The following is a 68,872-nucleotide window of genomic DNA, read 5'->3' as shown; positions in this document are numbered from 1 at the left end:
CACAAAGTCTGTTTAATCCTAGAGCTGCCTGGGCAGGGGCCGCCGGTGCAGGACCGGGGGCCCCAGAGCGCCTGGCGCGTGTGCGCCGGCTCCCCCTTCCTCAGCTCTGGGCTGGCTTTCCTCTGCCTTCTGCCTCCAGGCTCAGGAGGGGGGCCCAGGAGTCAGGAGGCCCCCGCCTGCTCCTGCCGCCACACGTGAACTCCCACGCACACGTCACACCCCAGCCCAAACTTCTCCCCAGGGATCCTCCTCACACCTTCCGTCAGATCCATGTGCCCTCACCCCTCCCGGGAGCAGTGGCCACGTCCTTCCTGTCGCCATGTCCCGGCCCCCAGCTGTGTGCGGTGTGCTGAGTGCGGGTGCTCAGCTTTGCACAGAGTGCCTGGGCACACCTGTGCTGCTGTGAGAGATGGACCCCAGTGCCGGCCGCACAGCCCCCCGCCCCGTGTCCACACCCTGGGCCACGTAGTGGTGTAGGGTCTTCATCAAGGAGTGGCGTCCATGTCCCCACCTGAGAGTCTGGCCTGGCCTGTGACCTCTCTAGACTGGGGAGACGGTGGGGGGGAGGACACTGTGCCAGCACTGAGCCTATAGCCTCTCTCCCAGGGCCAGCCTCTGCCCGAGGACAAGCCTGGCCAGCCCGCTGGAGGGTGGGAGGCCTCATGGAAGAGAGCCAGATGTCCCAGCAGAGCTAACCTAAACCAGCCAGCCCCAGTGGACCTGCAACTGATCCGTGGTGCTCGAGAAAGCTCAGCCCAGCCTAGACCAGCCCCGACCAGTCAACACCGGCCCATACCAGCCTAGCTCAGCCTTCCCCCCTCCACTTGGAGAAACAGTAAACGCTACTGTTGAAACCCCTACGTTCAGAGGTGGCCTGGTACCCGCCCCAGCGGCACACGGCCACACCACCCCGGCGTGCAGGGCCGCCTCTGTCTCCAGCAAGCACCCTGCCTGAGCATGCTCTCTGCCGCGGCCAAGCCAACCCCCCCGGCCTAGCCTTAGCTGCGCCCAGCCCTCACTTGAGCAGGCCCCTCATCACACAGCCCCTCCAGCCAGGCCCCCCTAACTTATCTTGGGGAGCAGGGCCGAGGACACTCATTCCCTCCCCACAGAAGGCAATGGGCTCTGTGTTCAGATCAAGCCTCTTTCTGCTCTGTGACCGGCCCTGCAGATTCAGAGGTGGGGATGAGTTGAGTAAGACACGCACACACGTGTGCAAGTACATACACCAACACAGGTAAACAAGCGCGTCATCCTGGGGTCACAGGACAGCTCATCCTGCCATTGTCTGCTAAGAAAGCAGCTTGAAGAGGACAGGGAAAACCAGCTTCTTCATACTTTTCCAAATGTTTCCCCATCAAGTTGGCAAATCTCCAGGTGTTTGCAAAGCGCTCTGTTGGCGAGAACACGGGAAACACACACCGCCTACGGTGGCTGCTGGGGGAGCCTCACGGAGCACCCCGTGTGAGGGAAGCCCGGGAGCCCATCAAACAGACCCACGGTCCCACCTCCAGGCCTGCCCTTCAGACGTGCCTGCCCACCTGCCCACGCAGGGGCGTCTGGACAAGGTGGTCCCTGCAGCGCTCACGGCAGCAAAGAAACAGGAGCAGCCCAGTGTGTCTGCCCTTGTTTTTAAACCGTGTAAATGTGTCGCCTGCTTTTAAATGAGAGAAAAGCTGCAGAGGGCAGGACAGTGGATGTGAGCTGTCCAGGGACAGGGGACACCCCTGCCCACTCACAACCCCATTCCTGCCGGCCCCAGGCTGCAGCGCTGCCACCGTGCACGCACGCACACCAGGGGCTCCCCTAGCTCCCCCCACCCGGCCGCTCCCCGCCCGACTCCTGTGAAAACCCAGCAGCGTCCAGTGCTGGCCAAGCAACACAACTGCCCAAGGGCCCCCAGGGCTCCCAGCACCACCCTCCTGCCTGTGAGCCCAGGAAGCAAGCAGCTTTGAGGAAACTTTCAAACTCCTTGCATCTTCCAGGAGGAGGAGCAGGATGGGGGAGCTGGGTGCAGAGTGGGAAGCTCCCTGGACGCTCCCTGCAAGGTCTGGGCGGGGGGGCCAGGGTAAGAGGTACATCAGCCAAGGCAGACCAGCCACCCCCCACCCCACCACCTTCAGTCCGCCGGCCTCCACCCTGTAGGGGTCAAGGGCCACTGGTCCGTGACACGCGCAGGGGGCAGGTGCCTGTGTCTCGAGAGGCCAGCGTCCCTCTCACCTGCAGGCCTTAGGGCTGAACCTTCCAGCCTCCCTGGATGGGCTCTGCACGCCTCCAGGCGATTCTGCCACAGGCTTGCGGCTGGGAGCCTCTCTCATCCTGTCCGTCTGTCCAACTGTGACATAATTAGGACAGCCCAGGGGCTGTAGTTCAGGGAGTTCCGCAGGGTCCGCCCTCGGAGGAAGGGGATGGGGGCTGCAGGGGTGACGAGATGGCCAGGGTGACGGCACGGCAGGCGGAGCGCTGGGAGTGGAGGGCTTTGTTTCTGGAAATCCCCCGCTTTGGGGGTGTGGGCTTTTGGGGGAAGAAACGGGGATTTTACTCACAACTTTTCAGCTCACTACCTGTGTGTCGTTTAATTCACGTCTGTGGTCTGAACTGACCTTTCCTGTACTCTTTCTTACTCTGCCATCTTCCGTCTTCCTTCTTGGTTTTGTGTACTCTGAGGATGGTTGGGTTGCTTTTGTGTTATGATGGGGGTGGGGGATCGTCCAAAGTGTTGTTCTTTTATTGTATTTTTATGTTCATTTTCACTCATCAACTCAGCCCTTAATTCTCATGTTCGAGCTACGGTTTCATCTACTTAAAACATCACCACGTCGTGGGTGTGAACTCCACCCTCGTTCATCTTCGCTCCCGCATCTCGCTGGTTTCTTGCCTTCATCTCTTTATCCTGAACCTCATTTTCATATCTTTTATGATTTTTTTACGTTCTAAAGGTCTCATCTTTGTTAGCTTTCTTTAAATGCCTTGTTTCAAAATCTTATGTCACACCTTATAACAATATCCATTCTCCTACTGTTATGCTTAATTCGTTATTTTACCCTCACAGCCTCATGAGTCACCTAATCTGCATCCCCTCTTCCCACCCGCTGTTGTGCCTCAGCTGCCTCTCCACACGCGCTGCTCCACGGGGGACACGGGCGGGGAGCTGGGAGCCTGGGCTGTGGGCGGGGCTGGGGCGGAGCCAGCCCGGAGGGCGGGAGCCGAGTGGTGGGCGGGGCCAGCACAGAGGGGCGGGGCCAGCACGGAGGGGCGGAGCCAGCAGGCGGGTGGGCGGGGCTCTCCCCTCCACCAGCTGCACTTGCAGCATCCTCCCTGCGGCTCCAGGACACGCTCCCGGCCCGGGACCCCCCTCCCTGGGGAGAGCCCCCATGGTTTTCCAGGACGCAGGGGCCCCTACGACCGCGCCCAGAGGGCACGCACGGGAGCAGGACCTCAAGCCCAGGCCCGCCCGCCCCGCGTTCAGACGCGGCTGTGGGGCGGGGAGGTGGGCGCAACGAGTTCTCGACACCGGGTGGAGAGGGGACTGGGCCCACGAGGGACCTGGCCCAGCCTGCCCGTGCCCTGAGCTCTGAGTGGATCTTCCTTCAAAGTCTCAGAGCAAGATTTTCTCAAAATGAAACATCCTCAGGCTTCATTTTTAAAGCATTTGGGACAATGAGTTAGAAAAGGGGGGACACCTAGATTCCACCACTAGGCACACGGGTCCAGAGGCGGGTGGTGCAGCCCTGCAAAGAGCGAGGCCGGCCCACCCGGGCTAAGGCGGGGCCGTCCGAGCGTCAGTGCGCAGTCGTCCTGGGTCCTTCCTTCCTCTCCTCGTGGCCCTGGCAGCCAATTTCAGCACCGAGGCCGCTCCTGCAAGCTGACTCCTACCCTGTGCCCCAGGCCCGCGTGTGGTTTCCAGGAAGGTGCGACTTAAGATGACGCCTGTTACGGTCTCAGCTCCTGCAGGTGAGGAGCTGGCCTGCGTTAGCTTGTCCTCTGCCCAGCAGCTTTGGGCAGGATCAAGGTTCCTCCTCTGGGTTCACTGGGTGCTGGCGGGACCCATTCCTCGCAGGTGCAGGATCGAGGTCCAGCTCCTTGCCAGCCGTCAGTGGCGGCTGCCCGCAGCACGGCCCCCCTTCCTCACAGCCCACGGGAACATCCTCCTGCTGCCACGATGCGCCTACTGGACACAGTGTGATCAGAAGAGTGACCTCCCACACCCCCTCAGCCACGTAACGTGACCTAGCCCAGGGAGCAGCAGTCACGTGCATCACAGGCTCCGCCCATTTTCAGGGGAAGGAGACCACCCAGGTGTGTGCCTGGGACAGCTTCTCGGCCGCCTCGGAATTCTGCCCACCGCAGCCTGCAGGTGTCCCGGCATTCCTGACGCCTTCCCATCAGCAGCCCTGAACTCTTCATTAATTATGAATTTTGCCTAGCAACCATTGCCAAGCAACAACTCCTCAGAAAGAAACGTTCAAAGAATTGGGTGGTTGCTTCGTGGTCGGGAAGAGGAAATGAGTGTCAGCGGGTGCTTGGCCAGCCTGCATGCGGGCAGCCTCTGGCCAGGCTGGGCTGCCTTTAGAAGGTCCCATCACCCCCTCTGGATGTCAGGTCCTCATCTGTCAAACTGGGATCGCGTCTAAACTGTCTTACTTGAAAGGATGTGGGGAAGCCAAGATGGGATCGAGGCAGAGCCATGGCTGCACATGGGAGGGGCCGTAGGGGTCCCCAAGTGCTTCAAGAGAGTGACTGCTCCCAGCAGGAATGTTCTTTCTCCGATGCGCACTCAGCACCTGCTTTGTGCTGGGCCCCGGAGCCCCAGGGATCCCTCACCCTCTGAATCCTTCATCCACTCACTCAGTGACTCACGACTAAGCACCGACCACGTGTCCGGCATCAGGGCTCAGTCTCATTCAGGGAGGGACTCCTTGCTGGCTGTCGGTGGGGGCAACAACTTCCAACAAAGGACAAAATAAATGAGCAATTACGTAGCATGTCAGCTGGTGAAAGTTCACGGAAGACAGTTAAAGCTGCAAGCAGGGAGAGGGAGTGATCGGGGGACACGGGGCTGTAATTTTAAACAGAGTGGTCAGGGAGGGTCTCCCTGGAAGAGGGAGCGTTGAGTAAAGACCAGACAGAGGTGACGGAGCAAGACACACAGTGTCCAGGCAGAGGCACCAGCTGGTGCAAAGGCCCTGAGGCACATGTGCCCTGCCTGACAGGTCAGAGGCAAGCTGGGAGGCAGATCTGCCCGGACATGCTGGGACAAGGCGTCTGTGGACGAGCCCCAGGAAACCCCACAGGGAGTGAGGAAGAGCTGGCACCCAGGCCCAGGTGCATCTCCGCTTGTAAGGCAGCCTCCCCCTCCACCAAGACGACCCCAAGGAGGATTCTGCCAAACAGATGGCAGAAAGCTGTTCAATGAAGACAGGAACAGACCCACACATCCGTGGAAACTCGGTTTATATCCCAGGTGATGCTGCAGGTCAGCAGGAAAAGACCATCTGGTCGGAACACAGGATGTGACCATCCGTGATCCACACAAAACTCAGACTAAATCAGACATGCCAGCCGCACACCCTACTCAGGAATCAGCTCTGGGCGATGGGAGGCTTAAACGTGGCACTTCCGGGAGGCTGGCCAGGAGAGAGCATTGCGGTTTCAGGTTAGAGCCGTTCCTCCAAGAAGCAGAAAACAGGAAAGACAAAGTCAGCTGTATCAAAGTGAAGAATTTCTGTTCACAAAATCCCATAAAAAGTGAAATCACCAGCCACAAACTAAGAGAAGATATTTGTAACACATGTCGCTGCAAAGGATTAATACGCAACATACATGAAGGATGCCTGCACTCAAGACAGAGACAGCGCAGCAGAAACATGAGCTCGTCACACAAAAGAAATCCAAATGTCTAATAAGCCTTATTCGTAACCTTGGAAATTCACATGAAAACGACTGTCCCTTTCACACCCATCACACAGGTAAAAGACAGAAACTGGAGGTGCTGGTGGGGGAGCGGTTGCCTCAGCCCCTCGGGAACACAGAGGCGCTCAGCGGCCGCCGCGCTGCTGAGACAGCCCCGCGCGTTGGCCGCCTGTGCGTCATGGTGCGTTCATCCGACGGGCGTCTGCAGCGGGGCACAAGTGAGGCCTTTCTAGGACCGGCCTGGTGAGAGCAGCCCAGCGCCCTGTGGGAGGCCTGATGCCACCAACACCAAGGAAGCTCCAAACCGCGGTGCAGGAAGCACAGGTGGGGCGGCTCTGTCCACCTAAGTTCAACAACAGGCAAAGCAAACGATGCTGAGGGATGACACTGCCAATAAAAGCTGTAAACGTGCAGCACGAATTACGGAACGGGGAGCTGCTCTGGGGGCTGCGGGCTCACGGGGCCTCTCAGGCACCACGGACCTCCCTGTGTCAGCCTGAGAGCCACGCGCAGATATTTGCTTCGTTATAAATGTAGATGCACATATGCTTGTACACACACCTTGATGTGCATAACACAACGTCATGAAACAATTCAAAACAAAGGTGACTGTACAGTGCACTAGCTATTACACAGTTTGAGAACAGACAGGAGAAAAATTTCGTGAGGCCTCACTGGTGACACCCATCGGGGCCCCTGCGGTCCTCCTCCAGATAAAACCCACAGCTGCTGCTGGCTGCCGATCGGCTAGCTGGCTGTGACAGCGCTCGGCAGGCATACGTGCGCTTGCGTCGCTAGGAGGGCCAGCTCGTGTCCTTGGCCCCCTGATCCGTCCTCGTCCTCGACGCTGGTCCTCCTGCCTAGGGCACCACCAGCGGGAGGGAGGCCGGATGTCGGGCGCAGAGCAGATGCAGGGAGTGCGAGCATCTCTCCCGCCTCCAGCCCCTTGCTTCCCGGGGTGTGACTTTTATTTATTTGACAAGCCGTGTGCTTTGAGCGTCTGCGGGTAACCTCTGGGGAGGCACGCCCATCCTGCAGACCTGGGGGTCCTAGGGCATCCGGTGACTTTCCACACAACACCCACTAAACTAACGGGGGGGCGGATGCTGGATGGCGTAAAAAAACACTGTCCAGGGTCCCCTCCTGGCTATGCTGGGGAGGAAGGGGAGAGCCCATGAACGGGTCCCCAGGGACAAACCCCTGCAGGAAGGGGTGGGATGAGAAAGGGGAGCCCCCCAGCCCCGGACACGGAGAAGAGTCAGAGCCACGGGGGAAGCTGCGGGTCACAGGAGGCAGAGAAGGAAAGGCCAGATGACCGACTGAGCCGTGGGTGACCTGTGTGGAAAAGGGGAAATATTTCGGGGAATCAACATGTAAGAAATACCTGTCAAAATCCAACAGCGACATGTGAGGAGAATAAAATTCATATTTTAAAATTCTCTGGTTCGTGTAGAAATTCCAACAGAGCTAAAAAAGCCGTGTCTACCGGGGCCTCTTGGGGCGGGTTTAATGAGCGGGCAGGAGTGGCAGGTAATTATCTTGTCGTTGGTTTGTGTGTAAACAGCCCTCCAGAGCGAGGCGGGCGCGGCGGCGACAGCCCTTGAGTCCCTCGGTCCCCGCCTGCTCCCCTCCCTCTGGGCGCGAGGGCTGCTCTACGGGAGAGGCGTGGTGGGGTCTGCCGCGCACGTACCCCCAGCGAGAGGTGGTAAGAGAAGAACAAGTGCACACGTTGTTTGCACACTAGTCTGCTGAGGTGAAATATACAGATTTAAAGTATCACAAGATTTTTAGTAGAAAGGGGAGAACTCTAAAGTTTCATCAGAAAGAGAATGGTGAAATAATTACACGGCTTCCGTGCTATAAAGGACTATACAGCCGTTAAAAAGGCAGGGTGGTGGCACTCCCCTGGCGGTCCAGAGGTTAAGAGTCCGTGCTTCCACTGCAGGGGACGCGGGTTTGATCTCTGGTTAGGGAACTAAGATCCCACATGCTGCGGGTTGTGGCCAAAATTAAAAAAGAAAGGAAGGAAGGAAGGAAGGGAGGGAGGGAGGGAGGGAAAAGGAAGGGGCAGACCCACGTGCACTGACACGGAAAGACATCAGGGTCAGGAAGAGCACGGGTCTCCCGGATCCGACGACGTCCGGTGGTGCCTGTCGGCAGGACCCCCGGGGAGGGAAGTGGGGATGCAGGACTGGGTGGGGTCCTCGGTCTCCAGCAGACCCCACGGCCCGGCCGCCTGGCGGGAGCTCCGGAGCCCGGGTGGGCAGCCCTGTGCCCCCCTCCTGCTGCTCTGGGCCCGGGCTCCCCGAGAGGACACAACCTCGCCTTGCATCCAGAGACCACCCGCTCTCCTCGAGGGAAGGGGGGTCCGCAGGGCACATCCCATGTCTGCCCACGGGGCGTGGCCACAGTCCACGTGGGGTGTGTACGCTCAGTCTGTGATCGCCCACGTGCATCGACAAATACCAGGCGCGGCGCATCCCTAACGGTCGACCGTGTGACTTCTGGGAAGTGGGAAAGTGGCAGAACGGTGAGAAAATGGCACCCTTTTTCATTTACTTTACATGCCCCTGGAATGTTTAAAGTATTCCTCTATCTACGAATCTTACATTTATAAGATAATTGAGGGATGTGGGTTAAAGGTGATAGACGAACCACACGAGTTTCCTTCTGCTTTCACCCAAGACCATACGGAAGGAACTTAAGATGTGCATAAACTTAAGCCCGCAGAGACACAGGACATCAGAGAAGTGTCAGCAGCTGGGGGTGCTCTCACCTGTAGGAAGGTGTGAAAAAGCACACCTGACCTGACAGGTCAGGAAAGTCCGACCCCAGGGCCGGCGAGGAGAGGCGCCGAGACGGAGCCTGTGTCCCTGCAGTGACGCGAGGGCACCAGCAGGAAAGGGAAGGGGCGCCAGGAAGAAAACCAGGGCCGGGCTGGTGTCTGTACGCACTGCCGCCGGTCCCTTGCGCTGCCCGTGCCCGACACCTGGCAGACGCCAACACCCACCCCACCCCCGCCCCGGCCGGGGCTGCAGACTCACTCTGTGGGTGTGCTGGGGGGTGCAGAGAAGCGCGTGAGGGCGTGAGGACCAGGCCCGGGGCTGGGGCAGAGTGGACACACCCCCCCCAGACTGCCCTCCACCCCACACACAGCCCCAGCAGGAAGGAGGCTGCCCACCTCCTCCACCCAGTCCGAGATCAGACACCTGGCGCCCTCCCCAATAAAACAGCTGCTCCTGCCTGCTCGCCAACCACAAAGCCCAGCCAGAGAACACAGAGTATCCCATTAGCTCTTGACTGTGAATGGAAAGCCAAGGATGACCTGAAACATGCAGAAAGCCCCCAACATGAAGGACAGAGAACAAAATGACCACAGACTAGGGAACTGAAGCAACCAAAGTAAGGCAGGACCCCGGCAGGAAATGCTCATCCGTCTTCTCACGGGGACAAGAGAAATGCTACGTCCAGTCCATAAAACCACCACACTGCGCTCATTTTAAAAAACAGCACCACCAGAAGCTGGTGAGGACGAGGAGCAACAGGAACGCTCACTCGTGGCTGGTGGGAGTGCAGAACCGCAGAGCATTTCTGCAACACTGGAGGTTTCTTACAAAGCTAAACACAGTCCTCCCATATAATCCAGCAATCATGCGTCTACGTATTCACCCAACGGAGCTGAAAACCTATGTCCAGACAAAAACTACTGCTATGTTTATAACAGCTTTATTTGTAATTGCCCCTAACTGGAAGCATTCAAAATATCTGTCAACAGGTGTGTGGATAAACCAATGTGGTAATGCATACAGCAGAATACTGTTCAGTGATAAAAAAGAAATGAGCTATCAAGCCACAAACTTAAAAAAATACGCACGGAGGAGACGTAAATGCCAACTGCTAACTGAGAGATGCCCGTATGCAAAGCCTACATACCATACGATCCCAGATCCATGACATTATGGAAAAGGCAAAACTACAGAGACAGAATGAGAGTCAGTGATCACTAAGCACAGGCATTTTCAGGACAGAGAAACTATCCCGCATGAGACTGGAGTGGTGGACACACGACGACACACGTTGTCAAAACCCACAGGACGCACAACATGAAGCATGAACTATGGACTTCAGGTGACAGTAACGCACGGACACTGGCTCACTGCCGGGGCACGTGCACCACGCTCAGGCCAGGTGCTCACAAGGGGAAGCTGAGCCTGGGAGACGCAGAGCACAGCGGACCTCTCCATACCGCTGCCTCAATTTTTCTGTAAATCTAAAACTGTTCTAAAAAAATAAATCTAATAATTAACTTTTTCAGATGATTCCTGAAAAAACATGAACTTCAACCTTACTGGATATATACAAATTAACTCAAAATGGATCATGAAGTTTACTGTAAAATGTAAAACTACAAAATGTTTAGGAAAAAGAAAAACAGAGGAAAATCTTCCAGATCTAGAGCTAGTGCTAAGACTTGTCACCAAAAGCATGGCCCATAAAAGGAAAAATCGACAAACTGGAGCTTATCAAAATGAAACACGTTCGCCTGCAAAGCACCCTATTAACAGAGTGAAGAGGAAGGCGGCAGAGGGGGAGGAATACCTGCGCGCCACAAGCCCGACAAAGGACTAGCATCTGGAACACAGAAGGAACGCTCAGAACTTAACAGTAAAAAACAAACATCCAGTTAGAAAATCGGCAATAGACGTAAGCACACGTTTCACTGAGGAAGACATACAGAAGGCAAATGGGCACACAGAGAGAGGTTCAACGTCATACCACGAGAGAGAGTCACGTTCAAGCTGCAACGAGGGCCCCCCTGGGGGCGCAGGGGGTAAGAACCCGCCTGCCAATGCAGGGGTCACGGGTTTGATTCCCGGTCTGGGAAGACCCCACATGCTGCGGAGCAACGAAGCCCGTGCGCCACAACGACTGGGCCTGCTCTCTAAAGCCCATGAGCCACAACTACTGAGCCCTTGAGCCACAACCACTCAAGCCCATGCACCTAGAGCCTGTGCTCCACAACAACAGAAGCCACTGCAATGAGAAGCCCATGCACCACAACGAAAAGCAGTCCCCAATCTCTGCAACTAGAGAGAGCCCGTGTGCAGCAACGAAGACCCAACTCAGCCAATAAATAAATAAAATAAATTTTAAAAAATGCAATGAGATGCACCTATCACAGTGGCTAAAATGTTAAACACCAAATGCTGGTGGTGATGCAGAGAAACTGTTGCTTTTTCACTGCTGTGAAGTGGTGCAGCCATTCAGGAAAACAGGGGCCATTTCTCATAAAACTAAACACGCAGCTGTCATCAACTGCACTCCTGGGCATTTGTCACAGAGAAATGAAAACTTACATTCCTGCAACAATCTGAATATGAATATTCACAGCAGCTTTATTTATAAGTGAAAAACTGAAACAATTCAGATGTCCTTTGACAAGTAAATGCTTAAACAGACTGTGGTCCACCTGCACCGTGGAATCTTGCTCGGCAGTAAAGGAACAGGCTACTGGCACAGGGACAACCCAGGTGACTCTCCAGGGGACTACGCCGCGTGGAAAAGCCGACCACAGAAGGCTTCACACGGCATGACTCCATTCACATGCACGCCTGAAATGACAGAATTATAGAACTAGAGAGCAGAGGAGTGACAGCTTGGGACCAGGGATGGAGCGAGGGGGAGGGAGAGGTGGGTGTGGTTGTGAAAGGGCGGCACAGGGACCCTGCTGGTGGAATCGCCTGCGTCTTGACTGTATCAATATCAAGACCAATATCTTCATTGTGATACTTTCCTACGTCACCACTGGGGTAAATTGGGTAAACAGTACACGATATCTCTCAGTATTATTTCTTATAATTGCACGGGACTATCTCAAGATAAACACTCTAAATAAAAATATAAAACCATGGCAGCTGTTTTTAAAAAAAACTACGTGAGGACTGGAACATAAAGGTGAAGAAATCTACTAGGAAGTAGAACAAAAGGAAAGGGAGATGGAAAACATGAAAGAAAAAAGAGGACTCAGAGCATCAGTCCAGATGTCCCCTCACGTACTCATCGGAGGCCCAGAAAGACAACAGAGGAGATGTGGAGAGATGAACACTGTTTAGATGCCAGGGTTGGGGAAGCCACGCAGAACCCAGCTCCCGCTTGGAGACCCAGAAAGGCTGGGAACCGGAGACGGGCCTGGCCACTGTGTGGCATCGCTCCCCAGCCAACTGTACAGCCAGGGGACCCCCCTCCCCACCCAAAAGAAGACGGGAGACGTGCTCTCTGCAGAAGGTGACCCGGAGGCTCTCTGGGGCACACGGGAGGCTCCTCACCGAGAAAGTGTGTCCCTGGGGTCACAAGACCCAAGGCCCCACCCTGATGCACTCACAGCACACTCGCAGGGGGAGAGGGTGGGGTCACCACCAGGAGGACCGCCCATCCGCAAGCCCCACCCCAAACACACAGTTTCATTCTTATGCTTTTAACTGTGTTAAAGTGTCATCGACGCACGAGAGGTGCCCACGTCACGTGTGTCCTGCTGGCTGAATTTCCACTAACAGCACACCGGCCACCAGCATCCCGGAAGCCCCTCACCCTTTGCCAGCCCCACCCCATTTCAGAGACAACCACCGTGCTGACGTCTGGTGACAGAGTCCTGTTGCTGTTTTCACGGTTCTGTGAGGGAGCCACGCGTGTGCACGGCTTCTGCTGAAATCACGTCTGTGAGAACTGCCTGCAGGAATGTGTGTACAGACCACCCACGCGCTGCACAACAGATACACTGCTGCGTCCACCCTACCGCCGATGGGCACCGGGCTAACTTCCAGTTTCAGCCCTTACTAACACTCATTATGTGTTTAATCAGCTCTCAGCGCCTGCCTTTTTAATATGAATAGACAGGCAAGGAGCCAACAGAGAGATCTTCAAAAACAGAGAGTAAAACGGAGGGTCTCAGAGGGTCTCTGACACAGGCCGCAGAGCGAAACTTTAAAGTAAAACTAAAATGAGTATCTTCTGAGCGATAAGGGAGGAACCGAAAAGGAAATCCAGGAACAGTGTCTAAGGCACTCGTAGAAATTACACTTGTGGGGGCACAAATTTTAAAATTACGCAGGATGACAGGAGGACAAACTTGAGGAAATCTTCCAGAGAATAAGGTAAAAGGACAAAAAGGCTGAAAACAAAATCAGTCAATCCAAGTTGCCCAACATCTGGATAATAGGAATTCAGGGAGACTGGAGAAAACTAAGGGCAGAAAATTACCCAGCAAACAACAAGAGAGAACATTCCAGAACTGAGTGACATTAGTTTCCACGCTGAGAGGCCTCGTTGCCAAGGACCCAACGAATGAAAAAAGACCCAAACTAAGACACATCGAACCCATTAGATGCTTGCGTCGGGCCGGCGCAGGGCACGTGAGGTGGGGAGGCCAGTGGCATCCACGTCCTCCACAGCAACACGGAAGCTGGACGACGACCAGAATTGGGGGAAAATGTGCTCGCACCTGGAATTCAACACCCAACCCAGGACTATCGCGGTAAGTGGAGACCGGGCATTTTAAAGGGACACCAATAATTCTGCCTCCCCACACACCCTTGTGAACGAGCCCCTGGAGAATGCACTCAGCTCCACGAGGGCACGAGCGGGGAGAGGGACACGGGGACCCCAGACCCAGGATGCACCCAGGACTGAGCGTCCACGGCGCCCACCAGGTAAGGCAGGGCAGGACACGGAGGCGGCGTGCGCGCGGGGCGGTGAGGCATTAGGAGCTGCATCCCGAGCTATGACGACGACCGCAGACGGCGCCTTAACAGCCGCGTGCCCAGGCTCAGCGCTTCTGCCCTCGAGACCCGGAAGGACTCACCTCTGAAAAGATGGGCGAGGGTCGCCGCGGGGGGGGGGGGGGGGTCTGGGTACCACAAGGCACAGGGGCTTTGTTCTAAGTTCGATATGCCACAATCTGAATTTTTAAGCGACACACATTTTATCAGGTTAAAAAATTACTACAGAAAAAGTCTCCATTCACAATTCAATAAAATGAGGTGAAACCAATATAAAGGCCCTTTGCCTGGAAGTGGTAAAGCGCTCTTTTAAGCAACATCTGGATTAAAGAAGAAATCAAAACCCACATTTGGAACGTGCAGGTATACTAAAACCAAGACATCGGAGCGAATGCCCCTCAGAGGAAAAACCACGGCCTTAAACAGTCACGTTAACAAAAAAGAAACAATGAAAATAACTGAGCTAAATATCCCTGCAATTCTGACACCAATTCCAGCGCATGCGTTTCTGCAGCACAACACCGGACCATTCTCCAACCCCGGCTGCGGTCCCACAACTGGACCTGATTCCGACCCTCTCTACCCGCAGGGAACGTCGGGTCAAGGGCTCGGCCCCCCGAGATGCCCCTGACCCCCGACCCCAGTCCCAGTGCAGGCGGCCGCCCGCGCTTCCGTCCCGCCAGCGGCAGGTGAGGGTCGCACGACCCCCTGCTCGGGCCGGTTCCCCCGCTGGCGTGGCTCACAGAGCTCGGAGAAGCAGGTCAGCTACGCGGGCCCGGCTCTGCGCGAGGGGGAGGCGCCTCGGGGACAGCCGGGCGGGACAGACGCACAGGCGGCTGCGGACAAGGCAGCGGGCCCCACGTCAGAAACTCCGGTGCGGCCGTGGTCTCGGCTCGCCCAGACCCGGGGCTCCGACCGACGCTCGGCAGCTGCCGGGGGGCCCCGCCTGCCCCCGGCGTCCCCGAGCCGCTCCTCCGCCGCGCACGTCGCGGTGCGCGCGCGGGATGGAGAAGGGCTTCGCGACACGAGGCGCAGCGCGAGACGCTCGGGTGTACGAGAGAGAAGCGTCGCTGCGAGGACCGCGGCCCGGCCCCGGGCGGGGGCTGCTCGCCTGGGCTCCCGCGCAGGGCGCCTGCGGCGGGCCGCGGGCTGTGGGCACGGCGGGCACGCAAGCGGGGCGGACGGCCCTCCCTCCACGGGGCGCGCCGCTCGGGGAGGCCCGGGAGCCCGCGAGGGCCGCGCTGCGCGGGGCGGCGGGGGGCCCGGCTGTGCCCCGGCAGCACCGGCCCCGGGGCTCCCGCTGCTCTGCGGCCCGAGCACGTCCCACCCGCCCGCTGCCCGCCGGCCCCGCGGCGCCTGCGAGCCGCGGGCCGCCCGCCTCGCACCTAAAGCCAACCAGGGCTTTCACCTGCCTCCGCCGAAGCCTGGTCTCCCGCAGGGAAAGGGCGCGGGCCCCGCGCGGCCCTCGCCGGGGGTCTCGGGGAGGCCTCGCCCGCCCCCGGGGCCGCAGCCCGAGCTCCGGGCCAGCCCTGCGGAGCGGAGGGCGGCGGACGCTCCCGACCCGCCACCACCTCCCCTCGGCCCGTCCCTACGTTCCCGGAGCCGCCTGGGCAGCGGACGGCACCCTCCGCGCTCGCACCGCGCAGGAACCCCACGGGCGGCGGGCGCTGCGGGCCAGCACGGGGCAGGGCGCAAACACAGGTGCGTCCCGGTAGATCGCGTCACCCCGCCCCAAGCCCCCCGCCCATCCCCCCACCCCGCCCGCAGCAGCGGCACAGGACCCCGGGACCGCGGCGGCCTCCCCGGGAGCGGGGCTCACCTGCCAGCCCCGAGGCGAGGGCGCGAGCGCAGCCTGGCCCGGGCCCAGCATCCTGCCCGCGCGGGGGGCCTCCCGCGGACGGCCCGGGGCGCTCCGGGGCGCAGGGCCCGCCTGTCTCCGGCCGCGCGGCGCTGAGGACCCGCGCGCGTCCCCGGGGGTCCACGGGCGCCGCCTCGGCCGTCTCCCGGCAGCCTGGGAGGGCGCGGGCCGCGCCGGCCACTTCCGCTTCCGTGCCCCTCGGCGCTTGCCCCGTGGACTCTGGAAGGTTCTGGGCGTCCTGGTTCCGTGTCACTGGGCGTTCGCCCCGTGGACTCTGGAAGGTTCTGGGAGTCCTGGTTCCGTGTCACTCAGCGTTCGCCCCGTGGACGCTGAAAGGTTCTGGGCGTCCTGGTTCCGTGTGGTTCACACTTTGCTTTGTGGACTCTAGAAGGTTCTGGTTCCGTGTCACTGGGCGTTCGCCCCGTGGACTCTGGAAGGTTCTGGGCGTCCTGGTTCCGTGTCACTGGGCGTTCGCCCCGTGGACGCTGGAAGGTTCTGGGCGTCCTGGTTCCGTGTCACTGGTTTGCTCCGAGGACGCCGGGAGGCTCCGGGAGAGCCCGCCCTGACTGCGAGGACGCAGAGCCCGCGGCGTCCAGGGCGCCGGGACCCAGCGCAGGTGCGGCGGGTGGACAGGGATTCCCGCGCGTGCGCTGTGCGGTGGGGGCCGCGGGCGGGGCGGGGCGGGGCGGGGCGGGGGTGGGGGCGCCGAGCGCCGCAGGAGGGGGCGCCCCGGTGCAGCGTCCACTGCGCACCTGGCCACGGCGCTCGGAAGGTGCGGCCGCGCGGACCCTGGGGGCCCAGAGCGAGTTGTCAGCAGCGCGGGGGACGCGGTTTAGGAGCAGAACCCCCGGGAGAACCCCTGCCCCTGGCGCAGACGCGGCGCTCAGCGGGGGCTGTTGAAGGCCGAGCGCGCACCTGCAGCCCCCGGCTCTGCGCCCCGCTTCCTCCGCGCAGGGGTCCCCGGTGCGGAGCAGGGGCTGCACAGGGGAGGCTGCCCGAGCATCCCCTGCCCGGGGCCCGGGGCCGGCCGCCCCACAGCTGAGCCACAGCCCCACTGCCTGCGCATCAGCTGGGGGGTCGGGGGGTCGGGGGTTCGTGACAAATGCCACACAGGGAGCCTCTGTGCATCTCAGTCCTGGAGGCTGGACGTCTGAGGCCCAGGGGTGGGCAGGGCTGGTTCCTCCGCAGGCCTCTCTCCTTGGCGTGTAGAGGTCTCCTCCCTGTGTGCTCACCGGGGCCACCCTGGGTGTGTCTGTGTCCTGACCTCCTCTTACAAGGACACCGGTCAGATGGGGTGAGGGTCCACACGGACGAGCTTGTGTTCATCCCCTTTAAAGCTCCGGCTCCAAATGCAGCCCCGCTCTAAAGTACGGGGGTAAGGGATGTAACATGTGAATTTGGGGGGATTCAGGATTCAGTTCACAGCACTGCTGTCTCACTAGCGTTGCCAGATTTAGCAAATAAAAACACAGGAAGCCCCGTTAAATTTGAATTTCAGATAGGCAGCACCTTTCTGTAGTTTATCTGGGGTTCACATTTAACTCCTTGCCCTGTGTTTCCTCTGGCCACCTTATGCTAACAAACCACACTCCGTGGCTTAAAATCACAAGCGCTAATTACTGCTCACAGGCCTGCAGGCCAACTGTTTGGGGTCAGCTGGCTGTAGGCTGGTCTTGGATGGCCTTTGCCTGGGCAGCTGGCCTCTCCTCCACATGGTCTGTCGTCCGCCAGCAGGTTGGCCCAGGTTTCTTCCCGTGAGCCAGGAGAAAATGACCGCTGCAAGGCCCTTGAGGCCTGGCATCAGAACTGGCACACCGACACTGTAGCCACGTTGTGGGTCAGATCGAGTCACAGGGCCAGCCCAGACTCCAGGGGTGGGGAGATGGACCCTGCACCCTCACGGGAGGGGCGGCCTAGTGTGTAACAGGGAGGAGTGAGGATCGGGGACCCTCTTTTTTTTTCGTTTTATTGAGGTATAGTTGCTTTAGAACGTTGTGTTAATTTTTGCTGTACAGCAGTGACTCCGTTATACAGATGTATACATACCCTCTCCTTCATACTCTCGTCCATCATGGTTTATCACAGGACATTGAGTGTAGTTCCCTGTGCTCTACAGTAGGACCTTGTGGTTTATCCATCCAGATGTAATAGTTTGCATCTACTAATCCCAAACTCCCACTCCTTCCCTCCCCCATGTCCCCTCCCTTGGCAACCACAAGTCTGTTCTCTCTGTGAGTCTGTTTCTCTTCCACAGATATGTTCACTTGTGTCATATTTTAGGTTCCACATATAAGTGATATCATATGGTATATAAAAATCTTTTTGTTTGATTTACTTCACCTAGAGTAATAATCTCTTTACCTACTTCACTTAGTCCATCCACGTTGCTGCAGATGGCATTATTTCATTCTTGTTTATGACTAATATTCCATTGTGTATACATACCACATCTTATTTGTCCATGTCAATGGACATTCAGGTTGCTCCCATGTCTTGGCTGTTGTAAACAGCACTGCCGTGAACATAGGGGTGCATGTATCTTTTTGAATTAGAGTGTTCTTCAGGTATATACCTAGGAATGGGATTGCTGATCACATGGTAGCTCTATTTTTAGTTTCTAAGGACCCTCCATACTGTTTTCCATAGTGCCTGCACAAATGTACACTCCCACCAACAGTGTAGGAGGGTTCTCTTTTCTCCATACCCTCTCCAGCATTTGTTATTTGTAGATTATTAATAATGGCCATTCTGACTGGCATGAGGTGGTACCTCATCGTAGTATTAACTTGCATTGCTCTAATAATCAGTGATGTTGAGCATCTTTTCTTGTGCCATCTACATGTCTTCTTTGGACAAATGTCTTTGAGGTCTCCTGCCCATTTTTCAATTGGGTTTTTTGTTTGTTTATTTGTTTGTTTGTTATTGAGTTTGTGTGAGCTGTTTGTATAGTTTGGCAATTAAGCCCTTGTCAGTAGCATCGTTTGCAAATATTTCCTCCCAGTCCGTAGGTTGTCTTTTCATTTTGTTTATGATCCTCAGTGTAGGAGGCCACACGGTTTCTCCAAAGCCAAAAGGTTCTGCTCTGAGATGGGAAGTTATCGGTCACAACTAATTACAGGCATACCTTGGAGCTACTGCAAGTCCAGTTTCAGACCGCCTCAATATAGTGAATATCTCAATACATCGGGTCACGTGAGTTGTTTGGTTTCCCAGTGCATATGAAAGTTATGTTCACACCACACAACAGTCTACTAAGTGTGCAACAGCACTATGTCTAAAAAAATGTATTTGCCTTAATTAAAAAATACTTTCTTCTAAAAAATGCTCACCGTCACCTGAGCCTTCAGCGTTGTAATTTTTTTGCCGGTAAAGAGTTTGAACATTGCAAGAATTACCAACGTGTGACACAGAGACACAAAGTGAGCAGATGCTGTTGGAAAAATGGCGCTGATAGATTTGCTCCACGCACGCAGGGTTGCTACAAACCTTTACCTTGTGAAAACCACGATATCTGAGAAACACAATAAAACAAGGTCTGCCTGTACAGGGCCCTGCAGAGCCCTGGGAACAGGCTGTGGACATAGCTAATCCTGCCTCCGGATGGGGACATCGCTGCACACCGGCAGGAGACGCGGATGCCAGCGCACTGGCCGAAGACGGGAGAGCTGTCCACAGAACGCGCGGCCGTGCACACGCAGGGACCAGCCATCCCTGCATCCCGCGTCCCACAGACGTTTCCTGGGGGCCTGCTGTGTGGCAAGCACTGTCCCAGGTCGAGAGGAGCTGGCGGGAACCCAGACAGACAAGGCCCCGCCTCACGGGGCAGTCAGCAACACACACAAAGTGACGATGACCTCTGCTTGGGAGCGGAGCGGAGGTGGAGACGGCTCTGGGGACGTGGCTGGTCCGAGGTCTCGCCAGAAGGCAGCACCTGATTAAACAGAGGGAGGATCCAGACTCGCAGACCTTAGGATGGCTAGACTTGATGCTTGTTCAGTTTCTAGAATCCAGCGCTCATAACCTGGGATCCCACCCAGGGCAACAGCCCATCGGTTCCTCCCTCCAGCCAGCCCAGTGCGTCTGTGAGCCCTCGTGCACAGCGCCAGGGCCCTTCCTCCTCCTGACTCCAAACCAGCCCCCCTGCAGGAGGGGTTCTGAGAGTCAGCTGCTACGGGAAGCATTTCAGCTGGCAGGAACGCCAGAGTCAAGAGTGGCTGCCTGTCAGCCTTCAAGAGCCCCCACCCGAGAGACTTAATGGGCTTTATCAGGCATGCTGGGAGCCTGCCCCCGCCGTGGAGCGGCTCTGAGGCTGAGCGCCTGCCTCCTAAGCCAGGGCCGCCCGCCACGAGGGAGTGCCAGGGCATCCTCACTGGTGTCCGAGCAGGACCCCCACCTGTCCACTGACCTCAGCGGACGGAGGCAGAGGGGACCGTCTCAACCAGTGGCGAGTGAGGCTGAAGAACACGCCAGCCTCTGCACCTCTGGGCAGACGCCCTGGTACTGGGTGTGGGGCCAGGGGCTGCGGCCAGAGAAGGGGACATTGGAAAAGACTCTCAGGTTTCAAGAAAGGCCAGCGAGGAGCCCTGCGATTGGTAAGGAACGGTCACAGGCTGGGGCTGGGACAGCGACACTCCTGGACAGCATTCTTGCCCTGGTTCTGCTCACCCACAGAAATAACCATGACCCACGGGGTGGCCGGCAGGGAGCCCCCTCCCCTCCCCACAGCGCTCCATGAGTCGGGGGTTAGTAGGAACAAGGGAGGAGAGAACTGGAAACACGTGGGTGGGAGGCAGGCCCCCCCACCCACCACCTGGTAAGCATGAGCCCCGCCCCCCACGACCTTCATCGGAGGCACTGGGGTCAGGCTGGTGAACTCAAACAAAAGGCACAATGCAGTTCAGGGGCAGTGTGGTCATCAGGGGTGAGGCCCGTGGCCACAGGGCTTGTGGAACACACATGCACTCCAGCAATGTCATGAGCAAGGTGTTGAATGACGGGAGCAAAGCCCCCGCACCACGGCTGGAGAGGCCAAGAAACGGCCTCTGGATGGGGCCTCTGGACGGCCCCCACGGGAAGTGTTGGCATCCAGAACATTCCACCACAGCTGTGATGTGAGGATCAGGCAGACGTTGGATGGAACGTGCAGAACACCAAAGATGGAAAGCAGATCCTAAAAAACCATAAAGAGGGTCACCTTTGAGGAAAGACAGCCGACTTCGTGAGCGGAACGGATGAAGGCCATGGCAGTGGCAGTGACGCGACGGGATGGTGTACCTGGTAAAACTGTCTCTCAGAGAAGAGAGTGAAACCATGTAAAAATAATTTCAGAAGAAAACAAAAGTTTTTTTCTTTGCATAGGCAATGAAAGGAAAAACAGACAAATTGCACCTCATGAAAATTAAAAATTTTTGTGCATTGAACAACACCATCAACAGAGTAACAGGCCACTCACAGAATGGGAGAAAATATTTACAATCACATACTGATAAACGATGAATATCCAGAACATACAGAGAACTCCTGAAACTCAACAGCAACAGAAATCCAATTCTAAAAATATACAAAGGATTTGAATAGACTTTTCTGCCAAGAAGATATGCACATGGTAATAAGCAAAGGAAAAGATGCTCAACGTCACTAATCATCAGGGAAACGCAAGTCAGAACCACAGTGATACACCACCTCGTCACAATGGCTGCTATCAGAAGGGAAAAAACCCACAGAAATTAACAAGTGTTGGCAACGACTCGGAGACATTAGGACCCTAACACGTGGCTGGTGGGCATGTGAAATGGTGCAGCCGCTGCGGAAGCCAGTATATCAGTCCCTCACAAAATTAAACATAGAATCACCACAGGACCCAGCAATTTCACTTCTGGGCACACACCCAACAGAACTGAAAGCTGGGTCTCGAAGAGGTATTTGCACTCTCATGTTCACGGCCCTGTTCACAACAGCTAAAAGGTAGAATTACCCCAGGTGTCCGTCCACAGATGAATGGAGAAACAAAATATGGTCCACACACACAATGGAATATTAGTCAGACTTAAAAAGTCAAGACATTCTGGCTCAAGTGACAACATGGATGAACCCTGAGCACATTATGCTCCGTGATATAAGCCAGTCACAAAAGGACAAGTACTGTCTGATTCCCTTCGATGAGGTCCCTAGAGGAGTCAAATTCAGAGACAGAAAGTAGGATGGTGGTTGTCAGGGGCGGGTGGGGGGCGGGGCGGGCAGTCAGTGTCTGATGAGGACAGAGCTTCAGTCTGGGAAGATGAGAAAGTTCTGGAGAGGATGGTGGTGATGCTGCACAACAACATAAACGTACTTAGCGCCAGTGGACACTTAAAAATGGTTAAGATGCTATGTTTTCTTATATGCATGTTACCACGATTTTAAAATTTTTTAAAGAAACAGTTTATCATGAAGTGACTCAGTATTCTGTTTTGCAGAGTTCATTCTCTCCGTCTGTCCCAGGCACCACCCTGCCTGCTGGCTCTAACCTATTTCCCGGGTTCCACCCTTCACCCCTGAATCCAACATCAGATCTCCCATTCTTTTATGAGACGCTAAGCATTTAAAACACAAGATCAAGAAAGTGAAAATAAAATATATATATTTAAAATTTTTTTAAAAAGTGAAGAGGACATTGCCTGGCAGTCCAGTTGTTAGAAGTCAGCACTTTCACTGCTGTGGCCCGGATTCAATCCCTGGTGGGGGAGCTGAGACCTCACAAACAAGCCACACGGCACAGAAGGAAGGGGGAGGGGAGGGGAGGGGGGAGGGAAGGGGGGAGGTGGGGGGGAGGGAGGGAAGAAAACTCAGAATGAGAGAAAAATGTTTGCAAATCATGTATCTGATAATGGGCCTGTATCTAAAATATACACAGAGCTCTTACAATTTAATAATGAAAAGACAAATAACCCAACTTAAAATTGGGCAAAGAATCTGCGTAGATGTTTCTCGAAAGAAAATATACAGCCAGTAAGTGGCCAATAAGCACATGAAAAGATGCTCCGTGTGACCACCACTAGAGACACGTGAATCAAAACCACGACACGTGACGTCACCCCCACTAGGATGGCAGTGGTCACAAAGGCAGGCGAGAACTAGGGCAGGTGAGGCCGGGGAGGAACGGGGACCCCTGTGCCCTGGTGGTGGGAACGCAAAACGCTGCAGACACTGTGGAGACCCGTCTGGCAGTGCCTCAGAGAACTACGCACAGTTACCATGTGATCCAGCAACTCCACTCCGCGGTACGTGCCTAAGGGAGTAAACGACCGGGCTCCAGGAGGGAAGGCAGTGGTGGTGGTGCAGCTGCGTGACCCTGAAGCGCTGCGCTGCACACTCTGAGCGGTGAGCTGCGTGGCCTGTGACCTGCAGCTCAGCAAAGCTGTTTAGGAAACAAAATCACGAAGCACGCCTCACGTCCCACGTGACAGGTCGATTTGAGCAAAGCCAGAGAAAAGAACCTGTTGGCTGACGTAACCGAAGGCCACAGTAGACCCTGTCTGCAGGCAGGGCTGCGCCCAGGAGTTTCATCTCCCCCTCCCGACCCCGTCACCTCCTGGCCGCACGGTTTTGAGTTGGTGTCCCTCTCAGGCAGCTCCTGAATTCTGCCCCCTGCCCCCACGACAGCCCACGTTAAGGATTCTCTCTCTTCAGCCGTCTCAGGGGAGAACGCTGCTCCTAACCAGGTGACCTGCTGAGCCTGCCCCGACCGGCCTTGGGGTCAGGTGCCCGCAGAGGCGTGGCAGCCCCGCTGGAGCAGCCCCGAGGCGGAGGACTCTGGCCGCAGGCAGAGCCCCACGCCTGCACCCGGCGCCCAGGCCCGCACGGCCTCTGGGGTTGAAAAGGCACACAGCTCTGCTGGCGTTTTGCGAATGTAACGTCTTAATTGTCCGCAGCGCATCGAATCCTGCTGCCAAGCTTCTGCCCTACTGAGAGGCGGGAACAAACCTTAAACTTTCAGATGTCTCGATCTGGTGGTACTTAAACCGTCTCTTTTGAGAAAACGGTAAGTGCAGGTCACAGTTCAGCTCCCTCACAGAGCTCTTCCACCCTCTTCCTTCTTCCCGGGACGGTGGTGGGGCCTGCGGCAAGGCCGACAGGGCTTCCAGGCACTAGGAAGCTGGAGCCTGTCCCTCTCCCGGCCTCCGGTGGGAGTGCCGCAGCCACGCCAGGCTGCCCTGTACGGCTGTCCAGGTCGCGCACTGCACGGCCCCACAGGCGTCCTCAGTGCGGGCTGCAGGAGACGCAGGTGCCGCCAACCCCGCTCGCCTCTGCTCCGCACCCACCCACCCACCACCTCTCCCCGACTCCGGTTCAGGCTGCTGGCGGCCCCGAGTCCTCTGTGCGTGGGCCCTGTTTGGGGCACGCAAGGAGGCCTGGGGGGGCCGGAACCCCTCCCCTCGGGCTGCCGGGGGCGGGGGGGGCGGGGCCGGCACGTGGGACCCTCGCGTGTACAGCTGCTGGTTGGTAGGGTTTCGTATTATTTTTCCTTGCATCGTATTATCTTTACAGTCGTTTTTTATTGATGGCAGGCAATACTGGTTATCCACTGATGCGGTAAAGTTTCCCTTTAAATATGTCTTTGAGTTAGAGCGGGAAAAGTGTATCTAAAGGAAGTTCCGAGGCAGCTGGAAGGACCCGTGGAGGGAGAGGCCAAGGCCACCCAGGGCCGCTGACCACGGCCCCGAGGGCCAAGGAGCGTGGTAACCGGCACCTCGGAGCCTGTGACCCCGGGCCTGAGATGATGAGAATACAGGGCCGAGGGGGCCTCTTTCAGCAAACCACCTGGGAAAACGCAGTTCTGAGACAACTGGGGCGATGCAAAGATGCAAACACTAATTTTGACAACGACATGGAGTTAGAGAAGGAAAAGACGTTCATCCACTAAAAATAAACAGGGAGGCGTCCGAGCGCGCACGTGCCCCGGGCGGTCTTCAGCCCGGGCAGCAGCGATGCCTGAAAAGCCGGTTTCTCCAACTACACAATTAGACGCCAGGTGAGCTGGTGGACCATCTGGGCCTGCACCGTGCCTCCACCACTGACAGCTCTTCCCCAGGTCCTCCTGTGTCCTGAATGCTACCAGCTTGTAACAGCCAGTGTCGTACAAACAACAGTTCCCCACACGTCTGTGTCCTGCACAAGCTCACGCCACACGCCCAGTGCAGGCGGGCAGGTGGCCCTGCTCTCTGGAACCCTCACCCCAAGCGCAGCGCAGATGTGACCCAGCCACCTTCCACCGACACCCCCACGGTCAGAACAAGTCCCGAAGCTCCGCCCAGCTGTTCTCCGAAAGGCCACACGTGCCATGAAGCAACCTCACCTGGCAGGCTGCGGGGTCTCCAGCAGGGCCCAGCGGGGTGCTGCAGGGCCAGGGCCCCTGCCGGAGCCTCCCACGTGGCCTCGGGGCCTCCAGTCCCACAGCCTCCGCGTGCAAATGAGAGCCCGCCCTCCCTCCCTGCTCCCCAAGGAGCCTAGAGCAGCCTCTGCTCCGGTCGCAGCCTGGGCCCCTCTCCGTGTGGACCGTCCTTGGCCTCACGCTGCCCACACGTGCTAAGGGAGCACATCCGGGTCACCCCCGCCCGGGGGAAAACGGTTCCCTCTCAGGTCTCCGTGCCACTGCTCCTCCACTTGTCCTGCTGGCGGCCACCACACAGCCCCTCTGCAGTCGCCTGGGGCTACCTAGCCGTGCCCGTTATTTTACCCCCGCTCAGAGTCTGTGCTCTGTCTGCCACCCCACTGCCAGGGCTAAGCGCAGAGCGTGGCACAGAGGCCTCAGCCCAACATGCTGGACTGTCAGCCGGCCTCGCCCCTGCCGCCCAGACACCCCAGCCCGTGCCCTGCCCAGAGCCCTGGCAACCGATGGCTAACAGCCTGGAGGAGCCCGTGCGCACGGCAATCCAGAGGCGCCTTCCGCACCGCGCCCCCTGCGTAATCACGCTTGATGGCCGTGAGCGCTGACTGCGCCCGGGGACGAGCGCCTGCTCTCAGGCTGGTGGAGGTGACGCCTTCGGCAGCCTAACGAGGGTAATTGAGGCAGGGCTGATTGTGCTGGAAAGCTGGAGGGGAGGGAGCTGTGGGAACAGGCCACGTCACACCCCAAACGGGACCGTGTTTGCTAAATTTGTTTCCGATGCAATTTCATGCTGATTACACCGATTCCTTTAGTCATGGAGCCTGGCGCTGAGCGCGCGCCCGCAGCCCGGCTGTCAGGATGGGCCCGTCTGCAGCCGGAGATACTGCTGATGATTTACGGCCCGCTGTCAGAGCGCTCGGGCTGGAGACACCGCAGAAGGCAGGCTGGAGCGCCGCCGGGCTCCACTGGGGGCCTCCCCGTTTCAGCCCTGCGAGGCCGCTCCCCACCGTGCCCTCGGCGTCCTGTCTGGGTCGCCGTGAAGTCCACACCGGTCCACCGGCCACGACCGTGGCTGAACCACGAGTGGGCCATCAGCCTCGTCACGGCCAGGGCCGCCCTCTGGAGTCCACCACGTCCGTCCTCGTCCAGATCCAGGCCTGCCTCTCCCGCCGTCGCCCCTCTGATGCCCGTCCCGCCCACCCCACCGGGCAGGAACGGCCCTCCCTGTTGGGCCCTGGCGAGGAAACAGCCCAGGGACGGGGCGCCGCCCAGAGCCTCACGGTGGGGCAGCGGCAGCACCAACACCTCCTCCGTCACGTCAGGAAACCGCCTGCCGAAACCTTCACGGGATGGACGGATGGGTCTGTGCTGCAGAGGCCGGCACTGCCCGAACCGGGCCCCCCCAGCTGCAAGGCTCCCCGTGGGGAGCGCCCGGCCGGAAAACCCGGGGCATGCAGCCCAGGTCCTGCTGCTCAGCGTGGGGACCCAGACCGACGTCCAGGCCGCCTCAGGCCCTCGGGAGTTTCAGAGGGTCCCCAGGGACCCCCGGCTCTGAGCCGAGGCAGAACACGCAGGGGACCTGAGCACACACTGCGTGGGGCCAGGTGCACAGGACCCTCGGGTGGGGCCTGCAGCCTGTTTCCAGTCTCCGCGGACGGTCTCCTGGTGGCGGGCCAGCACACAGGCCCTCTGCGATGCTGGGCCCCCCAGCCTGGGCCCCGAGACGCCGGCGGCAGGACATCTGCGCCCGGGGTCCCGAGAGGCCCTGACGCACAGGCCACGCCCTGAGGGCGGGAGCCCCGGCCGCACGGGAGACAGCGCTCCCAGGGGAGGGCGGGACACGCGTGCAGTGCTGCAGGCCGCGGGGTCCCCACCCGTCCCCCGCCCCAGCAAGGAGAACCCAGAGCCGTGAGCTTTAGCAAAAATGTTTACTCTCTCCTTAACGTGTGTGTATTTACAAGTACTAAATCCGAGACAGTAAAATAGGAAACAGCCGTGTATTTACACAACCTGCAAGCTGACCCCGTGAGCCACAGCGCCCCGCGGAGAGGCGGCGGCAGGGGGGCCGCTCAGGCCACGGAGCGATCGATCGCGCGTCTCTTGGGTGGGGTCTCTGCGGCATTAAAGGACAGCTAATTGCGGGCTTTGTCTTAAAAATATCTCTCTCTCTCTAAATATATCTATTCTAGCTTGTGTAGCACCAACGGCGTGAGCCCGCGGCTCCAGCACTGGGGGGAGAGCCAGGTGGGGCTCGCTCCGCACGGGCAGAGCGGGGAGGGGCCCTCTCCCGGGGGCCGGGCCCGGGTCAGGGCGTGCGGACAAGCGCGAGGTATATGGAGAGGCCAGGCTCCGACCGAGGCCGCGCCGCCCCTGGCGCTCCTGAGACGCGTGCGGGCGAGGGCGGCAGGGGGGTCCAGGGCGGGGGGCGGGGGCGGCATCCGGGCACAGCCCCGGCCCTGGGACTGCAGGGGGGCCTGGGACCACCCTCCTGCACAGAGCAGGCCTCCCACCCCGTGCTCGGGCCGCCCTGAGGCCGGAGCCAGAGTCTGGGGTCGCAACGCCTGGCAGGAGGACAGGGAGGTGGCGCTGGGCACGACGGAGGTGGGAGGACCGTGGGGACGTGTGGGGAGGACTCGGCCTGACTCCAGCCCCGGGGGAGGATGGTGCGGCCGTGCTGCTGGGTGGACAGCAGGCTCAGGTCAGCGATCGGCTCGTGTGTAAACAGACAGCGCTAAAGTGCTTGCACCTGACCCCCGCACGCGCTCCAGGGCTGCACGCCCGGCAGGGCAGGGGGCGCCCCCCCTCCTGCGTCACCACCGTCATCACCGCCAGCCACGGGGCGAGCACGGGGGCCGGGGAGGCCCCAGGAAGCGGGGCTGGGACTGGATTCTGGAGCGGGCGGCACAGGGGCCCCTCGACCCGAGCGGGGGCCGGAAGAACGGGGGCTTCGATCGGAAGCAGCTTCAGGGAAGACTCGGGGGGAGTGAGACCCGCGTGGGGACGGACCCCGGAGAGAACCCAGGCCCGGCCAGTGCCCACCCAGCCTGAGCTCCCGCTGGACATCACCGCGCGGGGGGCCCAAGCCCTGCTCAGCGCCCACGGGGCCCAGGGACCCCCTGCTCCCCACTTCCAGGAGCTTCCTGAGTCAGGAGGTGGCAGATTTCACCCCCTCCTCCCGCAAGGGAGCAGCTCCTCCGCGGACGGAGACGTGCGCTCTGGCTCACGCTGCTCGTGGGAGGACGCGGGCCGGGGGGCCGGGGGCACAGGGCCGGCCACAGTTAGCTGTCCCTTAAAGTCCGTGGGAATCTGGAGTACCGTCAAAAAAGTGAATTGAAAAGGGGACGAGCCACTGCCTTCACGAGTGACTCCTTAATTAAAAAGCATGAAAAAAAGGGCCTAACAATCTCTACTATCCAACACTTGCAGTTTTAAAAAGATCAAGTCAGACTACACGCTAGTACAGTCATGCAGGAGCCCACGCCCGCGTCCAGGGAGCTCTCGGCCCGCGGAGGCCTCTCCTTCTCACGTCAAGACGGAAACAGGACGACCTGCGGGCTGAGGGCAGGGGCGTCGGGGTGCGCCGGCAGGGAGGCCCCGGCCGCGGTCTCCACGGCCACTGGGTACGGCTCTCCCGCTGCCTCAACTCTTACCTAAGCTGTGAAACCGCTCCTCCTCCAATAAACTATACAGGACCCCACTGGGGCTGGAGACAGGCTAGAGCCACATATATATATATATATATATGTATATATATCTACAGGTTCTTTAATTAAAAACGTGTTCTCTCGCTCACCGAGGGCCGGGTGGGCAGACCCTGTCTCTAGGCCCTCCGGTCACGGCGTCCTGCTCTCAGCCAGCCCCGTGGGTGTGGCCCGAGGCCCCCACAGCCCCGGCCGCCCGAGCAGAGCACAGCAGGAACCCCTCGCTCCCCTGCGAGGCGAGCAACGCCCCCCAGACGTCGTCCCCCCCCCCCCCCAAGGGGCCGGCACGCCGCCGAGGGGCCAGACGGAAGCCGCGGCGGGGGAGAAGGGACCTCCACGGCCGAGAGCTCAGCCCGGGGCGGGGAATAAATAAGGGGGACGTGCGCTCAAGCCCCGGAGCCCCCGGCCCCCGCGGCTCCCCGAGGCACAGCCCTGAGGACAGACGGGATCCCGGTCCTCCCGGAAGTCACTTGGGCCCCGCGTGGAGCCGTCCTGCAGCCCCTCCATAGGAGGGAGCCGGGGGCCTCTCCCTGGGCGAGGTCGACGGGGCGCTCCGGCCTCGGCCGCGGAGAGCACGCGGTGAATCGGAGGACGGTGGCGGCGGTGCAGCGGCACGTGGCAGGCGGGTGGCGACGGCCGTTCTGTCTCCCCACCCAGGCCTGCAGCCAGGCCCCGGCTCTCAGACTCTGCCCAGGAAGCCGGCGCAGTGGCGGACCCCTCCCAGCCCCCGGGCCGGCCCCGCTGACCTCGGCAGACCGGCCTCTCCCTCCCGGAGGGCTCCGCCTCGCCCCGGGGCCTCCGCAGTCACCCTACTGGCCCGAGAAGGCCCTGGTCACACCGGGGCTCCCACCCCGTGGGCAGCACTCTGGGCACGGAGAGTGCGGCGGGCACCGTCTCACCCACACCAGTTCAGAACCGGGACCTCCACAGGCGGGAAGGGGACGGGGAGGCCAGGGGACAGGACCGCACACCCGGCCCCGGCGCAGGGCACCCGGCACGGCTGGGCCTCCGCGGACCCCCCCAGCTCTGGCCGCCGCCCAGGGGCCCCCCGGGGGCCCTCTCACGCCACTCCCGCCGCGGCGGCTCAGCCGCTCAGGGCCATGGTGTCCACCACCTGCTCCAGCCTGCTCCGCAGCCGCTGCCTCCGCGCCTGCTCGTCCTTCTCCAGCGCCGTCAGCATCTGCGGGGCGGGGCCGAGCCGGCTCGTCCCTCCCACTCCCAGGCCCCGCCCCACGGGCTCCACTCCCCCCACCCCTCCAAACACCAAGGCGGGGCTCAGGGCCCGCCCCGCGCCCCCACCCCGCACGCGCCCCCACCCCGCACGCGCCCCCCAGCCATCTCCGCCCCCACCCCGCCCCACACACCTGCGTCACTCGCAGCAGAGCCCCTCGGGAGACCCACAGCCCCCCACCCCCAGGGCCCGGCCTTCACACCCCGCCCTGCGGCCTCCGCCTGTCGGCCCTGGGGCCCAGCCCGGCCCCCTCCCTGCTCGGGGCTCCCCCCGGGGGCTGCCTCCTCCAGGCTCCGCGGAGGGTCCTCCCGCTCGGCTGCCACCCCCCATGCTCTGACCTCACCGCTCCATCCTTGCAAACCCACACAGAAAGCTCAGCCGGTTCCTGACCCCTTGGGCTCTGGCAGCCCAGCCACAACCCCTGCCTTCCCTGCCCCCAGCATCTGGCAGTCAGGCTCTCTCTCTGAACCCCAAGAGCTGTCTCCCTCGGGAAAAGCTCAAGCCCCCTGAAGCCTGCACAGCCAGTGACGACCCCGCCTCCCCCTCCTCCCAGCAGGCTCTGATTCAGCCTGGTGGCCTCCGTGGTTCTGCAGCCGGGCCTGGCCTCTGGCCACGCCTGTCCTGCCTCCCCAGCCCTGTGGCTCTGTCGTCCAGTGCAGCCCTACGAACCCGTCCTCCGTCCCCGGCATCTCCGAGAAGCCCCACGCCGTGCACGGCTGGCTCCAGGGTGGGGATGGCCTGTGCCCGGCCCCGGAGACGCGCCCAGGCCCGTCAAGCAGCAGGGCCCGGCGCATTGCCTGCCTGCCCGCCCGCGCGGCCGGGGAGCTCACCTCGTCCTTGTACTTGGTGATGTAGGAGTAGATCTCGTGCAGGGCACTCATGCTGTTGAACTGGCTCAGGTGCAGCCGCGACTGCTCAGCCAGGTACGCGCTCATGTCCTGGTCGCTGATGGCGGGCATCTTGGCGATGTCGGCGTAGTACCTGCCGCGGGCAGGCGGGTGCGTGAGCTGGGCCCCGGCCCCACCACCCGCCCGGGCCCCGGCCCGCGCCCCCACCTCTCCACCCAGCTCTTGTAGTTGGGGATGTCCTTGGCGTAGAGCAGCTTGTTGGAGGGCGAGTCCTTGCCCAGCTTGTGCTCGGACGTGGAGCAGGAGTCCATGAAGGTCTGGGCCACCACCGACAGGCAGGCGTCCGTGATACTGCTCTTGTGGATGTCGAACACGAACTGCGGGTTCTTGATCACGTTCACCCAGAAGCGCAGGGGCAGGCTGCAGGCAGGCGGGTGCCGGTCAGGCGGGTGCCAGGGGCCAGCCTGCGGCCTTGCTGTCCTCCCGGCTCCGGCCTTCACGGTGACCGCGGGTCTCCATGCAGCCAGGCAGGCGGGCCCAGAGAGCCAGGCAGTGAGCGAGGGTGGCTCCTGCTGCCCGCCCCCCCCCCCCCCCACGTCCCCGGGGTGAGCTGTGCACGTCCAGAGGCACTGTCACCCTTGGGCACCCACTGTGCACGGCCGCAGTCCTCCAGGCCCGCATGCTTGCTCAGAGCCGGGCCAGATCCCCACGCGTCCTGGTACCAAGACCAGGGAGGGCTCCAGGAGGTGCGGCCCCACCGACAGCTGACCTCTGACCCCAAATGCCACCTTTACGACAGCCACCTGCTGGGCCATCAACAGCCTCTTAGCCACAGGTCACTATTTAAGTTAAAATCAAATACAGTTAAAAATTCAGGTTCTCGGATGTACCCATTATGCCAAATACTGCTAGTCACGGCCACGTGAACGGCACAAACCTAGAACTTTTCACCACCCCAGAAAAGCGCCCTGGACGATGCTAGCCTATGTGACGGTGCCTTCCCCTGGTGCCCCGTGGACCCCCTCGAGGTCCATGGGCAGCACACATAGAGCTGGAGGCCCAGGGTGGGCTCACTCAGGGAGGACCCGGGCTGCATCCCAGGCTTGGGGAGCAGGGAGGGGTCAGGGCCCGGGGAGGAAGAGGCCAGGGGCCGGGGGCACAGAGCTTTTAAGGAGCAGGCAGACCCTGCCAAGGGTCACGCTCAGCTCTGGAGATAAAAGCCAAACCCAGCAATGGCTACCGGCCCTGGGGGGTGGGGGGGTGGCACTGAGACCCAAGAGTGTTTGCTGCCACGGTCGCCCTTACCGCTACAGCCGGCAGAGCACGGGCCCGGCCCGCTCAGCCTGCTTCTCACGCAGAAGCCCACACACCTGCACACAGCCGTGCACACCGAGCAGGGGTACCACACGCTGGGCAGCGGATGCCCCCCGACGGCCGAGTCAGGGAGGCCCACGTGGAGAGGGACCGGCTGTAGACCGGGGCAGTGAACCGGGCGGTCTCCCAGGGCCCCGCAGGTCCAGGCTCCCTGCTCCACAGACGACCTCGGCCCCGCCCGCCCGCCCGCACCCCCCGCCCCACCCCGCCGGTACCAGTTGCTCTTCCAGGTGTGGCGCACGTCCGCGTCGTGGATCTGGTGCTGGTCGGCCTGCTCGTCCAGGAAGTCGAACATGTACTTGATGGCCAGCGGCAGGGCCGAGCCCCGGTGCGCCGTGCTGAAGATGGTCTCGAAGAGGTCGTCCACGAACTTCTGCAGCGTGCCCTGCGGGCGGGGGGGGCACAGCTCCAGGGGCCGCCCCAGCCCCAGCCCCAGCCCCAGCCCCAGCCCGTGTGGCCCGCCCCGCCCACCTTGGTGGCCAGCAGCCGGGTCAGGTAGATCTCCGAGACCATCTTGCTGCCACGGTCGCCCTCGCGCTGGTCCAGGTGGTCGTGGTTCTTGACCAGGTGCCACAGCTTGGTGCCGCTCTCCAGGTCGGGCGTGATCATGGGCGTGCGCGAGCGCAGGCTGTCGGGGCTGCTGGCCGTGCGCAGCATGCTCTCTGCGGGCGCCGTGCCGTCAGCAGCCGCGTCCCCCAGCCCGGCCGGCTGCGGCCTCGGGCAGACAGCTCCCCTGCCTGAGCCTCCGTTTCCTCATCTGAACACTGGGGTCATCGGTCCCCACCCCCCCGAGTTTCTGGGGACGGTGGGGCCTGGGGAAGGCGTGTGTGATGGCTGTGAGGGGCCTGTGCTGCCCAGGGAAAGGCCAAGTGTCCCAGGGGCCGGCCACGACCGAGCCGTCCCGGCGGCCGCAATGGCGCCCAGCGCAGCGTCCTGTCCCGGGGAGTGGCCTGCCCGCCGCCCCGCCGGCCCTCTGCCCCCGCCGGCCCTCACCGTATCTGCTGAGCGACTTGGTGAAGGTGGACGAGTTGGAGATGTTGTAGGCGGACGTCTGCTTGGGCACCAGGGCCACCGAGGACCCGTCCGTCACCTGCGGGCAGAGGGCCGGGTGATGCAGGACCCGGCACCCAGGCCTGGTGTCTCCCCTGGGCTGTCTCCCCCACAGCACGTGGCCAGGCCTTCTCCTCCTGCAGCCTGGCCGGTCGCGGCGGAGCGCGCGCGCCGGCAGGGGCTGGGGGTCACCTGGTAGTGCGCCAGCGTGTTGAGCCTCTTCCAGTCGTTGTCGATCTTGGTGGTGACGTCCTCGTCCTGCAGGATGATGCGGGCCATGCGGCCCTGGCGCCACTCTGCGGGGGAGGGGTGCGCTGGAGGGCCGGGCGCCGGCAGGTGCTGCCTGCTCCCTGCCTCCGCACAAGCCTGGGGCGGGCTCCCAGGGGGCCCGGCGTGAAGGCCGAGCAGCAGAGGGCCAGGCCGGGCCCGCCCGCCCTCCCAGCCCCCAGCCCCCAGCCCCCAGCCCCCAGCAGAAGCCCTGCACCCCTGCTGCCGCCCGGCCCCTCTGGCAGCCCCCTGCGCGCCCCGCCCCATGGGGGGCCCGGCCCCATGGGGTTCGCCCGCGTTCAGGAGCTCTGGGCCAGCCTCCTGGCCTGGCACCGAGGCCCCCCTCCCTCGCAGCCCCAGCTTCGTCCACCAAGGGACCAGACCGGCCCGGACGGGCCCTCCCCGCCGGCCCGCCCCACTCAGCAGGTGCCCCTCCCCCACCCCGTGCCCCTGCTCGGGAGCCCCCCAGCTCCGAGGGCCCCCCCGCCTCCCCGACCCTGCCTCCAGCACCGGGAGCGGCCCAGGACTCAGGCGGGTCCCCCGCTTCCCTCCAGCCCTCCCGGCCGGGGCCCCTCCCGGGCTCACCCAGGTCCATGTCCCCGGCCTTGGGCCGCTGGGAATAGGGCACGCCCTTGTACACGGCGTCCAGCAGCTTCTCTTTGACCTGCGTCACCGTGTCGCAGTTGAGCCCCTTCACCGGCACCTCGGGCGCGTTCTCGTTCTCGGGGTTCACGCAGTTCAGGGTCTGCGGGGCGGGAGGGCGCGGCGTCAGCCCCTCCCCCCTGGGCGGGGCGGGGCACGGGGGGGGGGCGCAAGGCGGGGCGGGGCTCCAGGGAGTGAGGGGCGGGGCGGGGCGCGGGCGGTCTCACCAGCGTCTTGTAGTCGATCTGCTGGCGGATGAGCTTGTCCTCACTCAGGGAGTAGCGCGCCTCGCCCGTGATGGCGTCGATGGGGCCCTTCTCCATCTGCTGCTTGATGGCGCAGTAGAGCATGAAGAGCGGCTCCCCGGCGCACTCCTGCGGGCGGCGGGCGGGCGTCAGGCCGCGCAGGACACGCGGGCTCCCCCGCCACCGCCCCGGCCCCCGGAAGGAGAAAGGGCAACACGGCCAAGGTCGAGAACCCTGGTTCCAAAGCCCAAGGAAGCGTGAACAGACCACGTGACGGCAATCCATCCCCATGAAAATGGGCATGAAAATCCTAGGGGAAAACGCCCAGCAAGGGGGCCGGGGAGGACCAAGGCCAGTGGACCCGCCTGAAGCCTCCCACCGGCTCAGGCCTCAGCAGGACCACTGCCCCGGCCCCACCCTCTGCCCAGGGCAGCCTGTGCTGCACGCAGAAGAGACCCAGGCTCCGGTCCTGTCCCCACGGCCCAGGGGGCCACAACACCGAGTGTGACCGTCATCTATTGGAGGTCAGGGCCCCCTCGGCTGGGACCTGCCTGCAGGAGGGGCTGCCCCCACTTGGCTACTCCAGAGCACGTGGCCGACACAATCACAGGTGCGGACGCGCTGACCCAGGGCAGGAGGCTGGCAGGGTGGCGCCCGGGCACCCGAGGAAGATCTGCACTACCCGTCTCTGACTGCACCCGCACCCCCACCTCAGGGCCTTTGCACCTGCTACCCCTACAACCAGAACTCTCCCCCTCACGTCTTCACTACCCCCTCCAGACCCCACCCGACGTCCCTTTGTTGGAAAGGCTCTCCCTGACCCTGGGCCGAGGACACTGGCCCAAAGGGCCCTCGGGGAGCCAGTTGCGTTTGCAGGCTCTACTGCCCTCTTAACCGGTCTTGTTCGGGAGCAGAAGCTGCTTGCAGGCCAGGGCGTGTCTGGCCCCTCCTGTTACATCCCCAGTGCCCAGCAAAGAGCAGGTGCGTAGGGGGTTCTACAGAAGCCGCTGGACAGCAAACACCGTGCACAAACAGCCGTGGGAGGAGGGCTGCCCGGACTGCAGTGCCCGAGCTGCTGTGTGCCGCGCACTGCGGCGTGCCCACCTGAGCCGGGCACAGGCCTCTCTGGTCCCGGCAGCCCTGTGGAGCTCGCTTGTGAGCGTGGCCCGAGCAGGCAACGGCTAGCCCCCAGGCCCCAGGCCCTCCCATAACCAGGCCCTCAGGCAGCTCCTTAGCACCTACAGTAAGTAAAGCGAGCAGATGTGAGCTCGGGCCACCCCGAGAGCCTCCAACAACGTGCCCGCCTGTGAAACTGTCTCATCTGCAAACGCGGCCACGCTACATCTGCCAGGACAGAGGCACCGCCGTTAACAGCTCTGGTCACCCAAGGAGGATGACCTCGGTGCAAGTGCCACGTGGAGGGACCCCCGGCGACTTGCTCCTTTCAGAGGAAGAGGGGCATCTCACAAGGTCAGAGGATGAGGCTGCACAGCAAATCATGAGCAGCCAGGATTCAAACCCAGGTCAGCCTACCGCTAAAGCAGCGGGTCCTTAAAAGCCAAGCGTCCTCACAAAAGGCGCAGGCTGAGCGGGTGTTTATGTTCGGCTGGCCGGCAGGCTCTGAAGCACTCCCACAGGCCTGTCCCGATGCTGCAAAGCAAGAGCCAAGGAGCAGAGAGGCTCGGAGACGGGAAGGCCCAGAACCCAGCCCTTACCCGCTGGGCCTGTCCCCGCACAGGGAGGAGGAGCATGACCCCGGTGCCTCCCAGTCCCAGCCAGGAGAAACGTGCAGGAACAGCCAGTGAATCCCCACGTGGGAAAATGACACCCGTACAGGCTGTTTGATACACGTTAGAACAAGTGCCTCTCCATTTGGGAAAAAGAATCAAATGAGATCCCTACCTCACACCACATACTAACAGAAACCATTCCTCGGCATAACACAGGAGTTATAAACGACAGAAAACTTTAAAATTCTCTTACTGTTCAAAAAGAAACAACCCACCCCAAAACAGGCACAAGATAAAAATATACAATTCAAAACAAAAATAAAAGTGGCTGATCAAACACATGAAAGATGACAACGTATTAAAGCAACACAGACTACAGCACCAGCTGCCAACGCACTGAGCAGTCAGCAAGAACAGAAAGGACGGTGGGGGCAGGTGCTGTCCATGGCTTGGGCAGGTAAGACTCACACACTGAACTGGGGCAGCCTCTCTTGCAGGACAACCTGGCAGCACATATTCAGGTGAAAAATGAGACTGATCACATCACTCTTCTGAAACCCCCCTGAGCAGTGACACGGCAAGCAAAGGTCCCTGGACCCGGATGTCAGCTGCAGGACTGTCTGGGGGAAGATTCAAGCTCCCCTGACACCCACATTAAGGAACATGATGCAGCCATTAAAAAGAATGGGACACCTGCCTCCGTCTTGACCTGCAAAGATGGCTACAGTGGGGGATGCACGGTGCCGTGCAAAATGCATGGCACCAAAGAGGAAAAACCCCACACCAAAGAAAAGGTACGACGCTAGGATTTCCTCTTATCGTCACAAGCAGTCTGTTTACAGATCTCTGGTCCAGTTCAGAAACCAGCCTGGGGACACACACCAGATGGTCATTACCTCCAGAACTTTGGGTGGGGCTCACCCGGCCATTGGGGTACTATGATGGGCACGGACTACCTTTCCAGTTAACTTTCTTTACTAAAGAGAACAAGGGATGAGAAGCATCTGGGTTGTTGAAAAACAGCTTGTAGCTCACTAAAAAGAAAGGAGCTGCTAAACCACGAGGAGACATGAGGGACCTTAACCGCGTGTTACCAAGTGAAAGAAGACAATCTGAGAAAGCTGCACACTGCACAAACCCAACCGTAGGACATCCTGGAAAAGGCAAACCCATGGACACGGCAAAAAGACAGCTGTTTTTCCAGGGCTGGGGAAGGAGGCATGAGGGTTTTTAGGGCAGTGACAACGAGCTGTATGACATCATCCTGGTAGAAACGTGACATTATACACTTGTCCAAACCCACAGAACACACACCACCAAGGAGAGCCGCAGGGCAAACCATGAACTCTGGGTGACACTGATGTTGGTACAGGTTCATCAGCTGTGACAAACGGACCACTCTGGGGGGGGGCGTGGGGGGGGAGCAGAGAATACCTGGGAAATCTCTGTACCTTCTACTGAAGTCTGTCATAAACATAAACCTGTTATAAAATAAAGTCTATCCAACGCACACACGCACACACGCTGTCAGTCTGCGGCACAAAGCGCCCAGTGGCCAGTGCCAGGTCCCCTGCTGGAGCCACGTGGGCAGTGGTGCAGCCAGGCCGTCTCCCTGCCCGGTGTGCTTCCTCGTCTGCACTGAGAGTGTGCACACCCGCCCCTGCTCAGCCTCCTGGCCTGGATGCTGCCAGGGACGACGGGTGCTGGGGGCGGCTCTGCCGCAGGCCCTCGGCACTCCCCCCTTCCCTCCAGGCTTCCCTCCGTCCTGTCCCCGTGGCCGAGCCTGGCCTCTCTCCTCCATCCACTGTCCCACCCGCCCCGTGGGCAGTGCCCCCAGCCCAGCACCCTCAGCCTCGGCCCGCGCCACGCACCCGGCGTCCACAGAACACGCTGGGCCCGGGCTCTCACAGTCATCACGCTGCGCTTCGCGGAACCCCTCCTCCAGGTTCACACAACCGACTGGACAAGCACGTGACCGCGTCGCGTCTGCATACAACTGCATCTCACAGGACGCGCACAGCCCTGTTGCCACCACCCTCCCGCACGACGACAGCGCCCTCACGCACCGGGCATCACGGTGCCACCGCCCGCTGGACGAGCCCCACTGCCCGCGGACGAGCCTCTCTGCACCTCGCGCCCAGCTCAGGGCCTTCGGTCCGCGCCTGGCTTCCCCCCGCCCTGCCCTCACACCTCGCGGCCCGCCCACACTCTCATGCCGCCGTGGACGCCCCGCCCTTTCTCACCTGCCCCACTTCCAGCCTGCACCCCTCAGCCAGGCAGGGCTGTCCTGAGCCCTGTGTGCCGCAGCGGCCGGGCTCAGCGTCCTGCACGGAGGACAGAAAGCCCCACCGGTGTCCCCAGCTCGGGACACCTGCCGGGAGCTGAGGCTCCGCGGCCACATGGCCACCACAGAGAAGACTGGACCCGGGCCGCCCGCCACGAGGCTCCACGCCCCGCGCCCCCGTCCGCCGTGAGCGCTGACCTAGGGCCTCCGTGCAAGGACCAGGCCCGGCTGCCAAGCCTTAGGGCTCGTCGAGGGGAGCCAGACACACACCTGGGCCTGACCACCCCCTGGTTCTAGCTGCTCACGGTCCCAACAGAGTCCACCTGGACCCACATCTAGCCGGCCCTCGGGCTGCACCCCATCCTGAGAGTAGCCTGGCTCCCCAGGGCCTGTCTGCTGGGGTTGGGGGCTCCCCCAGCCTGAGTGGGCATCTTCCGGGCAACAGCAGAGTAAGCCCAGGCAGCCGCCCCGTCCTCACAACAGGGCACCTCCTTAGGCTGGCCCGCCACCGGGCGCTGGACACACAGACGCCTCTGCCCAGGTGCTCCCCCTGACCTCGGGTCTGGGCCACGGGCACCACACGAGCCCGCCGGGGCCCAGACCCCCACCCAGCTCAGCCACACGTGGCTGCTGGCGTCTACCCCGCCTCGGCGGCCGAGTGAGAGCAGGGCGGCCTCCAGGGGAGGCAGGGAAGAAGCCAACGGATGGATGTGTGGCCCAGGGGCAGTCATGCCAAGGTCCCAGCTCCTCCACGCCTCTCGGCTGAGACCCCACCGCCTCACACCCCTGCCCGGGGCCCCTCGCGGCCACCCACCTTGAGGAATTTGTACAGGAGGAAGGTGAACCAGTTGGTCAGCATCTTCTCTGCCACCGACTCGGTCCTGGGAACAGAACACGCACAGAGGCAGCCTCAGTCCCACCACCAGGCCCATCCACACCCCCACCCTGCCATCCCACCCTCCCCAGGGCCAAGCTCAGGCCTTGGCCTCACAGCAGGTGTCAGAGAGCAAAGACGCAGGCCTGACCCCAGAGGTCCAGACAAGGCACACCCTGGGGTGGGTCCCAGAGCTGCTGCAGCAGCATGTGGGCCGGGCCAGCCGGGCACGGGGGTGCACCGCTGCAGGGGCAGGCGGGCACAGGGCACAGGTGTAGCGCGCAGGGGCAGGCGGGCACAGAGCGCAGCTGTAGCGCGCAGGGGCAGGCGGGCACGCGGGCACAAGGGCGGGCGGGGCCTCACCGGCGCAGCAGCAGCTTCGGGTGGTTCTTGCTCTCCAGGTTCTTCTCAATGAGGTCGGACAGCAGCTGCTTGAGCACGCCCGTGGCGTACTCCATCTCGCCCTGCAGGGCCGTCATGATGAGTGAGGCCACGTTGCCACGGTCCCGCATGGAGAAGCTTCGCTGGGCCTCCAGCGTGCGGATGAAGGTCAGCAGGAAGTGCTTCTTGGTCAGCAGCTGCCCGAACAGCGTCAGCGACTTCTCCACGTTGGCCTGCACCTGGGGGGCGGCAGGCCTGCTCGGACCTCAGGGGGCACCAGCCCCTTCTGGCCGAGGGGCCGGGCGGGCCTGGGGGCCCCCGCGGTCCTGGCGGAATGGACGTGGCCTGGCAGCTGCCCGAGGAGCCCACTGCAGGCAGGGACCTGGGGCCCAGCGGTGGCGGGCTGCAGAAGTGGGGCCTGCTGTTTGTGCGGCCCACTCCAGCAGCTCAGAGGAAGCCCCGCTCGTCCACGGGGCACCAGGAGGACCCGTCCACAGGCCCTCACAGCCAGCACCAACGCAGAAACCACCCTCCCCACTTCACAAGGACACCGAAGCCCAGACAGGGCAGGCTTGTCGGGGCGGTACAGCACAGAGGTGGGGAACGGGGATGGAATGCAGGTACGGGGGATTCCAGGGCTCCGCCTGCGTGGCACCCGTCCCGGAAAACAAGCGGGCCGCGAGCAGCCTGGGGGGCCCTGGGCCCGAGCCAGCCTGACAGGAAGGCCCACTGAGATGCAGCTCAAGAGGGAACGTCCCACCACCACAGCCACGTGGGGGTGCGGGACAGGACGCCCCACCCAGAGAGCACGACAGAGCAGACTCGCCGAGCCCCTGCCCGTCCGAGCTGGGGCCGGGTGGCCTGGGCTCCCGGCCGGCCCCTGGGGAGCCCTGCAGGACGTGGGGCCAGCCCACCCCCCCCAGCAGCCCCCGCCCAGTGAAGCTCGGCACCCTGGGCCCCCCAGGAGCTGGGTTGGGCATGCTGCCCGTGGTGCGCTGTGAACGCGAGGCCCAACGAAACAAAGCTGGGCCCCGGGGAGCCCCGGCTAAGTAAGGGTGGTCTGCCCGGACAAGGCCGCCTCCCCCGCCCCCGGCCCCCTCCCCACGGTGCCAACACAGGGAGCCGAGCGCCCTGCCTTGCAGCAGGCTCGAGCCATCCCCAGGCTCCCTGCTGCCCCAGCACCCGAGAAGCCCCCCAGGCAGAGGCGGTGGTGGACCCCCACCAGCAGCCCACCTCCATCTCCTTGAGCACGGGGTGGTCCTCGATGCCGGGGAAGAGGACCCGCATGGCATACGTGCGGTAGTCCAGGAAGGGGATGCCCGCGCCGTCCAGGTCGTTGGTCAGCTCGTGGATGTCCGTCTGCAGCTCTGCAAAGGCTGCGACCAGGAAAGGTGTCACGGCAGCTGCCCCCCCAGCCCCCCCAGGGTCGGGCCAGACCCTGGCTCTGCGGCTGGGTGACCTTGAGGAAACCCCTGTGCCTGGGTCTCCCCAATCCTGACGTGGGGGTGAGCCCTCCGTCCCTGAACTGCTGCAAAATTAACCAAGACAGGAGCAGAGGCGGTGCTGGGACGGGGCTGAGGGGCCTCCGTGTCCCACTCGGGCAGCAGGGGCCAGAGCAACCATGGCCCCCTTGGCTCTGGCTGCCTGGGAGGGAGCAGAGCCCTCCACACCGACCAGCAGGCCCTCACAGCTCAGGCCAGTGGCCCCCGACACGCCTGCTGGCTTGGGGCGGCACTGCTGCTTTCAGGACATTCCAGAGCCGTGAGGTATGGACCTAGTGGCAGCTGAGGGTACACTAAGGGACGCGGGGGCGGGGAAGGCTTAACCAGAGTTGGGCCTGCACCTCCTGCATCACCGCCCAGCGTCTGGTCAGGCCCACCTGGCCGGTCCCAGGGGCCCCACACGCGCTACCAGACACAGGCGTCGCAGCTCAGTCCCGACAGGACAGGCGGGTGGTTGTCCTTGCCCCGGGGAGGCCCAGGCCGCCTCCCGCCCCGGCCCCCAACACCTGCGCGAGTCTCGCGGCGGGCAGTCTGTCAGGGACCGAGGGGGCGCCCGGGAAGTAAGCCTTTCTGTCTTAAGATGAACCAGGGTCCCGGGCAGACTGGACACCCTCCCAGTGGAGTCCGTGACCGCCCAGCGCCAGGCCTGCCGGGTGTGAGGCCCCCAGGCAGGGCTTCCCACCCACCCAGCCCCTGCCCTCGTCCCCAGACGGGAAGACGCCTGTCATCTGCTCCCAGGGCTGCCAGCGCTTGCTTGTGGGCCCGGCACCTGGCATATCCGAGGCCACCAGTCACCACCGTGTTCACCCCTCGTGACAGCCCCAGAGGCCGACGGAGCTCCCAAAGGCACACGCGAGCTGGGGCTCAAGAGGAGCGTCCCCGCCGGCTGACAGGGGCGCCCAGCCCTAGGGCCCATCTCGCGCCAGCTGGAAAAGCCAGCGGGCTGGACAGCAGCCAGCACTGGCCCAGGCGGCTGCCCGGGGCCCCCACGGCCCCAGCCTGGCACCCCCCACTCAGCGCCCACCCGCCGGCTGCAAGCAGCCACGTCCTCAGGGCTCAGCCCCGCGGGTGCGGCAGCTCCTGTTGAGGACGAGCTTGGGGCACCCTGGTCTCCCCGGGCACATCGGTCTCCTGCAGACGCCCCGTTCCAGCCGGAGCGCCGACCCCCGCCCAGCGTGCAGATTTCCGACACCTGTGGCCCCTGCCTGCCCGAGAGCTTCCTACCCTCTGGGCCTCCCCCGCCTGCCCTGGGGGTCCATCTCAGTCAGGGACCCCCAGGGCAGCAGGCTTGGGGGGAGGGGCGTGAGACCAAGCATGGGGATGCCACGTCCGCCACCACAGGAGGGGAGGCACAGACGAAGGGGCTCCCGAGGACAGAGGGAGGGCCTGGCTGGGCCCCGGACCCCCACACAAAGGCCAGCGCGCCCGCCGCTGAAGCGGCCTGAGCTGGTCTCCCCCGCCCGCAGCCCAGAGTGAGACAGAGCGACGCACACCCCGGTATGAGTGCGCAGAGGACGGAAGACGGGGCGCCCGCCTCAGCGCACGCCCCCTCACCGGCCGCCGGACGGAACCACCCACGCCGGCACGTGCACCCCTCACCCCGACACCTGGGGAGACGCCACCAAACCGCCCACACTGGGCAGGCCCGGCGTCCCCACACCTGCGCACAGGCCCAACCTACAGGTGAGACGCCCGAGACACAGGAACATCGTGTGCCGGTCTGGGGCCCCACAGCCAGGCGGGGACACCCACGGGGGCCCTCTGGCCAGAGCCTGCGTCGTGAGCAACACCCGCGCGTGCCCCGGGCAGCCCCCGGCCCCTCCCTGGACTGAGCGCAGCACAGCGAGGCCGCCGGGAAGGGAGCGGGGCGGGTGGGCGGGGCAGGTGGGCGGGGCCGGCCCAGCCCAGCAGCCGCCTCCGTGAGCCCCCCTCGCCCCCCAGGGCGGCGCCCCCGCCCCGCCCACCTTCCTTGCACTCCAGGGCCACGCGGGACTCCAGGTTGTCCATCTGGAGCTGCAGGCGCTTGAGGGTGCGGTCGGCGTCCCGCGACTTGCGCTTGTAGGCGATGAGCACGGCCACGATGACCAGCAGCAGGAGGCCCCCGCCCCCGCCGATGCCCACGATGGCGGGCAGCGTCAGCAGGCTGTCCGCGTACACCTGCAGCACCCCCGGCGAGAACTCGAAGCCGCCGGCCCGGACCTGGGGGTGCAGGCCGCTCAGGGGTTGCCCGCCGCCCACGGCTCAGGGTCCCCGGCCCCCGGGACCCGCCCCGGCCCCGCGCGCCCGGCGAGGGGCGCTGGCACCCAGCGTAGGTGCTGGGGGCACCGGGGCGGGACTCCCCCTGGCTGGGAGGCGAGCGGGGGGCTCGCTCGGAGCGGCGGCCGCCCTGCGTAAGGCCCGGGAGGCCGGGGCCGCCAGGCAGGGGGACGCACCGTGACCTTGTGCTGCCCGGTGAGGTTGGGTGACTCGCAGAGCAGCTGCGTCTCCGACACGGTGAGGGCACAGGGCGTGGAGCCGATGAGCACCGTGTAGTTGAGCCGCGAGTTGCCGGGCGCCGGCGGCAGCAGGTTGCGGCCCTGGGGGCGGGACGGGTGAGCGGGGCCTGCGCCAGCCCCCACGCCGGCATCCCGCCGGCCGCGCCCCGCCCCGCCCCGCCCCGCCCACCGGGCAGCCCACCTTGAGGATGAGGGGCGAGCTGGGCTTCAGCTCCAGGAGGCCGGTGGGGCTGAGCGGCTCCAGCACGGGGTCCGGGTAGTAGAGGAAGGACGAGGCGTTGAGCACCAGCAGGGCCCGCACGTCGTCCATGACGAAGCCCAGCTCGTCCGGCCGCTCCCCCAGCTCGGGCGGGCTGCGCGCGGGGTTGTCCACCGACGGGGCCCGGCACACCATGGTGGTGTCGTTGTGCACCAGGCAGCTCTGAGGACGCAGGACGGGGACGCTGGGCCGCCCGCGCCAGCGCCTCGGGGCGGCAGCCACGCCTGCACACGGCCCCCGCCCCTCCCTGGGGCCCCGGAGCGCGGCCACCACGACACGGCAGGAGCTGCCGGGAGCAGGGTCCGGGGAGGACTCACGTTCTCCCTCTCGACACCTCCGTACTTGGCCCGGATGCGGGGTTCGCGGACAGTAGCCAGGTTGGTGCCCGTGACCGTCAGGAGGGTCCCTCCGCTAAAGGAGGAGGAAGCTGCGAGTCACGCGCAGACGTCCTGGGCTCCCGGCCCCGGTCCAGCACCACCCGGCTCCCCGCGCGATGACAGGCAAGCTAGTCTGTTAGCACCACATTCAGCGGCAGGACCACGCAAGGGGGAGCAGAGAGCCTGCCGCAGGAGCCCTGCGCGTGCTGCTGGGCTTTGGCGGCTCAGGACAGGGGTCGTGGGGCTCAGGGCAGTGGGATGGGGTCCGGGGGGCTCAGGGCGGGCGGGACCGGGTCCGGGGGGCTCAGGGCGGGTGGGACCAGGTCCGGGGGGCTTAGGGCGGGCAGGACGGGGTCCGAGGAGCTCTGGGCGGGTGGGATAGAGTTCAGGGGGCTCGGGGGCAGGCGGGACGGGGTCCGGGGGGCTCAGAACAGGCGGGACAGGGTCTGAGGAGCTCAGGGAGGGCAGGACGGGGTCCGGGGGTCTCAGGGCGGGCGGGACGGGGTCCGGGGGGCTCAGGGCGGGCGGGACGGGGTCCGGGAGGCTCAGAGCGGGCGGGACGGGGTCCGAGGAGCTCTGGGCGGGTGGGATGGAGTTCGGGGGGCTTGGAGGTGGGCGGGACAGGGTCCGGGGGGCTCAGGGTGGGCGGGACGGGGTCCCGGGGGCTCAGGGCAGGCAGGACGGGGTCCAGGCGGGTGCCCCCACCTGTTGATGCTCCACTCGGGGTCGATCTTCAGGATGGTGGGGTCCTCAGTGTAGTTGTACTTGACCTCGGGGTTGGTGAGCTGAGCGCGGTTGATGCTGATGACAATGGGGGCGCTGCCAGGGCTCTGTCCAGGGGGCGTCAGGCACCGGATCTCCCGGGAATTCCTCCTAGAGGGGCCGGGGAGGGTGGGCAGAGAGGACACAGGCACTGGAGCTCGCCTCCCACGCGGCTGAGCGTCCAGGCTCCACCACCGACAGGCTGTGGGCAAGTCACGGGCCCGCTCTGGCCGCACCTGCCTACCTACGGCACAGGCCACCTCCCCCGTCAAGCCCTGCGAGGGGCCAGGTGCTCTCTGTGCCCACCTGGGCCCCAGCTTGGCCCTCTCCCTCCACGCTGCCCTCAGGGCACCTGCGGCTCCGTGTGGCCACCTCCATGGCTGAGGGGCGGGTCCTGCCTCCCAAGCTCGTGCTCCGGGTGACCCCCCACCCCCAGCTCTGCGTCCCCTGCAGCGTCGGTGGACAAGCCCGTCTGGGCCCCAACGTGCAAGAGCCTGGCCCACGGGCGCCGAGAGCAGGCCTGCCAGGCGGGAAAGGACTTGCGAGGCCTCCCCGCAGCCCTGAAGCAGTCCCATCAGTCGCCCGGAAAGGCTGGCAGCACGGAGCCCACAGCTTCAGTGTCCAGGGGGGCCGCCACGCCCACTCCTGCTCGTAGAGGCACACACACGGGGCACCGCCCCCATCATCCCTGACCTGGACACGCGCTCATCCCCGACCTGAGCCGTGAACCGGCCAAACGAGCTGGAGGGGGGAGGGGGCGCTGGGTCACCCCACGGGGCGGCCGGCTGAGCACCGCCTGCACCTGCCCCGTCCCCTTAACGCCTTCACCACAGCCGCCGGGCCGCACGCGGCAGGCAGCAAACACCAATAATTAGTCTGATAACGGGTAATTACCGCAAGAAAATATTTAAAGGCCCGCTCCATTATCATCCCTAATCTAAAATTATCCACTTCAGGGCTCCCGGCTTTTGTGAAGATTTCCTTTTTCTCTCAAGAATTTTTCTGAATGCTTCCTATGTTCCTAAAGAATCCCCCAAACCACCCCCCAAAGCCCAGGACGGGGCGGCTGGGCCCGCCCCTCAGGCCCAGGCCCCGCCCACCCTGCCCTCCAGCTCTGGTGGTAGCAGGCCGGTCTCCATGGTAACCTTCTCCGCCTCTAGGTTTCCATAGTGATCACCCCAGCCAGGCTCTCCACACCCCGCGTGTTTCCCAGGCAACGAGAGGGGGCACCCAGCCACCGGGACCAACCCCCGCCGGGGGAAGGCGGCGCGCGGGGGCTGCCCACTCCCCTTCCGCACCCCGTACCAGGAGAAGGAGCAGGGCCGCCCGCCGACAGACACAGCCACGTCGCTGCCCGCATTCAGGTGGCTGCCCTCGATGCCAATCCAGGTGCCCCCCGAGAGAGGCCCGCGGGCAGGGCTCACACGGTAGAAGGTCGGCGTCTAGGCGAGAAGGGGCTGGCTGGAGTCCCAGGGCAGCAGGAGTCCCAGGGCAGCAGGTCCCGGCGATGAGGGGAGGGCCGGGGCCCCTCCCTCGAGGCTGCCCGTGGCCTGGGTCAGCCCCACAGGCGAGGCCCGGGGTCCCGCCGCCCCGGGGGAGCAGGGGAGCACAGGGCCGCACGCGCGGGCTTACCACGAAGGTGAAGCGCTTGGGCGACAGGGCGCGGTAGTGGGGGGAGCAGTCCCGCACGCACACCTCCACCAGGGCGTCGTGGGCGCGCACCGTGCTCGCGTCCCCGATCTCGCAGACGATCCTGCGGGCACGCGGGTCTCAGCGGCGGCGGGCGGCGGGCGGGAGCCCCGCCCCGCCCCTGCCCCGCCGGCCCCGCCCACCAGGCCCGCCCCCGCCCCGCCCCACCCAGCCCCAGGCCCCGCCCCAGGCCTCCGCCCACTCACTGCTCCGCGCTGATGTACTCGCTCTCCACCGGGCTGCACAGCACCTTGCCCACGCGCACGCCCAGCCGCACGTCCTCAAAGCGCAGCCCCAGGTTCTCGCCCGTGATGGTGAGCCGCGTGCCTCCCTGCCGCGGGCCCGTCTCGGGGGACAGCTGCGGGGGCAGAGGCTGGGCGCTGGCCGGGTGCCCGGGGGCCCCCCATCCCGCCCCCCAGCCCCGGGGAGCCCCGCCTACCTTGAGGATCTTGGGGTCGGTGCAGCGGCTGTTGCCGTGGCGCGCGTGCATCCAGGCGGCGGGCAAGTCCGCGGGGCAGTGGGGGCGCAGGGAGCAGCGGCGCTCGGCCACGCACCAGCCGCACTCGAAGCGCGGGTCCGCCTTGAGGCAAAGGCCGCAGCTCTCCCGCAGGGCCGGGCACTTGTACAGGTGGGCTGTGGGGAGGGGTGCGGTCAGCGGCCACCCTCGGCCCCGCCCCCCGGGCCTCCCCACCCAGCTCACCCTGGATGTTCTGCGGGTTGTCAATGACAAAGTGGCCGTTCCACACCACGGACAGGTTCACGGGCAGGTCGCTGACGTCGTTGCCCTCGTAGGAGTACTGCGGCGGAGGGCAGAGCAGTCAGGCCACGCGGCCCGGCCCGGCCCGGCCCAGGCCGCACGCGGGGCCTGCTGTCTCGTGGCCACCTCCGGGGCCGGCCACCGGGGGCTCGGGCGGGCTCGGCAGCGCGGGGTCGGGGGGCCCGTCCGGAGCCAGATACCCCACCGTGCCGCCCACCTGCAGGGCGCCAAGGGGGCTGAGCGCCTGCTGCCCCGTGTGGCTCCCCGTCTGCTCGCACACGGCCACACCCCCCGCCATCCGTCAGCGGCAGGAGGGGGCAGCGTCCAGGGTGAACCCCCACCGGGCAGGCAGGGCTCCCTGCACCCCTTGCACACACGTCAGGGACACTGTGTGAACCCTGGCTTCTCGTCTCAGACGGCCTCAACAAGCCCTCCCCCAGGACTGCCCTGAGGTGGGAGGCGTCCCGCGTGCCCTGGCTCCCCCGCCCCAGGCTGGGCTGGGCTCGGGGACTCAGCCCTCCCCGGGGAGCCCAGGCCCGGACACCCAGCTGTGCCCCACTTTCTGCAGTTGACGACGTGCACTCCATCCCAGGGCGAGTCACCCTCTTATCTGCAGGAATGTAATTGGATCCTATCACACTCCCTGACGCTCCCTTCTCCCTTCGCACAAGGGCTGCAGGAAAAATAAATGTGCGCCTGGTTGGGGGGGGCGCGGGGGGGGTGGTGCGGGACAGAGATGACAGAGGCTCGGGGGTGGGGGAGAAACAGAGAGAGACAGCGGCCTGAGGGATGCAAGAAAAGAAAGGACAGGGTGGAGACAGCGAGGCCGGGGAGCCAGAGGGAGACGCGGGGGGAGGGTGGGCCAACAGGCAGAGGAAGGAGAGGAGACAGAGGACTGGACAGGCAGGCAGGCTCGGGGAGCCTAGGGCCCGGCCGAGTGGCCCACCTGCCCTGGGAGACTGCGGGGACCCCTGGACCCTAGCCCACCCTGCCAGGATGGAGCAGGTCAGCCAAGGGGCCACCACCACCAGAATGGAGCCCAACCTCTGACCTCATGCCCCCTTCTGAGGTTCCAGGAGCCTTGCAGATGGCCTAGAGGCACCAACCCCCAACTCAGGGCCTCACCTACCAGCCTCGAGACCACCAACTGGGCCCTCTCCCCTCCCACCAGGAGGTTCTGGCTCTGCAAAGACCCCTGTCCCTAATTCATGGGATGTGATGGGAAGCCTTTGAAAGGTCACCCTGTTAGATTTGCAGCTCTTGGTTCTGGGAACACACCAGTCACCATGCACAGCTTCTCCATCCACACACACGATGTCTTAAAGGAGCCAGTGCTGTCACCCTGACCTCAACGCCTGGGGTCACTTCCACATGCCCTCAACCCAGGCCCCTGACCCACATCCCGAAGGCCCCACGCAACGCCACGTCTGAGACGCACTCCCTCCAAACGTCGGGGTGGCTCTGGGCATGGCCCCTGCGGCCTGCTCGCCCAGGCCCAGCTGAGGGGCTGGGATGGCCGGGGGAGCCCGAGGTGCCCCCTGAACAGGCTGTAGCAACCTGACCGCGTGTGGCCCTTTTGCTAAAGCAGAAGCCCAGAGGACTGGACAGGCAGGCAGGGTCCAGCACTCCAGCACTCAGGGTCAAGGCGGCCCCACCCGCGCTGAGTGGACCCACCGAGGAGTTCTGGCACTGCAGGCTGGAGCTGTTGTAGCGCACGGCAGCGACGCGGGCTGGGCCCCCTGGGAGGTGGAACAGGCACTCGTACGCCCGCTGGCCCGACTGCGGCTGTGGCAGGTTCCGGGCCGCCAGGGTGATGGGCTTCACCACGCCCACCGGCACGTAGATCTGGGTGGAGGGCAGGATCTGCGGGCAGTCCTGGAGGGACAAGGTTTCAGCTGAGCCTGGGGTGGAGGCCGGTGGGTGGGCTGCACGGAGCCGGATCTTCTCCAGCACAAGCACCACGCGCCCATTCGACACACCGGCAGACTGAGGACACGGGTGACAGCCACCTGGGCCTGGGTTCTGGGCTGCACACTGTGACCCGGGCAGGCCCACCCTGGGGGCCCGAGTGCCCTGCCTGGGGACCTCAGACCCCACCAGAGGGGCCCCATCTGGCGGCAGCCGAGAGGCCCCTGAGGCAGAAGCCAGCGGGACTTCTCAGCTGGGGGCCCAGAGAGTAGGTAAAAATAGCCAGAGCACGCAGAAAAACAGCCCGGCCCCCAGGGCCAGCGCTTCAGCAACAGTAACTGATGCAATGGCCTGGCTTCCTTGCAGCAGGGCTGCGGCGGCCGCAGAGGAGCTAGAGAAGTAGGCCCACGGGAACCCTGCGAAAGGGGCTTTAAATAGAGATGCTGAAAACAGGCCGCAGTCCCCACGCCCCACAGCAGCTTCCGAGGCAGCCGGGCCGGCTCTGCGGAGGTTTGCAGAGCCCCGGGGGCACCGGGGGAGCAGAGCTGGCAGGGCAGGCCCGGCAGGCTGACCACCGACCGCCGGCGCTGCAGGTGTCCCGACGGCCACCTGTGCCCAGGGCAGCAACTGTCACGTGGTCAGCACTTAGCGCTGTGCTCAGGCTGCAGCCCCACGGGAGCTGCTCATGTGCACGGTGGCCGCACCAGCGTCAGCACTGGCCTGGCCACCTGAAAGGGCACCTGGGCCAGCCCTCAAGCCCAGGGACACCCCTGCTGCCCCACCAGGTCCCACGGCAGCCACGGCTCATCCTGGCCACCAGGGCCCTGCTCCTGCTGTCCCCAACCTCACACCTTCCCTCTGCACCGTCACCAGCTCCGCTGCTGGGAGGCGAGCGCCACTGTCTGTCCCCTGTGGGTCTCGGGGTGCAGACCCCATGGCCCCATCAGGCCAGAGCCTCGGCACCCTGCGTCCCCGGCCATGGAGACGGGTCAGCTTGGGCCTGGGCCCGAACCCCTTGAGTGGCCTGAGGCCAGGCTGCGCCAGAGGCAGCGGGGAGCAGGTGAGCCGTGTGGACGCAGAGGCTGCCCTCGTCCAAGGAGCTCTGGGTCTGTAAGCGGACACGGGCTGCAACTCTGCTGTCGGAACTCGAGTTAGGCCTTGGCTCTCCCGACCTAGAACCCCTCTGCTCACACAAACCAAGGAAGGGTCTAGAAGAGTGACCCCCACTCTGCTCACAGGGGCCCCACGTGGTGACAAGGCTGCCAGGGGAGCACAGGACCCTTGTGTGAAGCCCGCCCCTCCTGCTCCTGGGGAGGCCGGACCGAGGCAGAACGTCTGGGTCTGGGTGAGGCCCCCGCCCAGGGCGGCTCTGCTCCGGGGGCGTTCCACGTGGGACCCCCACCAGGCCACCCCATCCACACCACACTCTGGTGGTGGGGAAGCCAACAGAGCAGACTCGGGAGCACAGAGACCCCGTCTCACCACGGGCGGGAAGCGGGGAGACGCTGGGACTGGGACCCGGGACCCCACAGCCTGAGCACGAGCGGGGCGGGGATGTGAAAACGCCACACCGCTCAGGGACGTCCCCACGCAACCGGGGACCAGCTGAGCAGAAAGTGCCCGTGAAGCAGGTCCACCCCAGACAGGCCCACCCGGTCCCCCCCCGCCCCGAGCAGGGTCTCCACCTGCTGCCCCACGACCCCGGCTGAGGCCACAACAGCCCCCCGAGGGCCCCGCCGGGCGGCCTCCTCCACCGGAGCGGCTCAGGCAGGGGCCAGAGACAGCCAGCGAGGACGGGGCCCCCGGGGCAGGTTCTGTGAGGCGGGGCCCAGCACATGCAGCCCGGCCGCCGCCGCCAAGCGCCCCACGGCCGGCGGGACTCACCCCCGCCTGCCCCATCCAGACACCGGCCGGGCCCCGGCCCCCGTCCCGGCTCTGCACTCAAAGGCGGGACGTGCCCAGGTCGGCCCGCTGCCCGTGACGGTCGGCGCCGCGCCGGCTCCAAGACGCCCTCCGCGCCCACGCGGCCCGGCCAGCCACTGCAGGCCCGTCCACGGGGAGGCGGCCAGACGCGCGCCCGGCTCCCCGAGCGCTCACGCACGGTCCCTGCCCCCGTCACCCCCGGACGTGCCTTGCGTCTGCCGCCCCCAAGCAGTGAGCAGCAGCCAGTGCCACTGGCTGCAGCCCCCAGGCCCAGACGGCCCCGGGGAGCGTGCCCCTAGACCTCCTGGCTGGCATCCCCGCCTCGCGCAGGCGGCACCCAGCTCCGCGGCACCTCCGACCCCGGCCCGGGACGTCGTACCTCGGACACGTTGACGCGGCCCTCCAGGAAGGCGCAGTCGGCGGCGTTGTGTGTGCACACGTGACGGTACTTGCACCAGTGGCAGGGAAAGGAGCCGCTGACGCAGGCCAGGCAGCTGCGGGGAGGGGGCGGGCAGTGAGGCCACAGCCTGAGTCCCCACCCCCACCCCACCCCAGGCCAAGCCTCACTGCCCGCCGCGCGGCCACCCCAGGGCCTTTGCACAGGCTGCGCCTCCCTGCTCGGGGCTGGTCTGCTGCTGCCCGCAGGAGCTCCCCTCCCTCCTCCCTCCAGTGTCTGACCGTCCCCCCCCCCCCCCCCCCCCCGTGCCAGCCGACACAACCTCTCAAAGACACACGTGTCTAAGGCCGGCGCCAGGACACGCGTGACCATCAGCACTGGAAACTCATTCGTGCAGCTGAGAAATGCATTTTAAACCCCACCTCGTCCTGGTAAACTGAGATGTGAACGTACGTCGTGAGCAGCGGCCGCGGGCGGGGCAGCCACGGCAGACAGCGCCTCCCGGGGCCGACCGCAGGCGCCCAGCAAGGGTCCCCAGGGCCCGAGAGGGCCGCACAGCCCCGCACCTCACCTCGCTGTCCCTACAGCTCTGAGTCACCCACTGCCCCGCCTCTAGAGACCCTGGATCCCCCCCAGCCTCTGGAGCACAGCCCCTGCCCCAAAGATCCCAGCCCACCCAGCACGGGGAGGCCGGAGCCCAGTGGGGACAACACCCAGGCCCACAGGGGGCTCCCCGTGGACGCCCGGGAGGACACCAGCGTGCAGCTCGGTCAGCGAGCGGAGACAGGACTGAAATACCAGGTGCCCCGGCTGGAGGCTGACCCCTCCGGGCCGGGCCGCTCCGGGCCCAGTGCCCAGGACCCCGCGGGACGCAGAGCCGGCCCTCAGCTCCCCCGCTCTCCCTCTGACGCTGGTGCGCTCGCAGGAGGCCAGAGGCCTGAGGAGCGCGCCCACCCTGGCGGTCCATGCCCCAGGGGCCACCCGACCCAGAGGGGACCTGGACTGGACCCCCCCGCCCAGCTGGCTGGCCGGCTCCTGCCCGGACGATGCGGTGCCCCCCAGCTCCCGCGGCCCGCAGCCCACGCCCCACGCGAGGGGCGTCAGCGCCCCCCCCCCCCCGCCACCGCCCGGCTTCAGGCCTCCCCCTCGAGGCGCTGCCCAGACTCCTCCACCCTGAGCACGCACTGCCCCACGGGACGCGTGCAGGAGGCCAGGGACACTCACGACTGGTGGACGCTGCAGTTGTAGAAAACGAAGTCCACGGACGCAAACTTCTTGCCCGTCTCCTTGGACTTCAGGTAGAGCTTGACCACCCGCTGGTCTCCTGCACAAGCAGCACGGGCCCATCACTGGGCCCCGGGGCCGCCGAATCCAGGAGCCCCGCGCAGGGGAGACCTCAGCGAGGACCCTCACAGCCAGCAAGGGCACAGCCCCCACGCCAGCCCCACAGCCCCGCGGCTCCGAGCCCACGCGCAGCGGACAGGGCCTGGGCCAGCGGCACCTTCCCTCGCTGCCCTCCGTGCTCACCGCGGGACGCCCCCTGCTGTCCCAGGGGCCGTCCACCCCGACGGGAGGCCCCCGTGCCGCCCCGCCCGCCCCAGGGCCTCACCCTGGCCCCGTGTGATGGGCGCCAGCTCCCGCGCGGAGGGAGAGCGACAGCGGACCCGGCCGTCTTCCAGGACGCCCTCGGACTCGGTGAAGTCCTCGAAGGAGCAGCTGACGCCGGCCGAGAGGTCAGGCACGTTCCAGGCCTGCAGCACGAGCTGGGCGGGTGGGGGGAAGGGAGCGCGGTGAGCGGTCGGTCTGCGCCCGGTCCTTCATCGCCACCCGCCTCACCCCCGGGCAGCCACGCTCACCGGAACCTGCGACGTGGTCACGGACACGTTGCGGGGCTGCACGGTCAGCTGCACGCACTGCAGCAGGTCTGCGGCGAAGCGCTGGGGCTCGGCCGCCCGCGCGCAGGCGTCCTGGCGGGAGCAGCTGCGGGCAGAGGCGCAGGGGCTGGGCTCGGGCAGGAGGCCGGGGGGGCTGGGCTGCGGTCCCCCGGCAGGTCACAGCGGGGCTGCCAGGCCCTCCCCCCGCCACGTCCCGTCCAGGCTCACGTGCTGTGCAGGACACACCAGCCGCAGTGGGGGTCCCGTGACCCCAGGCACAGCTCACACGACGTGTACTGCACGCAGCTCTCCACGGGCACCCGCGTCACCTGGCGGGGGGGGCCTCGGCGTCAGCCCCCTCCGGGCCCATCCCTGCCCCCCCCCCCCCACCGGGGAGCCCCCGTCTCAGGCCTCCCTGCCGCTTGGGCTATTCGAGGGCCAGCCCTGGGTGCCCCTGACCTGGCCGCGTCAGGCCAAGGGGACCGGCCCTCTGGGGAGTCTTCGCTGCAGGCGGCAGCTCTGGGCAGTCCCCCCAGCTCTGCGCCCCCCTGGGCGGCGCAATCCCCTGCACAGGGCCCAGCTCACCCCAACCTCGCCTGCGGGGCCCCGATGTCCGAAAGGCAGGGTAAGCGAGTGACCCGGCCGCGGGATGAGGCAAAGGAGCAGGGAGGGGCCCGCAGGGAAGGCAGGCCTGGCCCCACGTGCCCCGCTCTGGCGGCCCTGGGTCACCAGGTGGCGTGAAGGGCAGGGGCAGGCTCCAGGCAGGCTGGAGCAGGAACACAGGGCGTGGCCTCGACCCGCTGGCCAGGCCGCAGCCTGGGAGCTCAGGGCCCCGGACGCTCGCCCCACTCCCACACGCTGCCCCGAGGACGCTCTCACCGCGTGTTTGCTCCCGCGGGCGCGCAGGCCTTCCGGGAGGGGGTGTGAGTTCCAGACCCGGTCGGGGCCACCCCGGAGGCCCGCCCCCGGGGCACCCACCTGCTTTTCCGTCATGGCGTACAGGTACCGGCGGTCAGGGCTGAGGACCAGGTCGCGCAGGATGGGGCTGCCCTCCTGGGCCACCACGCTCTCGTAGGCCAGGGCCGGCCGGCCGCCGGGGCTCGCCAGGTCCACCAGGAGCTACGGCAGTGAGACCCACGTGGGGCTGCCTCGTCCCTTCCTGCCCCAGCCCGCTCCCCGCGAAGGAGACCCTCCCGCAGCCGTCCCCCCGCCCTCGAAGAACAAGGCCAAGGCCCCCCCCCCCCCCCCCCACAAGGAGCCAGTGCGGGACCAACTGTGGCCGGAAGCCTGGCCTTGGCCCAGCCCCTTCGCCAGGCGACAGAAGCCACAGCCCAGCGATGGGGGCCTCTGGGGGCTGGAGAGAACCACAGCCCACCACCCACCACCATCGTGAGCTGCACGGCCACACCCAGGGCAGAGGGGGCAGGAGCCCCAGGCAGGCTTCCCCCGGGCCAGGCTGTCTGTGCAGAGGGGACGGGACACGAGGAGGTGCCGGCCGCAGGGGCGTGGGACGTCCAGCACGGCCAAGGAGAGAGACCCACAAAGAGAGGCCAGGAGCCTCCCGGGCGGGGGGCAGAGTGAGGGGCCGGTCCGAGAGCTGGGGCACCCCCGGCAGGAAGGCAGGAGTGCGGACGGGAGATGCGCTGGCACGGAAATGTATTCTAAATCCCGAACAAGCTGGGCGCTAATGAGCCAGCTCTTCTCCGCAGCTCGCAATGCTGCAAGTATTTTTAGTTGCTTTTACCAAACAAATGTATTTAATTAACAGCAAGACCCAGGGGGCTTTCCAGAGACGGGACTCACGGGGCGGCGTCACCCGCGCACCCCGCGGGCGGGCTCCCGCGGCTCAGGCCCTGCTCCCCAGGCCGCCGTGGGGCCCGGCCCAGCACCCCCTCCGCCCCACGCTGACGGGATGGGGCAGGGCAGGCCCGGCGGGCAGGGCCAGCACCCCTGGCTCGGGCCAGCTCCCCCAGGGGCTGGGAGAGGGCGGCCAGCCTGGCGGAAAGGGCGTCTGGGGCTGAGGCCATGGGGGGGGGGAGGGGAGGGGAGGGGAGGGGAGGGCCGCATTCCTGCGAGCCAGAGGCCACCCCCCACATCCGCTCAGCTGCCGCCCCGCCAGGCAGGCGGGCTTAAGTCAAACCAGACCCGGAAGAGTCCAGCGCCTGCTGGGAGGGGAGGGGAGGGGAGGGGAGGGGAGGGGAGGCCGCTGGTGCTGAGCCTAGAGCTGCCCCAACAGCCCCGGGGGGGGGGGGGGGGGGGGGTGCCGGTTGGGGGCGCAGCAGCCCAGCCTTAGCCCCTGCGGGCAGGGCCCCAACCTGCACCGGCCGCCCCCCAAGCTGCTGCCCTGTCTCCCAGGGAGCGGACCGGCCCACGCCGGGGAGGCCAGGCGTCCGGCCTCTGCACCCACACTGCCTGGGCCCGGGCCCGGCTCCCCGCCTCGGCGATCCCCCACCCCCCACCCCCCATCCCACCCTCCCCGAGCCTCTCAGCCAAGGGTGCCCAGGTGGCCAGGCCCGGCAGCAATCACCAAACCCCAGGAGCCTGGCACACAGGCCCAGCAAGGCCGGCCTGGATGACCGGAGGGCAGGGCACCCGTGGGGACCCGGAGCGCCAGACCCATCTCAACCCGAACGACCCAAATCGGGGCTCGTTCCGCCTCTCCCTGCCGGCGCCTCCTGCAGCCGCCTGGAGCCCAGGCCTGACTCTGCCCACCCCTGGGGCTCCTGGGACGCCTGCCCTGGGGCTTGTCCCTGGGCTGACCACACCCCTGGCCCTAGTGCAAGGGCCGCTCAAGGGGTGCTGAACTGGGGCACTGCCGGGCCCCAGCCTCTCCCACCCAGAGCCCGGGGGCCTGACCCTCCCCACTCAAAGCCGAGGGCACGGAGGGAGGTGGCCCAGGGAAGGCCACGTGGGGGCACACCCTGGGGGAGTGGGGGGGCCAGCTCTGGAATGCCCCGCCCCCAGGCCTGCCGCGCCGACCCCCTCAACAGGTGTCTCCCAACAGCTGCGTGGGGAGCGTGCCTGTCCAGCTGTCCATCTGCCACGCGCCCGTCCACCACCCACACACCCGGCACTGGGTGGCCCCTGGCCCTGAAACACGCAAGGCCCCCCACTTCTGGAGAGCACAGAGCAAGTGGGGTGCCGGGGAGGCACGGCCCACAGGCCAGCGGGTGGACGCGCCCCACGCTGTGCGCTGGGCAGCCCCGTCCAGGCTCCGCAGGAACCCCACAGGCACACGTGAGAGTCAGAGGCTTCCAGCCAGTCTTAGGGCACAGCCTGCCATGACGATTGTTTTTTGGGCTGCAGGGCCCGGGCAGCACAGACAGGTAAACTGAGGCCCACGAGGACCTGCCAGAGAAACCCAAGGCCCCAAGCCGCCAGCTGCACCTGGGGACGTGGGGTCTGCTCCCAAAGCGGAAGGAGGGATGCAGGAGGCCGGCAGGAGGGCACTCCAGGCAGAAGGGCGTGCAGGGCAGGCATGGGGCCCGGCGGCCGGCAGGACAGCAGGACGCGTACCGCCGGCAGCGCGCGTGCGCCACACCCCTGCCACCCGTCACTCGCGGGCCACCCACCTGGGGCGGCCACCCTGGGCAGCTGGGCCTGCAGAGCACACAGGAGACCCCGCATCCCCTGGCACCCCCCCGACAGCCAGCTGTCACCTCTGTGCCCTGCAAACCTTCCCCAACTACCGGTCGAGAGCCCTCCCTCCCCAAACCCAGCTCCGTCTCCCTGCCTACAGGAATTCCCACCCCCCCAGCCCAGACGGCTTGAGGGGAGCCATCCCGCCATCCCGCTGCCCAGGCACGGCTACCAGGCTGCACCAGGCCCAGGAACCCACCATCCTGGCTCTGGCCCAGGCCCTCTGACCCTGCTCGCTCCACCACGGGGGGCCGTCCCGTCCCTCCGTACAGGGGGCGTCCCCTGGATTCTGAGCTGAGGCACAGGAGCTGTTAACGCCTCCAGGGAGGGGCTGGGCGCCAGCAGCCTCTGGGAGCCAGGGCCAGCAAGGCGCCATGCACCCACCACACCCACAGGCCCACCCCACCCCAGACAGGCCGGGGGAAGGTTCACCCCCGCAACCCCACAGCAGCACCCCCGACGGGTCCTGCACAGGGACCCCTGCCCAGGGCCAAGGGGAGGCAGCCCCTGGCCCTGGGGGCTCCGGCCCTAGGCTGGCCCAGCCGGCTGCCCCCACACCCATCACTGCGAGGCCCTGGCCAACGGCTGCGGGCAGGCAGCTGACGGCCCGGCCAGGTCAGCTGTCTGTCCAGCCCAGAACCAACAAAGGGTCCATTCTCTGGGCCGAGGGCGGGTGGGGGCGCCGGGGAGGATGTCTGGGCCATCCAGGCTGCCTGCCAAGGCCGGCACGCGCCCTAGCCGCTCGGAGGCAGGGGGCTGCCCAGCTTGGCCGCTACTGAGAAGGGAGAGTCCTCTGTCCTGCCCACCCCAAGACAGCAGCGCCCATGCCTGTTTGCTCTGGCTCAGCCGACTCCTGGGGTCTAAGCGGGCGTGGGGGTAGAGGGGAGTACAGGCCCCCGGCGGGGGGGGACACGCAGCGGACGTGGCAGCAGTCAGGGGCCACCGCTGCGCTGGGACCTCACGGGCACCCCCTCCTCCTGCTCGCAGCCTCCAGGAGGCAGGGTGGTCCTGGGAGGGGCTGCGCGGGACAGCAGCCCCCGTCACCCGCTCCTTCCCAGCCAGGGCTGGGGCCCCCCGTGGGCCCAGCTCCCAGACTCCTCCTCACCCCTCACAGGCCACCGCAGCATGCCCCCGCTCTGTCTGGGGGCAGGTTCCAGGCCCCTTCCTGGGTCCATTCTCAAAAAGGCCAAGAGGAATTTGATCCTGGAAAAGCAATTAGCAATTTCCTCTTGGCAGTAATTGGGGAATTAAAATATGATTTTCAGGAGGCCTGATGGTTGTAACTGGGCCAGACACACCTGGGGAGGTTGGGGGCGGGTCCAGGAATCTCATCTTTCCCATCCTCAACCCTCACACACACAGGAGAGCAGAGACCAGCCATCGCAAGCAGCGGTCTTCCCTGACCCTTGGTTTCCTCACCTGCCCCCAAACAACCCACTCACAGGACTCCGAGAATCAAACAACGCACAGCTCCTCGTGCGGAGGGGCCAGCTTGCTCGGAGCCGCTGGGAGGTGGGTGGGCAGGCCCCCAAGGCTGGGCCCTGCCAGGGAGGAGGTGCCCGCTGTCCCAGGGCACCTGCCGCACTGTCACGCAGGCTGCGCTGAGCTGGGCAGGCAGGCCGCAGAGCGCGCGCAGCCTGCCGTCCCGTGCCAGGGACGCCGCGGCCGGCAGCGGTGACCACCAGCCACGTGTCCCTGCCTCACAGCCGAGACCCAGCCACCCACTCAACCCCACCTCCACCAGCAGCCGACGCAGCCCCGCACGTTCCTGAAACCAGCACGGCCCGCCAGCTCTCCGTCCCGAGGCCAGACCTCCGCAGCCCCTGCTGAGCACGCAGGGTGACCGGGGACGTGTCCTCCACACGCAGGGCAAAGCCCCGCCCCCCTCCCGGCAGGGCTGCGCCCACCCCCAGCGCACACTTCCCCGCGGCCGCCCCAGCCCCCGCCTGTTCCCCACCCCTGTCCTCCACCCCCAGCACGCAGCACCGGTTCTCCCCCAGGCGCCCCACCGCCGACTCCGGGCTGTGCCTGAGCAGCCAGACCCCACAGGGAGGTGGGTCTGGGACGGGACCCCCGCGGGCAACCCCGCCGGCGCCATTGCGGGGCCCTGGTGCAGCAGCAGCTCTGGGCTGAGGGCCTGAGGTGGTCTGGGCAGACCCAGGGGGCGACCGACAGGTCCCTGTGCCCACTGGCTTGGCCCACCGCAGCCAGCCGTGCCCAGAGAGAGCGCGTCACGTCGTCCAGGCCACAACGGACGGCGGGGCGCCACGCGATGCCACCCGCAGGGTCCGGGACCCCCGCCCTCGCTGGGCAGGGGCCGCGCACCCACGGGCCCCGAGGGCACAGCAGCTGAGACGTCAGGGAGCCGCGGCGGAGGCCCCTCCCTGCCCGCTGACCACTCCTGGGGGGGCCACGCGCAGGCTGCACGCTGACCGCTGACCCCCCACCCCCACAGGGGCTGGCCACGCACGCAGAAGCAACGCCACGCTCGCTCCGGAGCAAAGGACAGCCGCCAGCATCTGCAGCACAGGACCCCCAGGCGTGACGCCGCACGGACCGCCCGCAGCTGCCCGCACGGCAGAGATGAGTCTCGTATGGCGCGGAGCAGAGAGAGCTGGGCGACGCGCTGGGGGACACGGGGACCCTCGGGAAGGGCCGTGATCGGGAGGGGCCCGGGGGCACGGTGCCTGCACGCGCTCCTGTGGTGCTCCCTCGGCCGGGCACTCTCCCGCGGGGGTGTCCCCTTCAGAGCGTTTGCCGGGGACCCCTGCCGCCCCACCTGCCCCCAGAGCCCGCGTGCACACGCTCAGGGCTTGCGTCTCAGCACCGCAACAGGCAGGCCACCGGAGGGCAAGTCGCTGGAAGTCAGTGAGTCCCCCAGACACACGAGGTGGGCCCCACGGGGCGCAGGCAGCAGGCTGGGGCCCTGGCCCGGTCCCAGCGGCACCTCTCGAGGGGTCAGCGTGCCCGGCCGCACGAGGCTTCCCCCACCCACCGCCCCCACAGACGCACCAAGCAGGTGGGTGGCCCGGGGTGGGGAGGGCCCTGAGCAGGGACCTGGGGAGAAGCTGTCCCGACGGCCCCGACACAGGGTCCCACCCACCGTCGCTTTCCGGGTCTCTGGGTTTCAGAACCCTGCAGGTGGAGGTGGGGGGAAGGGCTGCCTCCGTTCAGCGAGAAGCCTCCAGAGACGGAGTCTCTGGAGGGTGAGCGGTTCCCGTCCCGGTAGCCCGTCCCGGTAGCCCAGGCGCAGAGCTGCACCCAGCAGGCCCTGAGCAGCCCCGCGGAGCACGGGTGCCCGGGGGACGGTGGCCGGCCCAGGCCGGCACAGGTCCCCGGGGGGACAGGGCCCCGCCACCACAGCCCGCGGGACCACGCGCAGGCCGGTGCCCACCTGCCAGAGGGCCCAGCCTGGGACTCCAGCTGCACTGCCCTGGCACGGGGCGGGGGGGGCCCGAGATGCTTTCTTAAGATGTAGGTTAACGGCCAACACGTAACACTCAAGAGATCTCACACAGCACACAGATTTCCAGACTCTCAAACGACCGGCTGCTCAGGCAGACGGGGCCGCGTTCCTGCCTGGCCCGGCCACCAAGCGGCAGGGCTGCGCTTGGATAGGGCCAGCTGTGTGCCCAGCCCAGCCCCGGCCCTGCAGCAGGGGCAGGACAGGTGCCCTCACCAGGCCCACGCCGCCGGCTGGGGAGGGGCAGGGTGGGCACCCCTGGCAGGAGTCCAGGGCCTGTGCCCCCCCACCCGCCGCGGGCATCCAGGGGCCTGGAGGCAGGGGTGCAGGGCGGGGGTCTGGGGGTGTCAGCCCAGGAGGACGACGGCCTCTGTCGGGGTTGGGGGGGCAGGTGGTGGGCAGGGCCTCTGGGGAAGGGCAGGGGCTCGGGGGCACCCCCGCCAAGCCCTCAGCAGCTTGAGTTGGCAGCTCCTAAATTAATCGGCTGTGATTTTACACAACACCGTTTGGAGGTGGCCCAGAGCCAGCCACGTCCCTAGGGCTCCCCAGTTGCTTTTTAAAGCCCAGGAAGGAGCGGGTGTGGGGAAAACAGGGGGTGTCAGTGCAGCGGGTCTGCCCCGGGCCGAAGGTGGGGGTGCGTGCCCAGGCCCAGGCTCCCACGGGGGGCAGGCAGAGAGCGGGGGGCAGGGAGGCGACGTCCGCAGCCCCCACAGGGGGGCCAGGCCTGGGCAGGGAGGGCCCGGAGCTAAGCCCCGGAGAGGGAGCCGGGGGCCCCGCCCTCCCCAGGCCCGAAGGAGGCAGCCAGGCAGGCCGGCAGGGACGGGGCACCGTGCTGGCCGCAGCCCTCCCTGCCCTGGCTCCGGCGCCTGGACCACGGCCACCCCCAGCCCCCGGCCAGGTCAGGAGGACACCGGAGGGACGAGGCAGGGGCGGGAATTCTGCCGCCCAAGGCCAGGCCCAGCCGGGGACAGGCGTCCTTCAAGCGGGTCAAGGCTGGAGGCCTCGCGTGGGGACCTCAGGAGGTCAAGGAGCCAGCAGGCCGAGGGCACGAGAGCCCGGGCCCAGGGCAGGGAGGGGACACCCTGGCCCCCCGGCCCCCATGCTGCCCCGGGGCCCCGGGGTGGGACAGGGCCACCCACGCGCACGGGTGCCCCGGCCAGAGGTCCCCTCTCCACGCGGGAGGTGCGTGCAGGTGGGAGGGGCGCGGGCGCAGGGCCGGGGGCCGGGCCTCAGGCCAGCCGGGTCTGGGCGCTGCTGGCCCCACACACCCCAAAAAGGGTGCCGTCCACTCACGTGTGGCACATGGTGCCCGGGGGCCCTGCGGGGGCGGGAGTGGGGGCGGGCCAGAGGAACCAGGGGGCCTGAGCGCGGCCTCCTCACCCCCGACGCAGCCTCTCCTCACGGGAGGGCCCGGGCCACCTCCGTGGTCCACGCTCAGGGCCGCGTGGGGCGGGCAGGGAGGGAGGCCGGGCTGGACTAACCCGTTCTCCCAGCTCGCAGGGTGGCCTGTGGGCGAAGACGGTGCCCAGCCAGCTGCCCGCCGGCCCACCGCCCGTCAGGCGGGCCCCTCCCAGCTCCGGGAGACCGGCGTCTGCTGGGTGACTGACAGGCTCCAGGGCCCCGCGGGAAGGTCCCCACGCGCTTCGCCCACGACCCCACCCCAGGGGGGTCCTGCTGCCGCGGGGGAGGCCCCCACCAGGCACAACCCGGCAGCGCACAGCCCCGGGGGTCCATGGCCCTCTCCTCCACTCCCCCAGCCCCAGGGCCGCAGGCAGAGGGCTGCAGGCCGGGCGAGGCCCCGCCCCCGGGGAGGGAGAACGTCCTACACCCCGGACACGGGTGACACCCGACCCCAGGGCCGGACGGCGGGTCACGGGGGCCGGCCGGCCACGGCCCCACTGGCCGCGAAGCGCAGCGCGCGGAGCTCCACAGCCCGCGGCCCAGGGGGCCCTCCGTCAGCAGGGCCCCCGCTGCCCCACGGCCGCTCTTCAGCTTCATTTCACAGACGGGAAAGCTGAGGCTGGGGGAGGGCCCTTCCCAGGTGCCAGAGCCAGCGGGCCGGGGGGCGGGGCTCCCGGGGCACCAGCTCGGCAGACAGGAGCCCCGCCCCCAGGCGCCGGCCCCGGGCGGAGCCCAGGCAAGGCCCTCGCCGGCCCCGGGCCCGGCCCCCACCCCCGGGCGCACGCCGGCCACGCTGTGTCAGCAGGGGACGCGGGACAGCTGTTACTCCATCCACCAGGCCCCGCCCGGCACGGGCCCCCAGGGCTCCCAGGCCCCGCCCCCCGCCACGGCCCCACCCACCCACCCAAGCACCGGGGCCTCCATCCCAGGAAGCCCACCCTGCCCAGCTCAGCCCCGGCTCGACTCACTGCCCGCCGGCAGACAGGGGCCCGGAAACACGGCACGGGCCCCACCCCCGCGCCCACCCCAACCCCAGGAGCTGCCTCCCGGCCGGTGGCGGTGGGGGCGGGGGCAGCACCCTCGTCCTGCCCTTGGCCTTGCGGGCTCGGGGGGCGGGGCCTCCTCCGCAGCAGAGCGCTGCCTCAGCAGCCACCGGAGCCCGGGGGGGGGGGGGGGGGGGGGGGGGTGTGCCCTGCAGGCCCGCCCCCGCCCCCCCCACAGCCTTCCCCGAGGTCGCGCCCTTGGGGAGCAGGCCCGCCCCGCCCAGGACACAGGCCCCCAGGGGGCGCGAGGGGACAGAGGCGGGACCACGGCGCGCGCCCGCCTCCCGTCCGCGGGCGCAGAGGAGGCGGCGCGCGCCCTGCCGGCCCCAGGCTGACCTTGCGGATGCGGCCGCTGCGCGTGCCCACGAACACCACGGTGCGGCCCCGGTAGTCGTAGGCGGCCACGGCGGTCAGGCCGTCATCCTTGTCCACGAACAGGGGCGTCCCCTCGATGGTGACGGTGCCGCCCAGCGGCTGGTTGAAGTCCTGCCCGCAGAAGCCGTCGTCGATCTGGAGGGGCTGGGGGGGGGGGGGTCAGGGGTGAGCCCAGGCGCCGTCTCCCTGGGGGCCGCTCGGCCAGCACTGGCCAGCTCCCCTCGGCGGGGCGGGGGCCCAGGGGCTGCCCCGCGACGCCTGCACAGGCCACACGTGGGGCCTTGGCCTGGGAGCAGCCCGTACAGATCTGGGGGTCAGGGATTCCCGGACCCATCTGACAGGCGGGGAAACCGAGGCCCCAGACGCCGCTCGAGGCCCAGGAGCGGGTGCCCGGGGTGACGGTGGGGCATCTCTCACACCCACCAGGCACAGGCCCCGCGTCCACCGCAGGCAGCCGGGGGACGGGGAGGGTGGAGAGTGCAGGCCTGCTGCACAGTGCGGGCCACACAGGCAGGCGGCCAGGGTGCGTGGGGCGCTGGGACGGCCCATTCAAGGCAGGACACAGGCTTAGACCTCACAGGCAAAGGGAGGGGCCGCTGAGAGGCGGCTGCGGGCACAGCGTGAGGTCCCGGAGAAGGGCCTGGAGCGGGACGAGGCGGGGTCTAGGCGGCTCCCCTGCGGCAGGCCGCCCGCCGGCGCAGAAGGGGCAGGGGCGGTGGGGCCGGGCTGGGCTGAGGGGCAGAGAGACCCGTGGCCGTGTGAGGAGCAGCGGGGCCCGTGCCCAGGAGGGGGCCGGCTGTGCACACGGCGCGCGCGGCACACAAGCGCCGGCCCCTGCCGGGCTCCCCACCTGCGCGAGAGAGACGGCATGCCTTCCTCGAGGGGCCGAGGGAGGACGGGCGATGTGTCAGCCTTGCACCCCCGTGGCCGCCGTCTGGAGGGCGGCCCTGACTGAGGCCCACGCCGGGAGGAAGGGCCATCCCACCTCTCTCCAAAGACACAGCAGTGCTGCTCCCAGGACAGAGAGGGGACAACTGAGGCCAGAGGAGGGCCGGGCTTCCCCTGGGCCACCAGCCAGTCCTGTGCATCAGCATCGGGGGCTGAGGCCTGGCTCCGGAGAGAGGGCCTCCACCCGGTGACCCGGAACCAGTCCCTTGCCCTCCCAGAGCCTGGGGTCTTCCTCGCAAAAACAACGGCTCCTACTGCCTGGGGGTGTGCAAGAGACAATCCCATCAAAGCACGTGGCCCCCGGCAGGGCCTAGAGCCGGGACCGCCAGCTACTGAGCACCCAGCCCCCGGGCACACAGGCCGCCCCCAGGTCAGGTTCATGGCCAGGCGCCTGCGGCAAGGGAGAGGAGAGCCCCTCGGCAGGACCCAGAAGGGGGCCGCTGTCTGGTGCCTGCCCGCCCCTGGTCGGGCCCCAGCTCGCCCCTCACTGGCCGTGTACCCTGGGCAAGTCCCCCCACCTCTAGGTGACCTGGTCTCCAAAACGGAGGCAAGATGGGGCCAGAACAGCGTCAGGCACGTGGCGCCGGGGGGCTCCATCCCGCAGCCACGGGGACATGGGGGCTCGTGGATGCGCTCACGTGGCCCCGTTTTCTAAACGGGAAGGACAGCCGCAGACCGAGGGCAGCCCGAGCCTGGGAGACGGGCCCCCGGGGCAGGGCAGGCACGTGCTCGGGGGCCCCCGGGGGTGGGGCGGGCGCTCACCGAGTTGATGCAGCCCAGCTCCTTGTTGAGCAGCCAGGGCAGCGAGAGCTTGCCCTCGCCACGGTAGCACGACCGGATGCGCTCCTTGATCTTCTCCTTGATGGCCCTGAGCGTGAACAGGCACAGCACCGACTCCCGGGGCGGCTTCACGCGGTTCTTCTGGCCCTGGGCGAACACGGTGAACAGCACGTCCTCGTCCTCGGCCAGGCCCAGCTGGCGGGCCAGGGCGCGGCCGGGCCGGCTCAGGTAGGCGTCCTGCACCAGGCGGTACTCCACGCCTGCCTGCTCGCAGCCGATGGGGAACTCCACGTAGGAGTAGAACTTGGGGTCGTCCACGCACAGGCGCACGATCTTGGACGTGAAGAAGTGCTCGCCGGCGGCGTCGGGCGAGGTCAGCTGCGTGTCCAGCTGCAGGGTGAGGTAGTACACGAAGTGCTCGCTGCGGAAGCTGTACACGTAGTAGATGTCGAAGGCCGGGAACTTGGACAGCGTGTCCGAGGGGATCTTGAGCTGCGAGGACACGAACTCGTCCTGGTACACGAAGCCGAACATCTCCGCGTCCTCCTCGTTGGCCATGAGCCGGCGGCTGGACAGCGTGGGGAAGTACTCAGACTTGCCGTCGATGGGCGTGCCCACGAAGAGCTTGGCCTGCGCCTGGCCGGGCGGCCCGGCGATCAGCACGCCGGCCATGCTGCCCGCCTCGCGCACGCCCGACAGGTAGTGCTCCTTGCGGTGGTGGGGCTCTCCCAGCTTGAAGAGGTCGTCCAGGCGCAGGAACTGGCAGATGCCCTGAGAGGCGCTGCCGCAGGCCAGCAGGCGGTTGGCGGCCTGGTCCAGCAGCAGCAGCTTGTTGACGTTGTCGGTGCTGCCCAGGCCGTGCGGGCAGGACTGCACGCTGGGCGGCGGGTAGCACTTCTCGTTGTCCTCCACGGGGCCCGTCACGTGCGCCCGCAGCAGCGTCAGGTTCCCCGACAGCTTGTAGATGCGGTTCACGGCGCCCACGTACACCTCGCCCGTCTGCTCGTGGACCACCAGGTGGGTGAGGGCCCAGTCGCCGGCTGTGAACGTGCGGAAGGGGGGCTGCGGACCCCCGCCCGCCCGGGGCGCGCCCCCGAGCAGCAGCAGCAGCAGCGGCAGCGGCGGCAGGGCCTGCCGGCTCGGACGTGGCCACGGCATGACAGGTTGGGGCCTCGCGCCAAGGCGCTCAGGTCCTGCAGGGACGCGCGCGACGGAGCTGGGAGCCTCAGCCCTGCGGGGAGAACGGGGCACGGTGCGTGAGCCGTGCAGCCCCCACGTGCCCACCACCCTCTGCGGGACGTCCCCCTTCTGAGGCGTCACCGAACCCTCTCAGAGAAGTCCGAGGTGCAGGGAGGGCACCTCCCCACCTGGAGCCCTGCAAGCAACAAGCCTGAGCCCGGGACGGGCGGGCAGCACGGGCCACAGGCGCTCCATCGCCGCCTAGGCCACCGCGGCCGGTGGGAGAGACGGACCCAGAACAAGCAGGCGGGTGACAAAGGTTCGGGGTCTAGATCGGGAGTCCTGCTGACACCCAAACGTGGAGGCCGTCACCCTGACCCGAGCCTCCCCACACCCAAGGGAGCAAGACCCCGGCTCCAAGATCCCAAGGTGGGGGACCCGCTCTCTGCCCAAGGCCCTGGGAAGTGCTACTCGCGGGCAGACAAGGACACGCCAGCTGGTGCCGGCAGAAGGCAGGCCAGGCCACAGTGAGCCCAGCCCCCGGCCCTGCCCTCTCAGGCCTTTTCCAGGAGCTAAGCTGTGTGCACCTCCCACCCATCATCCCTCACCCCAACGCCTACCCCACGCGCGAGGCCCCCAAATCCTGCCCTGGCCCCGCCCTCTCTCGAAAAGTCTCATGTCCCCACAGCCCAGAAGCTGGCCGTCGGGTGCCCGGTTAAACCTAGACTCTGTGGCTCTGCAGCCACGCGGCCCTGATGGGGGTCACTCCTCTTTGCCAGCCTCGGTCTCCCTGTCTGTGTGACAGTGGTGAGAACAGCTCCTCTCCCAGATGGAAGTGGGGAGGCCGGGGTGTCCTCTCAGTGCCAGCAGGCGTCCCGCCCTGGCCCTGCCAGTCACATCCCCAGATGTCCTGGGGCCGCAACCCACTCCTGAATGGAAACGGACCACAGCATGCCGGGTACCCGCTGCGGGCGGGCATTGTCAGGTGGCTCACACATCCTCTGCCCCCAGACAATGCCCCTCAGTTTACAGGTGGGGAAGCCGAAGCCCAGAGGACAGGTGCCTTCCGCCAAGTGCAGGCTGGGAGCCGGCCACAGGGCCTGTGGCTCTCTGCACCTCCGCGTCTGCCCCTGCAGCACAGGGCTCCTCTGGCTTCCCGTCCCCTCTCCCAGGACGCTCGTCCCTCGCCACCCACAGCCCTGCAGTCTCCGCTGTCTCCCCTGACCTGCTGCCTGAAGGCAGCAGTGCTCCTCTCCGTCACCCCTTTAATCTGGGGCACAGCACTTGCTAACGGTTCCTCTCCGTCACCCCTTTAATCTGGGGCACGGCACTTGCTAACGGTTTTGTTACGCGTGGTTCCCAGACGCTCACCTCACCGGACTGGCAGGGCCTGGCTCCGCGGTTTCCCACGAAATCCAAGGCCGGCCCAGAACCCAGCCCTTGTGAACGAACACACGGACGGCTGGGTCCCGGGCGGCGCGGGACCTGCTCCCTCCTGTCCTCACTCCACACGCCGTCCGTCCCCCACTGAACGCACACCCCGGGTGGTGGGGGGAGGGGGTGCTGAGGCTCGGGAAGTGAGGGGCCTTGGCCAAGATCCCACAGAAAGAGCACAGGCTGTGCTGCTGCAGGACCCCCACCCCAGGCTGCGAGCTGCCTTCCTGCGGGCTCCGCCCAGACACCCCGAGAACTGGGGCCGCCAGGGACCTCTCAGGCAGCCCCCACCCCCAGCTCAGGAGCCCAGGGCAGACCCGGAGCCAGAGAACAGGCTCCTCGGGGTGGCGGCGGGGCCTGGGCTGAGAGCCTGGGAACTCCAAAGAAAACATGAATCACTCACCGTTTATCAGTTCAAAGCAGGCCTGCAATTACCAGGGGCTGGGCTCTCCCCTCCTCCGGGATAATTATACACGTCTTAATGCAATTACGAGCCCTACTTTTTATATTAAACAGGAGGAACCCAGCTGAAGAAGCACCGTCCAAACTCCCGCCTGGCCTAGGGCCCACTGCCCCTCCCCCAACAGAGCTGCCCAAAAGGACCACCAGCCAGGGACACGGAGCTGCAGCCAGGAAAGGGGGAGCCGGGCCTGGGTCCTCGTGACTGACTGTGGGTGACTTCCCCTATCTGAGAGGCACGGGGCCCGCGGCTCGGATAGACCCAAGGCCACTCTGAACACTCCTACAGAAACCTGGACTCCCACAGGCCTCTGGCCTGCCCAGGAAAAAATGCATCCATTCCAAAGCGCCTGCTGGGGAGGACCGCGCTGGCTGGGGGAGGGGAGCCCCGACAGATGCAGGCTGCGGGCTGGGGAGAGCGGGTGGGTCGGGCTGGGGTCTGGGGAGGCCCTCCCACCTGCTGTAGGAGGACCAGGCCCGGAGCGGGCGGGGGAGGGGCAACTCGGCACAGAGCTGCACCAGCCAAGGCCAGGGGTGGGACCTGCGGGACCCCGCAGAGGGCAGTGAGAGTGACCGCAGCGCCCGGCACGGGAAGCGGGCTGGGCCTGGCCAATCAGAACCAGCCTGGCAAGGAGAAGCGGCCCGGAGCTGGCTGTGCGACTGGAGGT

The 68,872-nt window shown here is 65.4% G+C and overlaps 1 protein-coding gene across 1 annotated transcript; it reads right to left on the bottom strand.

The window, feature by feature from the left end:
• Positions 1-26,827: 26,827 nt before the first annotated feature.
• PLXNA1 (plexin A1) lies at positions 26,828-68,457 on the bottom strand. The gene is made up of 32 exons (XM_057704526.1): positions 68,149-68,457; positions 65,115-66,363; positions 63,366-63,548; positions 54,462-54,602; positions 53,712-53,812; positions 53,466-53,589; positions 53,219-53,372; positions 52,834-52,933; positions 51,592-51,706; positions 49,056-49,256; positions 47,325-47,421; positions 47,064-47,257; positions 46,831-46,982; positions 46,568-46,688; positions 46,241-46,377; positions 44,879-45,046; positions 44,114-44,207; positions 43,719-43,958; positions 43,475-43,618; positions 43,007-43,241; positions 40,774-40,916; positions 39,523-39,779; positions 39,100-39,166; positions 34,254-34,400; positions 33,970-34,129; positions 33,310-33,413; positions 33,061-33,157; positions 32,539-32,729; positions 32,283-32,452; positions 30,901-31,113; positions 30,676-30,826; positions 26,828-29,794 (listed from the first exon to the last, which is right to left on the bottom strand). The coding sequence occupies exons 2-32, from the start codon at positions 66,288-66,290 to the stop codon at positions 29,699-29,701; spliced, it is 5,673 nt and encodes a 1,890-aa protein (XP_057560509.1). The 5' UTR covers positions 66,291-66,363; positions 68,149-68,457; the 3' UTR covers positions 26,828-29,698.
• Positions 68,458-68,872: the final 415 nt, after the last annotated feature.

The sequence above is a fragment of the Hippopotamus amphibius genome, chromosome 13 (assembly GCF_030028045.1).
Source record: "Hippopotamus amphibius kiboko isolate mHipAmp2 chromosome 13, mHipAmp2.hap2, whole genome shotgun sequence".
NCBI lineage: Eukaryota > Metazoa > Chordata > Mammalia > Artiodactyla > Hippopotamidae > Hippopotamus > Hippopotamus amphibius.
Note: the sequence above shows the minus strand (reverse complement) of the source record. Positions and strands in the feature narration are given on the sequence as shown.

Excerpts from the sequence above, each read along its gene's own strand:
- PLXNA1 (XM_057704526.1), bottom strand. The coding sequence starts at position 66,290 with ATGCCGTGGCCACGTCCGAGCCGGCAGGCCCTGCCGCCGCTGCCGCTG. Across the intron at positions 63,549-65,114 it reads AGCTGGGCTGCATCAACTCG|CCCCTCCAGATCGACGACGG; the intron begins GTGAGCGCCCGC and ends CCCCCCCCCCAG. Across the intron at positions 44,208-44,878 it reads CCCGAGTGGAGCATCAACAG|CGGAGGGACCCTCCTGACGG; the intron begins GTGGGGGCACCC and ends CTCCTCCTTTAG.